This window comes from Anomaloglossus baeobatrachus, unplaced genomic scaffold, assembly GCF_048569485.1.
Source record: "Anomaloglossus baeobatrachus isolate aAnoBae1 unplaced genomic scaffold, aAnoBae1.hap1 Scaffold_28, whole genome shotgun sequence".
Lineage (NCBI taxonomy): Eukaryota > Metazoa > Chordata > Amphibia > Anura > Aromobatidae > Anomaloglossus > Anomaloglossus baeobatrachus.
Genome location: NW_027442278.1, coordinates 749709 through 810656, shown reverse-complemented (window position 1 = coordinate 810656; position 60948 = coordinate 749709). Strand labels below are relative to the sequence as shown.

At 46.7% G+C, this 60948-nt stretch overlaps 1 protein-coding gene and 1 long non-coding RNA gene across 2 annotated transcripts; one reads left to right on the top strand and one right to left on the bottom strand.

Moving 5' to 3' along the window:
- The first annotated feature begins 13623 nt into the window (after positions 1 to 13623).
- Positions 13624 to 42409, top strand: LOC142265965 (uncharacterized). The gene is made up of 2 exons (XM_075332293.1): positions 13624 to 17640; positions 42248 to 42409. The coding sequence occupies exons 1-2, from the start codon at positions 13624 to 13626 to the stop codon at positions 42407 to 42409; spliced, it is 4179 nt and encodes a 1392-aa protein (XP_075188408.1).
- A 2889-nt stretch (positions 42410 to 45298) lies between these two features.
- LOC142265963 (uncharacterized) lies at positions 45299 to 45848 on the bottom strand. Its single transcript, XR_012732153.1, has 3 exons — positions 45596 to 45848; positions 45404 to 45463; positions 45299 to 45323 (listed from the first exon to the last, which is right to left on the bottom strand). It is a non-coding gene; the product is annotated as an uncharacterized LOC142265963 (long non-coding RNA).
- Positions 45849 to 60948: the final 15100 nt, after the last annotated feature.

Below are 60948 nucleotides of genomic sequence, written 5' to 3'. Positions count from 1 at the left end.
CCATGCACGCCTGATTTTGGTTTGCTATGTATTCCTCCTGTTGGTAGCTGTTCAGATTCAGTTACCTCACCCCTTTCCACAGGCAATGCTAATTAAGCACCATCTTGGATCTGGTCCGCCTTTATCAATGGTTGCTGTTTGGCACTGGGAGGATCAGTTCTGATATAGTCCTGGTATGGTGTAGAGCTTGCTCCACATGCTGGGACCTGGGCTGGTCTCTATCCACAAGTGCCTTTTTTGCAACATAGAAGCGGTTATATACAGGTTACAGGTATGTGTGCTCTATTATGGTTCTGCTTTTAACTTTATCTAGGAGGCCGCATGGCACATGAAATACAGAATGTAGAGTAGGACCCCCCTATTGAGATTTGCCGTGACGTTGGCAGGGGTGGCTCAAAAAATTGATCAATTATTTGCTAAAAATCTCATTTTTTTATTGTAGTACAGTTGGAATAAATCTGTGAATTTTCACTTTTTATATGATGCATGCCAATTTCAGATCGTGCTGGCTCCCCTCTCTCTCTGTTTGGTCGTAGTTATGCTACAAATTCTGGTGGCCGGTCACCACCATGCCATGCACGCCTGATTTTGGTTTGCTATGTATTCCTCCTGTTGGTAGCTGTTCAGATTCAGTTACCTCACCCCTTTCCACAGGCAATGCTAATTAAGCACCATCTTGGATCTGGTCCGCCTTTATCAATGGTTGCTGTTTGGCACTGGGAGGATCAGTTCTGATATAGTCCTGGTATGGTGTAGAGCTTGCTCCACATGCTGGGACCTGGGCTGGTCTCTATCCACAAGTGCCTTTTTTGCAACATAGAAGCGGTTATATACAGGTTACAGGTATGTGTGCTCTATTATGGTTCTGCTTTTAACTTTATCTAGGAGGCCGCATGGCACATGAAATACAGAATGTAGAGTAGGACCCCCCTATTGAGATTTGCCGTGACGTTGGCAGGGGTGGCTCAAAAAATTGATCAATTATTTGCTAAAAATCTCATTTTTTTATTGTAGTACAGTTGGAATAAATCTGTGAATTTTCACTTTTTATATGATGCATGCCAATTTCAGATCGTGCTGGCTCCCCTCTATCCTCTCAAAGGGCACCTCTATTATTGGCAAGGGTACAAAGGGGCTTCTAAAATGTGTCATAGGTGCAGTCAACTGGCATGTAGGACAGGACTGACAGTACTGAGTTACATCTCCCACCTGACCCAGCCAAAAGAAACGTTGCAGAATACGGTATTTTGTCTTTTCTCCAGCCAGGTGGCCCCCCCAAGGATGTTTATGTGCCAGGTCTAAAACCACCTGACGAAAAGATTTTGGTACCACTAGCTGTTCCACCACCACTCCTCGCATCTTTTCAATGTGGTACAGCATGCCCTGTTGCACTGCCACATGTGGAAACTCATTTTGAGCCCCTGGGTTTCCCTGGGTTTCCCTCAGAGACCTTCACATTTTCCCATGCCCTTGTTAAAGTAGGATCTTGGTGTTGAGCGGTCCCGAAATTATCACGGGCCACCTCAAGACCTGGCATCTCTATACCATCCTCTAGCGTGTCCGCCTCGCCTGCAAACACAGCCAGAGGAGAGTGTACAGATTCTGGAGCTACCCCTGTGCTGGGTCCCCCATCATCTTGCTCCAGTGGCTCAGGGGCAAGCCCCAGGGTATCGTTCACCAGTTTTTCTTCAACCGGGGTGTTCACGCAATTTTTAATGTTGCACAAGTCCCAGAATAAGGGAAAGTCTCTCCCCAGGATTACACTATGCAACATAGTCTTTACGATCACCGCCTGATGTCTTTTGGCCCCCAAGAGTGTGGCAAGAGTTACCCAGGCTGTGGGGTAGTTTTTTAGCCTCGCCATGTATGGAACTAATGCCCACAGTTGAATCTGTTATTGCTCCAGGGTCCACCAAGCTAGCATGTACCAAGGTTACTTGACTGTCAGAGTCTAAGATGGCATTCACACTATAGCCGTTGACCTCAATGCAACACACATGTTTTTCATTTCCCGTGAGGATCTCCACAGCACAGACTAAACATATAATGACAGACACCTTGTAGTGTTACAGTCCATCGGCTCTGTAGTTAATGGGCAGTTAGCAGCTACGTGGCTGAGCCCACGACATCACCAACACTGAATAGGCCCTTGTTTCCCAGTTGGGGACCTCAGTCTGGGCCTGTTGAGTTGCTGAGAAATTACACCGCTAACATAGTCCTTTGTGGACCTGCTACCCCTAGTTGCAACATTCTCTTCTTTTGAAAAGGAGTAGTTTTAGCAGGACTTTCAGGCGATTTCCTAGAACCCCAGCAAAGCGAAAGCATCCCCTGGAGTAGGCTTTCAGAAGTGCTGTAACGCTCGACCATTTTCACCAACTGGTCAGCGCTAGTTGGGTCACCCTGTCCGACCCACCTTTGGATCTTAGCCGGTAAGGATCGCAGGTACTTGTCTAGGACAACACGTTCCACCATCTGTGTGGGCGCCAAAGTTTCTGGTTGCAGCCATTTATTCACCAGATGGATGAGGTCATGCATTTGTGAACGAGCTGGGTGATGTGCCACAAAAGTCCATAGATGTACCCTCTGTGCCCGTACATATGTGTTTACTCCCAGCCTTGCCAGGATTTCACCTTTTAGTTTAATATAGTCCATAGCATCAGCTCCACTTTGATCATAATATGCTTTTTGCGGATCTCCGATCAGGAATGGAGCGACCACTTCAGCCCATTTGTCCACCGGTAGGCGCTCACGTTCTGCAATACGTTCAAACACTGCCAGACATGCTTCCACATCATCATCAGTAGTCATTTTAAGTAAAGTCTTTTGTACGGCTTTCTGCGCACTGGCAGAGCCTTGTGCACAGTCCTCCGCGTCTCGCGGCTGCCGAACCAAGGACTTTTTTATTGCATTTAACTGCTCTTGTTGCATTTGGTGCTGCTACTCCAGCGCCTTCTGGAGGTAAGTATTGGTCTGTTGTTGGTTAATTTTGGCCTGCACCAACTGATTCAGCAGCTCCTCCATATTGCTGGTCTCTTGGCTCTTCAGCAGCACAGGAGCTTTCAGCCAGGACATTAACAAGAGCCAATGCCCATAGAATGGTTTATCTGTAGTTACAGTCCAATAGCCACTAATGCCCGCATTCTCCACCATTTGTGAGACAGGGGATATAGCTCAGCTGGGATCTTTGCTTTGGTCCAAGAAAGTGGCTATGGATTCATAGATGACAGCGGCAGACTGGCAGGTTCCATACAGATACGGCCACTGCAATGTTTTATTGTGTACACTTATCTCTCAGTGTTACACATGCAAAAACAGGAAAATAAATGTTTAAGGCCGTCTGGCCACTAACTAACAACAGAATGGTAACTACAAAATAAACCTATGTAACAAACAAAACAGTATTCTCTTACTGTGTCGGTTCCTCAGCACAGCAAGCGGAGGTATGGAGTCTCAGCACCAGCAGCCATGAGCCTGTACTGCTCTCCTCAGCAGTCTCCTTGTTCTGAATGCCTCCTGATTATTTCAGCTGATCCAGTGAGGAATCAAAACCTGGATTGAATGTGGAGAAGGGAGCAACCAGTCCCACTGCCATTCCTACTGATTAGTCCAGGAAAAACCGAAACCAAAATTACACTGAAATAAACAGGCTTCAGTGACTAACTTATTGCTGAGCCAGATATAACTTTCCGAGCTTTTCCCAGCCCATTTGCATGGGCTGACTGCTCCACAGTCAGTACATGGAGACATATGAAATGAACCGATGGGAAACATACCTGTTCTCTAGTACTTCTCCCCTCGGTATCTCACAATCTATATATATATCTATATATATATATATATATATATATAGTTCCGGAATTGCGTCAGTGCAGACCTTCATTGGACCTGTGGGCTGACTAATAAAGTGTGCTTGTGCATTCAAAATTCATCGGTATGGACCTGCATGTTCACAAATGCTGGTATCCGCATCATTAATTATTATTATTATTATTATTTATTATTATAGCGCCATTTATTCCATGGTGCTTTACAAGTGAGAGAGGGTATTTGTACAACAATCATTAACAGTACAAGACAGACTGGTATAGGAGGAGAGAGGACCCTGCCCGCGAGGGCTCACAGTCTACAGGGAATGGGTGATGGTACAATAGGTGAGGACAGAGCTGGTTGCGCAGTGGTGTACTGGACTGAGGGCTATTGTAGGTTGTAGGCTTGTTGGAAGAGGTACGTCTTGAGGTTCCTCTTGAAGCTTTCCACGGTAGTGGAGAGTCTGATGTGCTGAGGTAGAGCGTTCCAGAGTATGGGGGATGCACGGGAGAAATCTTGTACGCGATTGTGGGAAGAGGAGATAAGAGAGGAGCAGAGAAGGAGATCTTGTAAGGATCTGAGGTTGCGTGCAGGTAGGTACCGGGAGACTAGGTCACAGAAGTAGGGAGGAGACCGGTTGTGCATGGCTTTGTATGTCATGGTTAATGTTTTGAACTGAAGTCGTTGGGCGATGGGAAGCCAGTGAAGGGATTGGCAGAGTGGCGAGGCTGGGGAGTAGCGAGGGGAGAGGTGGATTAAGCGGGCCGCAGAGTTTAGGATAAATTGGAGGGGTGCAAGAGTGTTGGAAGGGAGGCCAATAAATTAATGGGACCATACCCAAGGACTCAACACTTGAATCTCACATATAATAGTGAGAAAATGATAGTAAAATTTTGTAGTAAATATTATATCTCATCACTATAGAAACAGGACTAAATGCAGATCTATGTACTAACAGCCATTATAAGACCACTCAGGTAACTCAGGTTCAAAACATCAAACGTAAATGCCAAATCCTCTCAATCGTTATATATCTATATATGTAATTGCCTTATTCTGTCTGTCTGTCTGTCTGTCTGTCTGTCTATCTGTCTGTCTGTCATGCTCCGAAATTGTGTCCTTACGGTGACACAAAGCTGATTGGCCGCTGGGCTCGCCATGGCCCCGCCCCCCCACACGGATTGGCCGCTTGCCCAGGCTGCGCCCCCACACGGATTGGCCAGCCGCTCGCCCAGGCTCCGCCCCCCCCCACAGATTGGCCTCTCGCCCCGGCACCCTGCAGGCATTGGCAATTCGGCCACGCCACGCCCCGCCCCCCTCACGCAATGCACGCTAGCTCTGGCTCCGCCCCCTCCCTCCCCCGCGCATTTCCCGAACTGACACGGCTGTCACGGAGGTGAGTACTGTACTCCCTCCCTCCCCCCCCCGGCCCCCGCTCGCACGGGAGTGGTGTGGATACGTTGCTTACCATGCTCGCATGGTTACAAGCGCTGTCACGGAGGTGAGTACTGTACTCCCTCCCCCCCCCCTTCCCCCGGCCCCCGCTCGCACGGGAGTGGTGTGGATACGTTGGTAACCATGCTCGCATGGTTACAAGCGCTGTCACGGAGGTGAGTACTGTACTCCCTCCCCCCCCCTTCCCCCGGCCCCCGCTCGCACGGGAGTGGTGTGGATACGTTGGTAACCATGCTCGCATGGTTACAAGCGCATCAAGGTCCTGCTGCCTGCTGCGGCGGAAGATCCACACGCACACACACAAACATACACACACATCAGATCACACTCACTCTCACACACACCTCACACACACCTCACATCACATTCACATCGCATTCACATCGCATTCACATACTCACAACATCCTGGGATATCGCTTGCTTCTCAGCCTGTTGTGACCTTCCAGGACCTGACGGAGGATCACATGGCCAGAGGCATGTGATATCTCCGGGTGTTGTGAGTATGAGCGCGTAAGTGCGACATCGTCAGTGTCTGTGTGTGTGAGTGGATGCGATCGGGTGTGTGTGAGTGGATGCGATCGGGTGTGTGTGAGTGGATGCGATCGGGTGTGTGTGAGTGGATGCGATCGGGTGTGTGTGAGTGGATGCGATCGTGTGTGTGAGTGGATGCGATCGGGTGTGTGTGAGTGGATGCGATCGGGTGTGTGAGTGTCGGCAGAGGAGCACAGCGTGCTGGAGGAGGCTGGGAGCAGAGAGGCTGATCATGGGGAAGAGGGGAAGGCTGATGCTGAAGGAGGCTGGGATGGGGAGGCTGGGAGGAAGGAGGCTGGGAGGAGAGAGGCTGAGCCTGGGGAAGGCTGGGAAGGGGAGGCTGATGCTGAGGGAGGCTGGAAGGAGAGAGTCTGATGCTGGGGGAGGCTGGAAAGAGAGAGGCTGATGCTGGTGGAGGCTGATGCTTGGGGAGGCTGATGCTGGGGGAGACTGGGAGCGGAAGGCTGATGCTGAGGGAGGCTGGGAGGGGGAGGCTGGGAGGAAGGAGGCTGGGAGGAGAGAGGCTGATCCTGGGGAAGGCTGGGAAGGGGAGGCTGATGCTGAGGGAGGCTGGAAGGAGAGAGGCTGATGCTGGGGGAGGCTGGAAGGAGAGAGGCTGATGCTGGCGGAGGCTGATGCTGGGGGAGGCTGGAAGGAGAGAGGCTGATGCTGGTGGAGGCTGATGCTTGGGGAGGCAGGGAGAGGGAGGCTGATGCTGAGGGAGGCTGGGAGGAGGGAGGCTGGGAGGAGAGAGGCTGATCCTGGGGAAGGCTGGGAAGGGGAGGCTGATGCTGAGGGAGGCTGGAAGGAGAGAGGCTGATGCTGGGGGAGGCTGGAAGGAGAGAGGCTGATGCTGGCAGAGGCTGATGCTGGGGGAGGCTGGAAGGAGAGAGGCTGATGCTGGTGGAGGCTGATGCTTGGGGAGGCTGGGAGAGGGAGGCTGATGCTGAGGGAGGCTGGGAGGAGAGAGGCTGGGAGGAGAGAGGCTGATCCTGGGGAAGGCTGGGAAGGGGAGGCTGATGCTGAGGGAGGCTGGAAGGAGAGAGGCTGATGCTGGGGGAGGCTGGAAGGAGAGAGGCTGATGCTGGCGGAGGCTGATGCTGGGGGAGGCTGGAAGGAGAGAGGCTGATGCTGGTGGAGGCTGATGCTTGGGGAGGCTGGGAGAGGGAGGCTGATGCTGAGGGAGGCTGGGAGGAGAGAGGCTGGGAGGAGAGAGGCTGATCCTGGGGAAGGCTGGGAAGGGGAGGCTGATGCTGAGGGAGGCTGGAAGGAGAGAGGCTGATGCTGGGGGAGGCTGGAAGGAGAGAGGCTGAGGCTGGGAGGAGAGAGGCTGATGCTAGGGAAGGCTGATGCTGAGGGAGGCTGGGAGGGGAAAGCTGATGCTGGGGAAGGCTGGGAGGACGGCGGCTGGGAGGAGAGAGGCTGATCCTGGGGAAGGCTGGGAGAGGGAGGCTGATGCTGGGGGAGGCTGGAAGGAGAGAGGCTGATGCTGGCGGAAGCTGATGCTGGGGGAGGCTGGAAGGAGAGAGGCTGATGCTGGTGGAGGCTGATGCTTGGGGAGGCTGGGAGGAAGGAGGCTGGGAGGAGAGAGGCTGAACCTGGGGAAGGCTGGGAAAGGGAGGCTGATGCTGAGGGAGGCTGGAAGGAGAGAGTCTGATGCTGGGGGAGGCTGGAAAGAGAGAGGCTGATGCTGGTGGAGGCTGATGCTTGGGGAGGCTGATGCTTGGGGAGACTGGGAGCGGAAGGCTGATGCTGAGGGAGGCTGGGAGGGGGAGGCTGGGAGGAAGGAGGCTGGGAGGAGAGAGGCTGATCCTGGGGAAGGCTGGGAAGGGGAGGCTGATGCTGAGGGAGGCTGGAAGGAGAGAGGCTGATGCTGGGGGAGGCTGGAAGGAGAGAGGCTGATGCTGGCGGAGGCTGATGCTGGGGGAGGCTGGAAGGAGAGAGGCTGATGCTGGTGGAGGCTGATGCTTGGGGAGGCTGGGAGAGGGAGGCTGATGCTGAGGGAGGCTGGGAGGAGGGAGGCTGGGAGGAGAGAGGCTGATCCTGGGGAAGGCTGGGAAGGGGAGAGGCTGAGGCTGGGAGGAGAGAGGCTGATGCTAGGGAAGGCTGATGCTGAGGGAGGCTGGGAGGGGAAAGCTGATGCTGGGGAAGGCTGGGAGGACGGAGGCTGGGAGGAGAGAGGCTGATCCTGGGGAAGGCTGGGAGAGGGAGGCTGATGCTGGGGGAGGCTGGAAGGAGAGAGGCTGATGCTGGCGGAGGCTGATGCTGGGGGAGGCTGGAAGGAGAGAGGCTGATGCTGGTGGAGGCTGGGAGGAAAGAGGCTGGGAGGAGAGAGGCTGAACCTGGGGAAGGCTGGGAAAGGGAGGCTGATGCTGAGGGAGGCTGGAAGGAGAGAGTCTGATGCTGGGGGAGGCTGGAAAGAGAGAGGCTGATGCTGGTGGAGGCTGATGCTTGGGGAGGCTGATGCTGGGGGAGACTGGGAGCGGAAGGCTGATGCTGAGGGAGGCTGGGAGGGGGAGGCTGGGAGGAAGGAGGCTGGGAGGAGAGAGGCTGATCCTGGGGAAGGCTGGGAAGGGGAGGCTGATGCTGAGGGAGGCTGGAAGGAGAGAGGCTGATGCTGGGGGAGGCTGGAAGGAGAGAGGCTGATGCTGGCGGAGGCTGATGCTGGGGGAGGCTGGAAGGAGAGAGGCTGATGCTGGTGGAGGCTGATGCTTGGGGAGGCTGGGAGAGGGAGGCTGATGCTGAGGGAGGCTGGGAGGAGGGAGGCTGGGAGGAGAGAGGCTGATCCTGGGGAAGGCTGGGAAGGGGAGGCTGATGCTGAGGGAGGCTGGAAGGAGAGAGGCTGATGCTGGGGGAGGCTGGAAGGAGAGAGGCTGATGCTGGCGGAGGCTGATGCTGGGGGAGGCTGGAAGGAGAGAGGCTGATGCTGGTGGAGGCTGATGCTTGGGGAGGCTGGGAGAGGGAGGCTGATGCTGAGGGAGGCTGGGAGGAGGGAGGCTGGGAGGAGAGAGGCTGATCCTGGGGAAGGCTGGGAAGGGGAGGCTGATGCTGAGGGAGGCTGGAAGGAGAGAGGCTGATGCTGGGGGAGGCTGGAAGGAGAGAGGCTGAGGCTGGGAGGAGAGAGGCTGATGCTAGGGAAGGCTGATGCTGAGGGAGGCTGGGAGGGAAAGCTGATGCTGGGGAAGGCTGGGAAGGGGAGGCTGATGCTGAGGGAGGCTGGAAGTAGAGAGGCTGATGCTGGGGGAGGCTGGAAGGAGAGAGGCTGATGCTGGCGGAGGCTGATGCTGGGGGAGGCTGGAAGGAGAGAGGCTGATGCTGGTGGAGGCTGATGCTTGGGGAGGCTGGGAGAGGGAGGCTGATGCTGAGGGAGGCTGGGAGGAGGAAGGCTGGGAGGGGTAGGTTGAGAGAAGAGAGGCTGATGCTGGGGGAGGCTGATGCTGGGTGAGGCTGGGAGGGGGAGGCTGATGCTGGGGGAGGGTGGGAGGAAGGAGGCTGGGAGGAGAGAGGCTGATGCTGGGGAAGGCTGGGAGGAGAGAGGCTGATGCTGGGGACAGAGAGGAGAGGCTGATGCTGGGAGGAGAGAGGCTGATGCTAGGATGAGAGGCTGATGCTGGGAGGAGAGAGGCTGATGCTGGGAGGAGAGAGGCTGATGCTGGGGGCAGAGAAGCTGACGCTGGGGGCAGAGAGGCTGATGCTGGTGCAGCATGGGGGATGGAGCACGATGGGGGGGTGTGCAGCATCGGGGATGGAGCATGATGGGGGGTGCGCAGCATCGGGGATGGAGCACGATGGGGAGTTCGCAGCATGGGGGATGGAGCACGTTTGGGAGTGCGCAGCATAGGGGATGGAGAACGATGGGGAATGCGCAGCATGGGGGTGCACACAGCTACACAGCAAGAGATCAACAAGCAAAAAATAAACCACCACGGTCGATTTGCATAGTTAGCCAATTTGCACTCTGGTTAGCAGCTTAACGACTTACACAGGTAACAATGGTATACAATCCTGTAACTATGGAAAGCATTTTCAAAAACGAACTAACTTCAGCTCTCCCCTCTTCACTCCCAAATTTTACCTCTGGTGCACGGAAACACCCTGGACCTGGGTGAGAACACATGAAGAAAAGGAGAAATTCCAGCAACTCCAGGAGAAAGTAGAATTTTCTTTAAAAATGGATTATTTATTGATAATAAAAATATTTCATCAAAGCAAAACAAAATGATTTTTAGTGAGGCAAGACAAAGGAGCCGTTTCCTACGCGTTTCAACCTAGATAGGTCTTAATCATGGAATGCCATGATTCCAACCTATCTACGTTGAAACGCGTAGGAAACGACTCCTCTGTCTTGCCTCACTATTTTTTGTCTTGCTTGGATGGAATATTTTTATTATCAATAAAGAATCCATTTTTAAATAAAATTCTACTTTCTCCTGGAGTTGCTGGAATCTCTCCTTTTCTTCATATCGAAAGCATTTTGGTTTGTTAGCCAATGTGTACTATGGTTACCAGCTTACCCCGGCTCACGGTACACGTGTGCGGGAGTCGGCGTACGCTGGTAACTATGGTACACATTGGGTAAATAAGCAAAGCAATTTGCATAGTTATTCCATTGTGTACCATGGTTACCAGTCTACGACAGTTTCCTGCACATTTAGATTGATGGTCTCCCGCTGTCAAACACGCTGATGCGTGCTGCACAGCCGAAGACCATCGAGCAAAAAATGAAACATCATTATTCAAAACTTTAACTCACACACACTGCTAAATACCTTGAACAAAAATCATACTTCTTGCCTGTAGTCTACCATATCATTTACCATGTCTTGCAATTTTCGTGTTTTTTTCAGATTACGTCTAGCACGATTTACACTGATTGCCTTATAATGGGGCCGAAGCGCAAGTACACCACCGACCAGGAACGAAAAGCAGCTGCAGCAAAAAGAAGGCAACTACAACGTCAAAAACAAAGGCAAATAGAACAAGAGGTCAACAGACAACGATGTGATGCCAACGCTAGCACACAGCCTCCAGAACAAGACACACGTAAACAAACTGCCTGCACAATAACCCACGAGGGTACGGCTCACACACAACAGCTACACCAAGATAATCTTCAAAAAAAGGACAACAGACAAGCCTTGGAAGTATCACCTCCCGCACTTCCACCACAACAGGAGACACCACAAGAAATTAGAAATGAAGAGGTAAGTCAGAAGAAGAAGAGAATGGACACACACAAAATACACATAGTAACTACCAAAATCATCCCCCCTCACTAACATGTCTTGCCTCCATTGGCTCCAGTTTGCATCTGCCTGCGCAGATAAATTAATGCCCCAATGCATTCTCTATAAGCCAACGCTCTCTTAGCAATGGGACAAGTACTGTCACATCAACTGCCTTATATTACAAATGGAAGCAATTAACACCTCTAAAAAGTAACGAGATTTCAACCCATCTCATGCCTTGCTGTATCGTAGCCCCCAAAGGAAGCTCACTACACAATGATAAACACTCCCACACTTCTAGAGTTTTGCGCTTTGCATACTTACCTGATCGTTTACCATAGTTACCAGTATATGCCGGTTCCATGCCCATTCAGATCGATGATCTTCCGCTGTCAAACACGCTGATGCGTGCTGCACAGCGGAACACCAACAAGCAATAAATGAACCATCATTATTCAAGACTTTACCTCATAACCACTGCTACATACCTTTCTCAAAATCCTATAAAAAAAAAAAAAACTAACATGCTGCTGAATACATACTTCTTGCCTGTAGTCTACCATATCATTTGCCATGTCTTGCAATTTTCGTGTCTTTTTCAGATTACGTCTAGCACGATTTACACTGATTGCCTTATAATGGGGCCGAAGCGCAAGTACACCACCGACCAGGAACGAAAAGCAGCTGCAGCAAAAAGAAGGCAACTACAACGTCAAAAACAAAGGCAAATAGAACAAGAGGTCAACAGACAACGATGTGATGCCAACGCTAGCACACAGCCTCCAGAACAAGACACACGTAAACAAACTGCCTGCACAATAACCCACGAGGGTACGGCTCACACACAACAGCTACACCAAGATAATCTTCAAAAAAAGGACAACAGACAAGCCTTGGAAGTATCACCTCCCGCACTTCCAACACAACAGGAGACACCACAAGAAATTAGAAATGAAGAGGTAAGTCAGAAGAAGAAGAGAATGGACACACACAAAATACACATAGTAACTACCAAAATCATCCCACCTCACTAACATGTCTTGCCTCCATTGGTTCCAGTTTGCATCTGCCTGCGCAGATAAATTAATGCCCCAATGCATTCTCTATAAGCCAACGCCCCCTTAGCAACGGGACAAGTACTGTCACATCAACTGCCTTACATTACAAATGGAGGCAACTAACAACGCAAAAAACTATCCAGATTTCTACCCATCACATACCTTGCTGTATCGTAGCCCACAAAGAAGGTCACAACACAACGATAAACACTCCCACACTCCTACAGTTTTTCCACGTGGAACACACACATAATGTAAACCATGTAGTAACATACTTTCAGCAACATTTGTAAAGACCTGCTCAGTAACACAGTGCAACATAGCTCTCACAAGTCAACTCAACACCTTCTCTCATGCACAGTACTCTAACAAAAAAATCCTTTACTTCACTCAACAGTCTAACTGTATTATTTCGTCTATCTGTCTGCCTTTTACAGCTTCACTCAAGAATACTTGACGAGCTCTGTCTTACAAGGGGGCGTAAGCGAAAATACACCAGCGAACATGATAGAAAAATAGCAGCAGCATCAATGCGACAACAACGTCGCAACATCGAGACACTTCAACAAACTACTGAAAGACAAGCCAGAGAAGCTAATTCTCAAAGACTATGTCGACACAAAGCCTCAGCTAAACAAATTTCCGATAGACAAGCCCACGATGCTCAAGCTCACACACAACGTCGAAAAAAAGAGACTCTTCAACAAACTGTGGACAGAAAAGCACAAGATGCCACAGCTCACACACAACTTAGAAAACAAGAGACTCTTCAACAAACTATGGACAGACAAGCACAAGATGCCACAGCTCACACACAACGTAGAAAACAAGAGACTCTTCAACAAACTGTGGACAGACAAGCAAAAGATGCCACAGCTCACACACAACGTAGAAAACATGAGACTCTTCAACAAACTGTGGACAGACAAGCACAAGATGCTACAGCTCACACACAACGTAGAAAAAAAAGAGACTCTTCAACAAACTGTGGACAGACAAGCTCAGGATGCTACAGCTCACACACAACGTAGAAAACAAGAGACTCTTCAACAAACTGTGGACAGACAAGCACAAGATGCCACAGCTCACACACAACGTAGAAAACAAGAGACTCTTCAACAAACTGTGGACAGACAAGCACAAGATGCTACAGCTCACACACAACGTAGAAAACAAGAGACTCTTCAACAAACTGTGGACAGACAAGCACAAGATGCTACAGCTCACACACAACGTAGAAAACAAGAGACACTTCAACAAACTGTGGACAGACAAGCACAAGATGCCACAGCTCACACACAACGTAGAAAACAAGAGACACCACAACAAACTGCTGCAAGACAAGCTCAGGATGCAGAAGCCCACAGCCAACAACGGAGACAGGAATCCCCATCTTCCAAACTAAAAAGACAACAACATGATCGCCTAATTCATCACAAAAGAATGATCTACCATCTCAGCCAAACTCAACACAATATTCAACTTTTTACAGCCAGCAGAACACATAATGAAAATACAATTATTCAGCATTACTGTGGAAAGATGAATTCACTCTGCTCCAAATGCAACTCGCACAATTTTACCGATGAAAAACCAGCAGACAATCTGTTCACTCAATGCTGCCAAAAAGGGAAAATTCAGTTGCCCATACCTCAATACTCAGATCTGTTAGAGCAATTGATGAAAGGAAGTCATCCACACAGTAAAAATTTTATGGACAATATCCGAAGCATCAACAGTTCACATGCATTTGCTTCATTTGGAGCCAATATTGCACCGCCGCCAGGATTTGGCCCGTATTGTTTTAAAATTCATGGTCAAATTTACCACCGCACAGGGACACTTCATCCAGAAATGGGCCAAACTCCAAAATATGCTCAATTATACATTTTGGATCCAAATGAAGCAACAGAACAACGGCTGACTGTTCACGAAAACAAAAAGTGTAATACTGAAATGATGCATCAAATTGCACAACTTTTACAACAAATCAATCCATTTGCAGCTGCATATCGCATGCTAAAAGACGTAGAAGCCGAAGAAGAACAGAAGGCTATCACATATGGAACTTCAATGCCTTCTATTGTCATGGCCATTAAACAAGAACGTGGACAAGATCCACGGCGATACAACAAACCACGCATTAGTGAGGTCGCAGTAGTTTTCCAAAATGATGATGGAGAGCCTCCTTTTAACAGGGATATATTAGTTCATCTTCACCCAGACAAAAACAACCCTTTACTTCCTAAAACACAGCGGATTAGCATTTTGCACAGCAACCTTGATGCTCTTCTATATCCGCTTTTCTTTCCAAGAGGTGATCAAGGCTGGCATGAAAACCTACAACAACAAGGTACTACTAGAAGAATAACACAACTGCAATACTACAGTTTTCAACTCTCTGTCCGCAATCACTTTAATCCAATTTTAAACGGTGGAAAACTAACACAACAGTACTTAGTAGATGCATATGTTAAAATAGAAGCTAATCGCCTGAATTACATAAGACAAAATCAAAAAATCCTCAAAGTAGAAGACTACTGTGTTCTTCAAGAACATTTGCAACAAAAATCAATTGAAAAGGGAATACCTATTGGCAAAACAGTTATTCTACCTTCGTCATTTGAAGGAAGCCCCCGCAACATGCAACAACGTTATCAAGATGCAATGGCAATAGTCACTAAGTATGGAAAACCAGACATTTTTGTTACCATGACCTGTAATCCCAAATGGGTTGAAATCACCGAGCATCTGGAACCATGGCAACACGTAGAACATAGGCCTGACTTAGTTGCACGCATATTTCGGCTAAAACTAAAAAGCCTTTTACAAGACATCAAAAATGGCCTGTTTGGAACAGTCATAGCAATGGTTCATGTCATCGAGTTTCAAAAAAGAGGTCTACCACATGCACATATTCTCCTTATCTTAGACACCAATTCTAAGATTCACACTGAGGAAGACATCGACAACATAGTATGGGCTGAGATTCCTAACCAACAACAATATCCAGAGCTCTATGACATTGTAGTGTCTCATATGGTTCATGGTCCATGTGGAGTTCTTAATCCAGCAAGTCCATGCATGCAAAATGGAAAATGTACTAAAAAATTTCCAAAGGACTTAAAACAGCACACTGTTAAAGATTTAGATGGCTACCCATCATACCGACGACAAGATATTGAGAACATTGTTCACAAAAATAAACATATCAATAACTCATGGATAGTTCCATACAATCCATACCTACTAAAACGCTACAACTGTCACATCAACGTGGAAATCTGTGGTTCAATCAAAAGTGTTAAATATCTTTTTAAGTATATCTACAAAGGCCATGACAAAGCTAATGTCGAAATCCAACAGAAAACTCTGAACCATGATGAATCTTCAACTTTTGTAGACTCAAGATATGTCAGTGCTCCCGAAGCTGCGTGGCGAATATTTGCCTTTCCAATGCATTCACAGTCCCATGCCATTATACGATTAGCTATTCATTTACCACATCAACAACAACTTTATTTTTTTGAAGATGCTCAAGTCGAAGATGTGTCCAAAACTTTAACCACAACCTCAACATTACTAGAATGGTTTTTGCTAAACCAACGAGATAAAAATGCAAGGCAATATTTGTATCGAGAGATTCCAGAGCATTATGTTTGGAAAAAAACTTGGAATCCAAGACTACGTGGAGTAAGCACAATAATTGGACGCATGTATACTGTTAGTCTCAAAGATCAAGAAAGATATTGCCTTCGCCTCTTACTACTGCATGTCAGAGGAGCTACAAGTTATAACCATTTAAAAACCGTTCATGGAGTATTACATGATACATTTAAAGCTGCAGCTTTGGCTTTGGGACTTCTATTTGATGATACAGTTTGGAAACTTACTTTACAAGACGCAGTAACCCTACATATGCCTAAGCAACTTCGTGAATTGTTTGCCTACATTTGCGTGTTTGGCCCCCCTACAAACCCTGATCAACTTTGGACACTTTTCAAAGAAAATCTAATTGAAGATTACTGCTTACATCTTCACAACCAAACTGGTCATTGTTGCAAATGTGAAGCTTACGCCATGCAAGATGTCCAAAATATTTTATTACTACATGGAAAAACGTATGCTGACTTTAATTTGCCACACCCTGAAATACAACTTCCACAAGCTCCGCAGTATAATGAATCTTCAGAATTATTGTTAGCAACAGAGCTGAGAATCTCCTTAAATGAACAACAACAAATTGCATATGACACCATTTTAAGTGCCATTCTTAACCAAGGAAATGCGAACCCTAAATGTTTCTTTATTGACGGTCCTGGAGGAAGCGGCAAAACATACCTTTATGATGTTTTAATACATCACGTTAGAGGGTTGGGAAAAAAAGTGTTGACATCTGCTACAACAGGTATTGCAGCAAATCTATTAAACGAAGGTCGCACTATGCATTCACTATTTGGCATCCCAGTTCCAGTCAATGAAATATCCGTTTCACGAATCAAACAAGATACAGTAGCAGGAAAACTTTTACAAAATGCAAGTCTTTTAATAATTGACGAATGCACTATGGCCTCCAAATATGCTTTGACCTTAATTGACAGACTTCTACGTGAAGTAATGACCACAAAGGTAGCAGAAAAAAATGTAATTCCATTTGGTGGAAAAGTGTTTGTTATTGGGGGAGATTTTCGACAATGCCTTCCAGTTATACCAAGTGGAACAAGAACAGATATTATTGAGTCCAGCTTAAAAATGTCAGAACTTTGGAAAAACTTTACCAAACTCCAACTAATTAACAACATGCGATCTACTGATCCAGATTACAGCAAATGGCTTCTGAAACTTGGTAACGGTGAACTTACCAATCAATATAACCTTGGAGAAGACATTATAGAAATACCTGAAGACATGTTATGTAAAGACTGCATTGTAACTGAGGTTTTTGGACAACGTTTGAACATTGATATTAACGACAAAAACAATGTTAACAAAGCCTCTTCCTATGCAATTCTCTGTGCCAAAAATGAAGACGTTACTCTACTAAATTCCCGTGTAATGGATCGCATGCCAGGTGAATATAAGTTGTACAAAAGTGATGATTCAATCGATGTAGATAATGAAGATGAACGTGAACATTATCCCGTTGAATTTTTAAACAGTGTAACACCATCAGGAATGCCATCCCACATACTTCAACTTAAAATTGGAACCATTGTTATGTTGCTCCGGAATCTAAATACCAAACAAGGACTATGTAATGGAACGCGCCTTATTGTGACTGGAATGTATTCACACCTTATTCAAGCAAGAGTCATCACTGGATCAGCTAAAGAAAAGGAAGTGTTAATTCCACGTATTGATATATGTCCTTCAGACACTCGCCTTCCATTTAAACTTCGCCGTCGTCAGTTTCCCCTAAAACCTGCATTTGCCATGACAATAAACAAGTCACAAGGCCAAACTCTACACCGTGTTGGCATATATCTACCTGAACCAGTTTTTGGCCATGGACAACTGTACGTTGCGTTTTCAAGAGTGACAATGAGATGCAACGTCAAAGTACAAGTTCTTGACACACCTTTACAAGGAAAGTTACTTAAAGAGAGTGAAAAGATCTTTACACAAAATGTGGTGTATAAAAATATTTTTAATTAACTTTACACTGTTCATAACCTTCTTTCATTACAAGCCATGGACATCATTAAACATTAGACTCATCTATTAAAACTGTTCATATTAATCACCGATCATAAAAATATTTAACATGAACTAAATAACCAGGAATGTTTCCACAACCTCTTTCCATAGTACCCACTTACCTCATTGTTCCCCTGCTTTCTTCCCTAATAAAATATTCTTACCCCTCCCATCCTTTCATTTTCCTCTCATACAAAAAAAATTGTAACCATTTATAGTATATGAAATATATGTATTGATAGTTTGAAACCAATTCATTATCTAATAAATTATTGAAAATAAAATTGTTTGTTCTATTTGTCATTCTTAAACCAATAAACTATTTTAAGAATACTAAATTAAAACTAACCCATCCAAACAATTTATTACATTATTATTCAATCTGCTAACAAACATACACATTCTAGACTACCCGATGCGTTAGAATCGGGCCACCTTCTAGTATATATATATATATATATCCAAAGGAGAAAGAAAGTCGCACTCCAGATGCTCACCATATCACTCAGTCTTTATTGCAGGGGAAACATGAGGGTACAAGCGGTGGGGAGGGTGAGACAAGCCATACAACGCCGGACGACGGCGTGCCGTTTCGCTAGAACTTAGCTTCCATGGGTCCAGTGCAAACTGCCATGCAGCACCGCCCTTTTAACACAAATTGTGTGGGTACTGCATTAGCAGAGTGATTTAAAATGCAAATGCAAGTATACAATTAGTAGCTGCAAAAAACAGGTGAAGACTTCAAGGGTATTAACATATCACAGTCTAATACACATATCTCTCAAAATACAATAATATACAAAAGGTGGACAGAATCACAATCCCTACAAGAACAGAACAAAATTCTGATGTACAGTACAGCGAGCACAAAAACAGTAGAAATTATTTTAAATTAGTGAAAAAAAAAAAAAAAATTTCAGAGACAATGTATGCAATAATGTTAAAATGCAAAACAGTAGCTATTAATCAATGCCATGATCAGATAGTGCTAGCAAAACAAGGGTGTCACAGTCAGGATGTCATATAGTCGACATGCCAAAAAAAAAAAAAAAAGGTCTTTAAAGAAAAACTGACAAGTCGTTTCTGTCATTCAAACCTAGCGGTCCCATTGCGTTTAGATCCAGAATCAATCTGGATTCTTTTTGTAACAGCGTGCGGTGCGTGTCGCCGCCTCTGCTGCTAGGATTGACTTTAAACAGACCAGCAAAAGAAAGTAGATTGGAATTACTATTATGGCATTCCTGCATGTGTTTAATAAGTCTTGCTGAACCTATCCCTGATATTAAGGATTTGCAATGTTCCCTAAAACGGACGTAAAGGGGCCGGATAGTTTTTCCAATGTAATAAAAATTGCAGGGGCAGAATAATGCATACACTATATAAGTGGACTTGCACGATATGAAATCATTAACCCTGAGGTACTCACACCCCACTTATTACATCCCCCGTTTTATGGGCCGAACCGAAAGGACAATTCCCACATCTAAAATTACCCTTAATTTTTTTCTTGTCTAACCATGTCTTTTCCTTTGTGGGCACGAATCTATTTTTTACCAAAAGGTCGACTAAATTATGGCCTCTTCTGTAAGATACCAAGGGACCCTCTTTAACCAGGGCTCTAAGGTCTTTATCGTTTTTCAACAAATGCCAGTGTCTCTTTATGCTGGATCTCACAATGTCAAACAGAATTGTATTTGAAATTGAAGGTGCATCTATCCCCGGCGGCATTATGCGGCATTTTTCCTGGTATTTTTTTTAAAAAAAAATTTGCGAGGTCTATCACGATCATTCGTCGCCATCGCAGTCCTGTCCTGTTCTTTTGCTGGTCTGTTTAAAGTCAATCCTAGCAGCAGAGGCGGCGACACGCACCGCACGCTGTTACAAAAAGAATCCAGATTGATTCTGGATCTAAACGCAATGGGACCGCTAGGTTTGAATGACAGAAACAACTTGTCAGTTTTTCTTGAAAGACCTTTTTTTTTTTTTGGCATGTCGACTATATGACATCCTGACTGTGACACCCTTGTTTTGCTAGCACTATCTGATCATGGCGTTGATTAATAGCTACTGTTTTGCATTTTAACATTATTGCATACACTGTCTCTGAAATTTTTTTTTTTTTTTTCACAAATTTAAAATAATTTCTACTGTTTTTGTGCTCGCTGTACTGTACATCAGAATTTTGTTCTGTTCTTGTAGGGATTGTGATTCTGTCCGCCTTTTGTATATTATTGTATTTTGAGAGATATGTGTATTAGACTGTGATATGTTAATACCCTTGAAGTCTTCACCTGTTTTTTGCAGCTACTAATTGTATACTTGCATTTGCATTTTAAATCACTCTGCTAATGCAGTACCCGCACCATTTGTGTTAAAAGGGCGGTGCTGCATGGCAGTTTGCACTGGACCCATGGAAGCTAAGTTCTAGCGAAACGGCACGCCGTCGTCCGGCGTTGTATGGCTTGTCTCACCCTCCCCACCGCTTGTACCCTCATGTTTCCCCTGCAATAAAGACGGAGTTATATGGTGATCATCTGAAGTGCGACTTTCTTTCTCCTTTGGATTTATCTTGGTCTTCACCGCAAGTCTGCACCATGATCCCCTCCATGGCTCAGTAGGGCTCAAGTAGCTGAACGTGTAGTAACACACGGAGTAGGTGGTGCACCGGGACTCTTACCTCTTTCATATATTTATAAATATATATATTTATAAGGAATATGATATCTGTCATTGCTAACAGGCTTTGCTAAAATAGTAAATACCCAGTATCAGATATAAACATCATATTTCTTTGTTACCCATGTTAAAGTTGGTGGGTCAGCAGTGCATCCACTTCCGCCCCTATGTACATTTCGCATAAAACGCTTCCTCAGGGGGCTATTGCAGATCAATTTTCCCTCTCCTTGTATGATGTGTTCGCCTAATGGCCACCGCTTGCAGTCTGTCCACCGACCGCAACGGGGAAGCACCGCTCTTCAGAGTTGCCAGCGCATGCACAGTGGCTATAGAAGCCAGGGCTTATACACAGCCCTAATGACAGCGGCGTGACCCAGCGGGCAGGTGGAGGACAGTGGGCACGCGCACCAGACTGCATTAAGCAACTTACGTCACATTCCCATATGCTGCACTATGATATGCGCTTGCTTACTTGCTAATCACTGTGCATGATATGCAAAGTTGAAGCGACCAAATGGTCTTGGACACCTATAAATTTATAAATTCCAAGTATGTGTGATGCCCTGGGCAAGCCAGGGGTCACAGGTCATGACACCACCACACCCTACACCCCGGATAGGTACACCGAAGCTAAACCAAAAATCCTTGTTGCCTTCCACCAGGGGCTGATGTCCACACCAGGGGGTGGGCCAGGTGGTTGGCTCCGCCCACCGAGGAGTTCACAACCCTGGAGGCGGGAGAACCAGTCAGATCAGTTTAGTCAGAGTTTGAAGTGAGAGTGAAGTGGTAGAGGAGCAAGAGAGAGGAGTAAAACTGGAAGAGAAAGTGACAGTTGAGGAAGCCTGAAGTTGGTCCGGGTGCGTGCCCCGGACTGAGACAGCAAGGTCAGCAGACGGCGGTGACCGTCTGCAGGAGAGGCTGATCGGAGGTTGTCGAAAGGACCGTGGACGGGTGGTGGCCCGGCGGTACCAGAATGGTATACGAAGAGAAGCCAGCAACATTGGCAGGGGCCTTTCGGATCCCGGCAAGGCTAGGAGTCGCCGTGAATTTGCCAAATCCGTCAGTGAAGGGGACCTCCGGGTCTCCCAACAACTAAGTCCCGATTGAAGGCAACAGTCCAACCGTAGGAGAGAGACACCGCCACCGCCAAGGCACCAGTTTCTCAGGGCCAGCGCCTGCGGGTAAAGTGGGGCTCCTCCGGCCCATATCCAAGCCAGGGAGTGGGTTTTCCGGTGGGAACCCATCGCTACCAATATAGACTTACGTGCAGGAAAAGGGACCGTCATCGTCAACTACCGGGGAAAAGCAACAGCAGCCGTCCGTGGGAACCGTCTTTCCAGCCGTGTGTTTTACCGAGAACTGTGTCCCCGTCTCAGGCTGAGTGAGTACCACAGTGCCGTGAGGCACAGCGCTGCCCCGCATCCCTGCACCCCACCAAGCCCTGCACCGGCCCCGCCATCCCTCATCCCCCATCTCATCACTGGGCCCTGGGACAACCACCCCCTACCCACGGAGGGGAGAACCAACAACTTTGCTGCTCCCTGTCACCGCTCCCGGGATCCCCATACAGAGCAGCGGTGGTGTCCACACAATCACCACAACTGTGGGTGGCGTCACGGACAATAAACAATCCCAAAAACCAATCCCCATTCACTCACGGGCGAGGAGCGCCGCTCGAGTCCCCGGGATCCGGCCCATCGCTCGAGCCACCGAGCAGCAGCAGGCCGCAGCAGCAGCGGCAGCCGGACCCGAGCAGTGGGAGAGCGCGGCGTCCCCACCTCCGCCCGCGACATATGCCATACATAACGATTGAGACATATGGTAATTCATAACATGCATCAAGTCGTGCAATATGCAGAGAATATCCACGTCAGGAATATGAATCCATTAGAGTGGGTTCTTCACATACAAGGTGATCCTTAGGGTTGGTAGAAGTATACTGTAAACAAATACACAAATTAAAACCGATTAAAAACAATACAGGAAAACGGTGGAAGAGATCAAAGATAATGTACTAAATTGCATAAATGATCATTGCTGCGCATGATAACACAAGGCCTATATAAAATAAATAGACGTGACACTCTGAATAATTTTGATGGCATTAAATGGCCGTGACATTTATTAAGGGTTAAATAGCATATTAAAATTACCAATAAATAACCAAATCTTTATTAACCATTTCATCACCACAGTCCATAAACTAGTCCGCCAGCAAAGCTGACGACTTTTCCCTCTAACAAATGCCACGACGAGTGCGATCCTCCACGAGAAGTTCTTTCTCCAGGGATGGCGGGTGGGTGTTCTTCTTTGATCTTCAGAAATTCTGACAGCCAGCTGATGGAGAGCCCCTGCTTTTATTTACAAATTTCCCGCACTTTTCTAACAGCTGACCAATCAGCTGTTAGAAAAAACGGAAAATGGAAAATACCCTACCTATTGGAAAAATCTGCAAACTAAAATTCAAAAGCCCAAGCAATGATTACAGATTCTTCAAAGTAGTCTTTTTTTCTGACAATCAAGCTCAAAAGCTCCGCTTCCAACCTAGCAACTTTATCCTGAGGCAACCTACACTCCATCCTATCAGAATCAATAGTGATGCCTAAAAACTCCAAACACCGACAGGGCAAAGTCGTCTTCTCTTCCGCTATAGGAACACCAAACAAACACATCAACTCACGAAACTTAACTAACTACAACAACAGGGTATTGATCCAGGGAACTAGTCTGATTGCCGGATGTGGAGTCAGGAAGGAAATTTTTTCCCCATTGGAACTTGTTTGCCACATTGGGTTTTTTTTTGCCTTCCTCTGGATCAACATGTTAGGCTACAGGTTGAACTAGATGGACTTAGAGTCTCCCTTCAACCTTAAAAACTATGATACTATGAACTTTAAACAATCCTCAGACTCCGCCTTACCAAGAAATAAAAAATCATCTAAATAATGCAGAATTTTCCCTTACCTCCCTCAACCTCAACAACCCAATGTAAAAATGATGAAAAAGATTCAAAATAAAAACAAGACAAAGAAAAACCCATCGGGAGGCATTTGTCAAAAAAATAGTGCCCCCTAAACTGAAAACCCAGAGAATTGAAACCCGAAGGATTCACTGGTAAAAGCCTGAATGCTGACTGTATGTCTGATTTTGCCATTAAAGCCCCTCTACCTGCTTCCCTTAACAAATCCACAGCTTGATCAAATGAGGAATATTTAACCGAGACTATATCCGGCTCAATCTCAACATTTAAGAACCATATCTTGGAAACGATAAATGATGGAATAGACGGAAACTACCCTTCTCCTTCTTAGGGACTATCCCGAGTGACGAAAGCCGAAAATTCTTGAACGGGGGACTAACAAAAGGACCAGCTACCCTACCTAATTGAATCTCTTTTAGCACTTTGGAAGCTACCACTGACTCAAATTCATTTACTGAAAGAAGATTCTCCACCCAAATGCACCCTGACCCTTTAAACTCAGGAACAAAAAACCCGTTCACAAATCCATCCAAAATTAACTAAGCATTCTGTCTGACTGGATAGCGATCTAACCAACCCAGCATGTTTTGTACTATCACTGGTGTCACCGCCTTTAAATATGGACTCCTTAGTGTTGTGTTGTTGCTGTGTACTCTGGTTCTGTTTTTTGAAACATTTGAAGATGGCATGATTGCCGCCACAAAAGGAGCACTCATGTCGAAATCTGCAATTGGATGTAAATTTACATGACGACTCATTAAATGCAAAGCAGAAACCTTTTTTAACCATAGGATTATTTTGAGAAAATCTGTTAAAATTAGTCCTCTGAGGAAGCATAAGGTTTAGCCATAGACCGACGTCTTTTTGGCCCCATTGCATATTCCGGAGGATGGCTAATTTTTGACGAAAACTCTCATCATAATTCAGCCATGCAATGCCACCAAAACTGCGATATGCCTCTAATATGTTCTCCAGGTGCTGAAAAAGACCCGAACAAACTGCCGGATTCTTTTCACCCAAGACAGAAGAAAAAATGCAAAATGCCTGCAGCCAGTTATTGAATGATTTAAAGGCGGCCTTTTTCTTATCATCTAAATCCGTCTTCTCATCCTTTTTAACATTCTCTCTACTAGACGGAAGCAGAGAAAACAAATCAACATAATCCCCCTCGTAAATCTTATCCCTAACTGGCTGCGGCAAATGAAATCCCAGGGGGGACATGTCACATGTCAAAGCCTCCTTAAATAAAAAACCATGCAGAGACATGGACTCCTGACAACCACTAAGACCTGCACTACTCTCCCTAGCCACCGCCCCCCTGCTAACATTTCACATAACACTTTCTTCACTACAGCTTCTATACTAAAAGGAAGAGGGCTGGCACACGAGACAGACAGAGGGACATTGAAACTCTCACCCTGTCCTCTGCTCTGCAGTTCTCGGCCCTCCTGTGGACGTCCCTGGTCTCCAGCAGCTTCGCGCCTCAGGCTCCTGCCTCTGGCCTCGGCAAAGCACCTCCTCCTCTTCAGACGGGGACTCGGACCAGGGGGCCCCCGTCGCTCTTCTGGCCTCAGGAACGATCTTCCCCTATGATCTCCCGCTGCCACCAGGAATTTCAAATCCCTGGGCCGGTGCCGCGCTTTTACGGCGACGCCGACTAGATGACGTACTCTTCCTCTTCGTGGCTGCTCTGTCCGGCGCTGAACAATGACGCGCCTCCGCAGCCAGGATGGGCGGGGATGCTCCGGCTTCCGCTTCTTGCTCATTCTCACCGACTGCCGCTGGAAGGACGCTGCGCCGCAGGGACCGCCTTCTTTCCGGGATATCCGCTGTCAGCGCTGCCATCTCTTCTGGGTTGGTATGCTGGATAACCGCGGCGTCACGATCCTCAGCTTCTCCAACGTCTGCTGGCTGCCTAGACGCCTCCAGGCATTGTCTCAGCCAGGCTTCTCCACTGTCCTCGCTCGCCCTCTTCATCCGGTCTTGCAGCAGGCTCCCATCAGCTGTTCTTCTTTGATCTTCAGAAATTCTGACAGCCAGCTGATGGAGAGCCCCTGCTTTTATTTACAAATTTCCCGCACTTTTCTAACAGCTGACCAATCAGCTGTAAGAAAAAACGGGTGCGCAGAACCAGCCTAAACTGGTTTAACCAGTCTCCTCATGACAGAACACAGCTGTTCTTAACCCTTCACTCACCACACATATAGTGAACATAAAAACCTTTATTCAATAATAATGGCCATTCCATTGTATATATAACCAGGCCTGTGCCATCATGCATTCGCACGGCATACTAGCTACCGTGCTCTAAACAGAGAGCCAGATGGATTAATTGGGGACTATAGAGCTAGTACACAGGCATTTTTTAGGGGAAAGAGAGTCCAACTTATAAGAAACAAGCAAATTAATTGGTTTCATTTAATCCTGTAGGTGATTTAGTTTCTAATAGTGTAATCCATTTGCATTCTTGCTGTAATAGTTTCTTATTTATATTGCCGCCTCGAATCCCTCTGGACACATGTTCAATCCCCCTTACATTAAAGGTACAGGGATCACTATCATGTTTTAATTTGAAATGTCGAGGGATTGTTTTCAATTCCTCCAAATTGGAGATGGTTGTTGCAGCTACAATGTCGCGTACGTGTTTCCTTGTCCTGACTCTTAGTTGGCGTGATGTCAGCCCAATATAACTTAGGCCACAAGCACACATCGCATAGTATATCACCTGTGTGGTGGAGCAGGTGATATACTGGCGAATTTCAAATTCTTTGTCTCCCCTGATGACCTAAAGGTCACACACATATTGGCGCATGCCCTACATCCACCACAGGGGTAACACCCCTTAACCGGTGACCCTGTGTCAAAGGGCGTATTGGTAGTCGCCACGTAGTGGCTTCTAACCAATATATCTTTGAGATTTTTGCTTCTCCTATAGGTCATCTGGAGGTAATCTAGTATATACTTTTTCAGGATTGGTTCGGTCTGGAGAACTGGCCAATGGCGCTGCAAACTTCTTTTCACCTCTTCACATTGTGAATTATATGTTGTGATGAATCTGACATTATTGTTGTCCTTGGATACTCCATTGGAGGACTGGAGTAAAGTTTCTCATGTGAACTTCTTCACCCTATTATACCCTTCCTTTATGGATCTGTTGCTGTACTCTCATGACTGAAATCTCTTTCTCAATATATCAGCTTGAAATTTCTGTGGGGTTGAGCAAATCCGCTTCGTTCTCATAAACTGCCCAACTGGGATAGATTTGATAGTGACGTAATGGTGGCTAGACTCTGCATGCAACAGGGAATTGATTGCGGTGGGCTTCCTGAATAAGTCTGACTGTAGCTGTCGGTTGCTGTCAATATCGATCTTGATGTCCAGGAAGTCCACCACCTCCCTGCTATACACATAGGTCCGCCTGATGTTAAAATCATTCACATTGAGTTGGCCCATGAACTGCCTAAGCCCATCCTCACTGCCTTGCCAAATAAATAAAATATCGTCAATGTATCATGGCCAGAGGGGTATATGGTCTACAGCCCACGCGTCCTCGCCCCCCCGCAAACCACTTTCCCAAAACCCAAGAAAGAGGTTTGCAAATGAAGGCGCACAGGCCGCCCCCTTTGCAGTACCCCTCCGCTGTAGATAAAATTGCTCTTTAAAAGGAAAAAAAAATATGCGTTAGGATGAACTCAAGCAGCCCAAGGACCAACTCACATGTGCGACCATCCAAGTTGCTGTTCACGAGAAAAAAGCGGGCCGCCTCCAACCCCTGCTGATGATCAATGCAAGTATAGAGTGACTCTATATCTGCAGTCACGAGGTACATATCATCCTCCAAATGTATCCCGTTAATTCTGGTTAATACGTACGTGGTGTCACGGACGTATGATGGGAGAGCTTCTGCCAGTGGTTGCAAACAAAAATCCACAAATTTGCACACCGGGTCATAAAGGCCTTCCAACCCAGACACGATAGGTCTGCCCGGGGGTTCGGTGGCATTTTTGTGGATTTTAGGGATGAAGTAAGTGGTTGGTGTCTTAGGGTATTTAAATATTAGACCGTCATAGATTATTTTTTTTTTAGGGATAATGCCCTGCCATATAGTATCAGACCTAATTCAGCAGAATATGATGACATAGGATTTTTGGATAATTTTATATATGTGATTCTATCCCTCAACTGTTTCTGTGCCTCCTTCTCATACATCTTTTTGGGCCATAGGACAATGTTTCCCCCTTTGTCGGCTGGTTTGATGACAAGGTCATCGAGCGACTGTAATTCACAAAGTGCCGTTCGATCTCCCTGAGTAAGGTTGTCACTCAGTCATGCAGTAGAGATCCTCTTGAGATCATGGATAACCAGATCAGTGAAGATCTCCACCGCAGGAGATGCCGACATCGGGGGAAATGTTACCGATCTGGGATATAAATGCCTGGGGTATTTACCTTGGGTCGTTCCATCCTGCTCGTCCAACAAAAAATTCAAATTTCTCCAGGCTTCTTCTATTATAGAGTCTGACATGGTCGTATGGTCATCGCTGTTTTTATAATGCAGCTTTTTAAGAATAAATTTCCTTGATAAAAGATTAACATCTTTTATAACTGTGAAAAGATTAAAGCCATTAGTGGGTGCAAAGGTTAGCCCCCTCTCAAACAACTTTTTTTTTTATTATAAGTCAATACATGTTCTGATAAGTTAATCACCTGTAATTTGTTCGTATCATTTTTCTTGTGACTCTTCCTATATGATCCCGAGGGCATGCTTTTACTAGAGTTGTTCTGTCTCTTGTCCGTGGATCGCAAGGTCATGCCACTCCCAGACCCTGATTCTTGGTTCGTTGAACTTCATTGGACGTGCAGGAAGCAAACGACCCTGATCTTGATCCAGCGTTCTTCCATTTACCCCGCTGTCTCCTATGCCATCTATAGATGTTATTTTGGTTGTGATCCATAGTATCTCTCTGAAACTTTTTGATTTTAACATCGCTTACCTCTTTTTCCCACTTAATGGATTCATCTTCAATCTCAGAATTTAGTCTTACCAGCGCATCACTGGATAGGCCATCCTGTAGCTTTTTCTGTATTTGTTCAATTTCTGTATCCATGTCACTGACTGTTTATTTAGTTGTACTAGCAGCTCCATGAACTCTCTAGAGCAGGTGGTAGCCGCCTGTTCCCACCTATTCCTAAATTAATCATCCGGCTCCTTGAAGGCTGGAAAGACCTGCACTATAAAGGGTGCTTTACATGCTGCGATATCACTAACGATTTATCGTCGGGGTCATGGTGTTTGTGAAGCACATCCGGCATCGTTAGCGACATCGCAGCGTGTAACATGTACGAGCGACCTTCAACAATTGCAAAAGTGGTAAAAATTGTTGGTTTTGGAGAGGTCGTCCAAACACCAAATATTGTTGTCAGGTGAGTAACGAGGTTGTTTGTCATTCCTGCGGCAGCACACATCGCTATGTGTGACACCGCAGGAACGAGGAAACTCACCGTATCAGCGTCCCACCGGCAATGAGGAAGGAAGGAGGTGGGCGGGATGTTCGGCCCGCTCAACTCCACCCCTCCTCTACTATTGGGCGCTATGACGCCAAATGAACCGCCCCCTTAGAAAGGAGGCGGTTCGCTGGTCACAGCGACGTCGCTAGGCAGGTAAGTGCGTGTGACGGATGTAAGCAATGTTGTGCGACATGGGCAGCGATTTGCCCGTGTTGCATAACCGACGGAGGTGGGTACAATCGCTAGCGATATCGATACCGATATCGCAGAGTGTAAAGTGCCCTTAAGTCTCCGTGGTATGAGGTTTTTCTCCAGATATTTTTCTAAAAATGCCCTATTCCACCAGATTCTGGTTCTCTTGCACAGCAACTCCTTATATCGATCTATACTATTTTGCATCTCTCCACTGCTTTCCGTAGACACCAATATGGGCTCATCACTGAACACTGCGTTCATTTTTGAAAGCAATTAACTTTTCTCTGACTTCATAATCCATTTTATTCTTATTACTGGATGCTGTGAAAAACACAGAAATAATTAGCGACAAATTGGCGCCATTGGCCAGTGGCCAGTTCTCCAGACCAAACCAATCCTAAAAAAGTATATACTAGATACCCCTGTGGTGGATGTAGGGCATGCACCAATATGTGCAGGACTAAGACCTTTAGGTCATCATGGGGAGACAAAGAATTTGAAAGTCGCCAGTATCCACCTGATCCACCACGCAGGTGATATACTATGCGATGTGTGGTTGTGGCCACATTTTTATATGGGGCTGATATCACGCCAACTAAGAGTCAGGACAAGGGAACACGTACGCGACATTGTCGCTTCAAAAACCATCTCCAATTTGGAGGAATTGAAAACGATCCCTCGACATTTCAAATTAAAACATGATAGTGATCCCTGTACCTTTAAGGTAAGGGGGATTGAACATGTGTCCGTAGGGATTCGAGGCGGCAATATAAATAAGAAACTATTACAGCAAGAATACAAATGGATTACACTATTGGAAACTATGGGATTGAATGAAACCAATTAATTTGCTTGTTTCTTATAAGTTGGACTCTCTTTCCCCTAAAAAAATGCCTGTGTACTAGCTCTATAGTCCCCAATTAATCCATCTGGCTCTCTGCGCAGCAACGATCATTTATGCAATTTAGTACATTATATTTGATTGATCTCTTCCACTGTTTTCCTGTATTGTTTTTAATCGGTTTTAATTAGTGTATTTGTTTACAGTATACTTCTACCAACTCTAAGGATCACCTTGTATGTGAAGAACCCACTCTAATGGATTCATATTCCTGACGTGGATATTCTCTCAATATTGCACGACCTGATGCATGTTATGAATTACCATATGTCTCAATCGTTATGTATGGCATACTTGGAATTTATAAATTTATAGGTTTCCATGACCATTTGGTCGCTTCAACTTTGCATATCATGCATAGTGATTAGCAAGTAAGCAAGCGCATATTATAGTGCAGCATATGGGAATGTGACGTAAGTTGCTTACTGCAGTCTGGTGCGCGTGCCCGCTGTCCTCCACCTGCCCGCTGTCATTAGGGCTGCGTATGTGCACTGGCTTCTATAGCCACTGCGCATGTGCTGGCACCGTTGACGCGCGGCGCTTCCCCGTTGGGGTCGGTGGACAGTAGCGCGCATGCGCCGGCGTCAGACTGCAAGCGGCCGCCATTAAGCAAACACATCATATAAGGATTAAACACATAAATTTGGCCATGATTAATACACCGAGGAGATAACACAATAGCATCCCTCGGGGGTAATGCCAACTCCGAAAGGCATATCAAAAGAGGAGGAAAGGAGATAAGGCACAATTATGATTGAAAATATTAAGTTTTTATTGGTAAAGGTTAAAAGAACAAATACAAAACAGTACAAAAAGACATACAGAACATGGAATCGGTCACCAAGGGTGTGGAAAGGAGAAATGTTCCTTTATAAAAATAGTCTTTAAGGAGGTTTACTCTTGCCTTCAGAACCAGCCCCATATACCACCAGGTAATGCAACAAGCTCTTTTGAATTTAATGCAAGGTGCCTTCTACTCTCCTGCACACTCTTTCTGCCTTTGGTATTTTCCACTACTCAGTGCGTTTATTAGTATTTCAGCCATTAGGCAGAGTTGTGGCTGCTGAGATTACCATTTAGTCCTGTTTCTATAGTGATGAGATATAATATTTACTACAGAATTTTACTATCATTCTCTCACTATTATATGTGAAATTCACGTGTTGAGTCCCTGGGTATGGACCCATCAATGATGGGGATACCAGCATTTGGGAACATACAGGTCTATACCGATGAATTTTGAGTGCACATGTACACTTTATTAGTCAGCCCACAGGTCCAATGAAGGTCTGCACTGTCGCAATTCCGGAACTATATATATATATATATATATATATTTACAGCCAGCCGTTGCACTTTACTTACACCGCGACCATCATCTTGTAAATTTCGACAGCCCTATTACTGTTACCTCTGTTATTATCTACATCCAAATCCAAAGGAATAGCCAATTAGGCTTTATCTGTTCACTATACTCCTAGGGTTTGTATAATTTAACCCAACTTACAGCGTGTTAACCCTCTGCATCCTTGTGTGTTTTGTACACTGTATAACGTTGCTTACCGAAACTTGGGGGTTTCACTCGCTTGCAGCGGTATTAGGTAGCTTAGGCAACACAGGTATCACTGTCTCTTATAAAACCCAGCAGTTTATTTAATAGACTCAACATAAACTGCTAAACAAAATGTAACAAAGCCTCTCCTGGCTTAAAGGAAAATATAACATACCGTGGGCTTCCAGTCCAATTAAATGTCCATAGTGGAGTCTCCACACTCTGGCTCCTGCCAGCGAACACCACTCACTGTGGTTCCTTCCTGCAGCCTCCAGCCAGGCTGCAGTTTTATCCCCAGTCCTCACTTGGACTGATTTCCAGAAGTCTCTCTTCAGTCTTCACACAGACTGAGACCTCCAGCACACAATCTCCATGTGCAGCACACAATCTCCATGTGCAGCACACAATCTCCATGTGCAGCACACAATCTCCATGTGCAGCACACAATCTCCATGTGCAGCACACTCAGACTTTTTTCTGTCTCTAAAACTAACAGTCTCTTAAACCCAACCGGACACACCCACAGGTGGAGGTATGTGATTCTCCAGCCCTGTCCATCACGCCGCCCATAGTTTAAAGGGAAGCTAACCCTTAATTACAACCCAAGTCCTGTGAAACTACAGGTCCCACAGTCACATCTTCAGTTCAATAGGGCAGGGAATCCTTCTCCACTGCAACACATAGCGACCATCCACAACATTGGTGGTCGCTACCTCACAACTGTAACACTATATTTTTAATGTGTTTTTGTATGTCTATCACTTACTGCAGGGGTGGGGAACCTTTTTACTGGCAGGGGCCATTTGGAATTTCGTACTAACCTTTGGGGGCCGCACAACATTATCAACCTGAAAAATAACCCTGCTATATTTGGTCAAACAATTAATTAACTCACCCCTACTGTGGGGGCAGGAGCTGCTTCTCTTTGGTGCAATTGTGATGTTTGGTGATATTGATCATCTTGTTTCTCACAGCTGCTTTTCCAGGTTTGTCTCTGTCTGGAGATGCTGGGGGCATAAACATCACAGGAGGGGCAGGGGTGCATAAATTACAGGAGACACTGGGAGTTTATATCACAGGAGGGGCTGGGGCATATACATCAGTAGGGGGCATGGACAGCCCTGGCAGTGGCACAGACATGACTGGGGACAGGGACAGCACTGGGTGGCAGCACGGACTGCACTGGGTGGCAGCACGGACTGCACTGGGTGGCAGCACGGACTGCACTGGGTGGCAGCATGGACAGCACTAGGTGGCATCACTAGGGAGACAGACAGGTCTGGTGGAACATAGACATCAACAAGAGGGCACAGACTGGGGGGCATAGAAAGCAGTGGGAGGGTACAGACAGCAGTAGCGAGTTAAGAGCACTGGGAGGTACACAGTACTGAGGGGTGACACACAGCACTGGGGAGCATGGATAGCATAAGGGGGGCACAGACAGCACTCACCGTGGCATGGACAGCACTGGGTGCAGCATGGACAGCATTAGGTGGTGCGGACAGCACTGGGGGGGGCGTAGACATCACCCAGGGGGTACAGACAGCACTAGGGGGGCACGGACAGCAGTGAGGGGTTACACCGTGCTTAGGGGGTACACACTGTACTAGGGAGTACACAGCACTGGGGTGTACACAGCATTAGGGGGTACACTGCATTAGGGGGAACACACAGCATTAGGGGATACACACAGCACAAGGGAATACACACAGCATTAGGGGGTACACACTGTACTAGGAGGTACACAGCACTGGGGGGTACACACTGTACTAGGAGGTACACAGCACTGGGGGGTACACACAGCATGAGGGGGTACACAGCACTGGCGGTACACACTGTACTAGGAGGTACACAGCACTGGGGGGTACACACAGCACAAGGGGGTACACAGCATTAGGAGGTACACACAGCATTAAGGGGTACACACAGCATTAGGGGGTACTTACTGTACTAGGGGGTACACACAGCATTAGGGGGTACACACAGCACTAGGGGGTACACACAGCACTAGGGGATACACACAGCATTAGGGAGTACACACAGCATTGGGGGGTACACAGCACGAGGGGGTACACACAGCACGAGGGGGTGCACACAGCACTAGGGGGTACACAGCACTGAGCGGGGGGGGGCAGCAATTGGTTGAGTACTCACAGTGAGGGGGGGGGAGTCACACACACAGCACAGTTTCGGGAGGCTGGTAAACCTGCTGCAGCTTTTCTGTGCCTTTATCGCAGCGTGCTGCTTGCTCCGTCCACCAGAGCACACTAGCACAGGCTGGGGATAAGCCTAGAATGGGTAAAGGAAAAGGGATTCTTCAGCTCACCTGTTGCCCGGACTGCTAGACCTTGCGGGTGCCTCGGATCCGCCGGTAAGTCCCGACCGGTTTGTGGAAGAAGGCAGAGAAGAAAAGGATGATCCGGCACTGATTCTTCTTTAAGATAAAATCTCCGTAATCTTTATTGGAAATATTAAAAGCATCGTGAAGGCCGAGGTATAAATCAATACATGGAAACTTTGCGCGTTTCGGACTACACCATAAAAACAGAAAGAGTCCTTAATCATAAGTGTTCCATGTATACCACAACATTACTAAAATAGACTGACCCGCTGGATGGGCGGAAGGGAGGGGCGGGATGTCATGATTGCATGAAAAAACAGGTGAACATCGCCGTGCATATGGACAAAAGGAACATCATACTGGGTCAATATAATCCTTAGTAAATAGTGCGTGATAAACCATAAAACATTCATTCATATGTTAATAATCATTTCAATAGAGGAGCTGACCTGAAATTGCAATAGGGCTGCAAATACAAGCCCCTATATATTCATAAGAATAGAAACGAAAAATTTCATGATACAGATAGAGCTAAAAATGAAATTAGATTATGTGGGTTAGTTACCAAAGGACCCAACCCTAGGTTGATAAGTAAATTATATGGAGATCACAAGTTAAATAAAATATAAATTTATAAGGTTCTCAACAATATTTGCAAAGTATATCAAAAAGCAGCTCCTCCAGTGAAAAACAGGGGGGGGGGAGAGGACTTGTTCAATATAAATAAGCAAGCTCCAATATGTGCATATCGTCTGACGATAAAAAGACCATAAAAAAAAAATATATATACATCAGGATGAAACATGTGTGGAGCTTGACTGAAGGAATGCTCATTACAATATGTCCGAATTATGGCATCCGTGCAGGAATGGATGAATTTCATCAAAGAATGACTAGAACAAACACATAAGCATAAAAGCACCTCATTGAATGTCAGAAAACGGATCAGAAATTATTCTATATCTATCGATCTAAAAAATAAATCGCAAATCGGAGCGATAGTTAAAGCCACCTGGGTATCTTGTATTTAGCTTCAAAATCCATTTTGCCTCTGCCAAAAGCAGGGCTTGGAACCAGTCCCCCCCACGAGGTGGTCTGGGAACAGACTCTATACCCGTGATCACTAAGGAAGAAAAATCCGCTGAATGACATTCAATGTAGTGCCTGGTTAGACCAGATAAGGAGCGTTTCTTCACCAATGCAACATAGCTTAAGGAGGTCCTGTCATGAGCTGCTGAAGGTATGCGGACGTGCTCAGAGATCCTGGTTCTAAGTGCTCTAGAGGTGCAGCCGACATAGCCCTTGCGGCATAGTGTGCACGTTGCCACATAGACCACATGTGCAGAAGCACAATTAATAAACGATCGAATTACAAAGCTTTCTCCATTATTCCCTAATAGGGATTTGGTATTGTGCATGAACCTGCAAAGGCCCCATCGGCCGGACCCACATTTATAAGACCCAGAGACACTGAGCCAGGTTCTGTTACATTTCTTAGATGTGAACATGCTGGGTGCCACAAGGTTCCCAATGGTACGAGCTCTCTTGGCTACTATATTGACCCCCGGCTGAAGAACTGAATTTAGTATGGGGTCCTGACGTAAAAGGGGGATAAAACGCTGGATGGTCTGTTTAATTTGAAAAAAATCAGTGCTAAATGGTGTTGAAAAAGTCACACGATTTCTAGATACTGAGGAAACAGGGTGATCTTCCAACCGATTGGTTCTTTTTTTTTTTTTAAATTCTTTATTTTAATGACCGACTCGAGAACATACAAAGTAACACCTGCTCCACAAAGAACAGAATAACAGATTTCAAATATTTAACATTGACATGTAGCCCACCCTTCCGCACCCCTGTACATATCTAGTCGCTGCAACTGCTCGAGTCAGGCCCAATTTAATCCTTTTATGAACCAACCCAACAAGGGTGGAATACAGAACATAGAAAGAGAGCAAAGCCCGAAAAGAGTTTAGAACAGGTTAAGAGAAAGAGCTAAAGGGGAATAGGGGGGGAGGGGAGAATAGGGGAAGATAGGGGACAAAGAAGTGAGAAGAAGGGAGAGCGAGAGAAGAAAAAAGAGGAAAGGGGGAGAGGAGAGAAAAAAAAAAAAAAAAGGGGGGGGAGAGTGTTTCCCCAGAGCCTCACAGCAGCCGTGGAACAGAGAGTAATCTGGCGTATTCCACCGAGTGAGTGAACTCCAACCATGGGAACCAAGTCCTATGAAAATCTTCCTGTCTGTCATTGAGAGAGGATGTCAAGTCCTCCATGTGCCTTAGGTCGTTAACCCTTGAAACCCACTGTGCCAGTGTGGGGGTGGTAGAAGACTTCCAGCCAAGCGGGATGCAAGACCTGGCAGCCATTACCAGAAATCTAAGCAAAGAGCGCTTGTATCTAGGAGCCGGGAGTTCCAAAAGCTGTAAGATAAACAGTTCCGAACCCAATGTCTCAACCGTGCCGGTCACCAGTCTAATTACCTCCCTCACTTCTGACCAAAACCGTTGCAAGGAAGGGCAGGACCAAAAGATGTGCACGTAATCACCCTCCCCCGAGCCACACCTCCAGCAAACGGGGTCAACTGAGGGGAATATCCTATGAAGTCTGGTCAGGACTCTATACCACCTAGTCAGCAGTTTGAAGTTGGCCTCCAACAGTCTGGAACTGATCGAGGTTTTATGTGCCATCATTAGGACGTTGTTTCGTTGCGTGTCAGATAGAGCCGTCCCAAGGTCCCTTTCCCACTGCCGCAAATAGACCGGGGTGGGCAAATCTCCCGGGTCTGATAGCAAATTGTATGCCAGGGAAAGTGAGTGCCGCAGGGCCCCCTCTCCCAAGCACAATTTCTCGAATCTTGTGGGAGGCCCAGCATACCGGGCGAAGCAGGGAAGGGAGCTCATGAAATGCCTCAACTGCATGGCCCTCCATCTCCCCAGGGGGTCCGGAGGCAGGAGACCACAAATATCCGAAAGAGATAGCCAGTCACCCTCCCCTCCCAGCTGGTAAGCTCTGAATCTGCCCCCCTGTACCCAGCTCCGAAAAACTGGGTCCAAGAGGCCAGGACGGAAATCCGGATCTCCTATAATTGGTGACATGGGGGAAGGCAACGGCAGGAGGAGGCGCCGAACCTCGCCCCTCGAACAGCATTCCAGAGTAGCGCCAATAGTGGGGTGAGATCTCAAAGTAGACGGGAAAAAGCTTGCGACCCAAGGCATGGCCGGTAAATGTACCTCCGAGAAGCTCTGTTCCAGGGCGACCCATGGTTTCATCCTAGAGTGGTGGCACCAATCCAGAACCCTAACCATATGTGTGGCCCAGTAATATTTTTTCATATCAGGTATTCCCAGCCCTCCCCTACACTTAGGTCTGCACAGTAGGGAACGGGAAAGTCTCGCCGGCTTATTCGCCCAGATAAATTTAGTATATAGTGAGGCCAATTCCTTGAAGAAAGAGCTCGGGATCTTAATTGGCAGGGCCTGGAAGAGGTATAGAAGTCGTGGTAATATATTCATCTTCAATATTGCACATCTCCCAAACCATGTGAAAAGGCCCCTCGCCCAATTTGCGCAGTCTGTTCTAATGGACTGCAGGAGAGGGAGATAATTCAGCTTATATAGTTGGCTAGTGTCCGCTGCCAGCTGGACCCCCAGGTACCTCAGAGAGTGATTAGCCCACTTAAACCCGAACGCAGATTGTAGCGAAATAACATGATCTTGGGGGAGAGATACATTCATAGCCTCCGATTTTGACATGTTAATTCTAAAATTAGAAAGAGAGGAGTATGTTTCCAGCTCTCTCAGTAGATTGGGCAGGGAGACCCGAGGGTTGGTAATAAAGAAAAGTAAGTCGTCCGCGTACGCCGCAATTTTGTAGGTGGAACCAGCAACTATAGGGCCGGAAATGTCAATGTTATGAATATAGCACCAATTCAGAACCAGTAGGTATTAGAAAAGAATTCCAACATGTACAACTTATATAGATCTAGCAACATGTGATAATAAAACTTAACCTTTAATTGGGTTATTTAAAATAAATATACAAACTGTGATCCAAACACCATTTAAAACCTGGAAATGATGGGACCAATGTGTGCTGCGTGTATCTATGGCACCATCATTTACAGAAAAAGGGGAACGGGTAACGTTCACCTAGATGAACAACACCGGAGATGTAATGAGTTTTTCAACACACAAAAAGCTGATGTGGTATCGCTGATTAGACAGATGCTGTGTAAGTGCAGCCTTCAAAGATAAATGTATACACAAGAAGTAGCATGCCACTCAACAGACAGAATGTTGTCACTCAGCGTCATCAACACCAGACCAAAAATAGTGTGAATGTCCCACTATAGAGCTAAGCTAGTGTGATACGCTCTATCAGGGGACAACCAAACATATGCACCATGACATGCGGTGCCCAGGAAATAATGACCTCATAATACCTGTACCATGCTCTATACAAACAACGGCAGGGGTCAGGGACAATAGGATGTCATATACAGTGCAATATTAGGACCACTTAAAGTGGAACCATCTCACCCAGTCTTTTTGTCGGTGAGGTGTCGTCCTTCTCCAGTGCTGCTTAGTCCAACTACCGGCACTTGGGGAGCAGTGGCTTGGTCACTGGCCCTGTCTGGGATACAACTGACCCTAAGATAATCCACAAAAACTCCCGCCCTTACAAGGGCAGTCCACAGCTGGCCCTGTTGTGGCTGACCCTAATATCCATCAAGCAGGTGACTTCCGACGCGTTTCACAACGACTGCTCATCAGGGGAGGCTTGAAACACCTGAAAATCGTGGTTATGGCTCAGGCTTAGAGCTCAAACCTATGTGGCCTGGTATCATTCCTGTCAATGTTACCTCTAATTCGGCTAAGCAGGGGTTCCAGGGTCAGGATAAAGATCAGGGGTGAGAGGGGGCATCCCTGCCTTGTGCCGTTAAGAATGGGAAATCTATCTGAAAGGAGACCGTTCACCCAGACCGTTCACCCTGACCGCGGCAGAGGGGTTACTATACAGAGAGCATATCCACCTGAGCATCATCCTCCCCAACCCCACCTCCCGCAGAACCTCCTCCATGAATATCCAATTGACTCTGTCGAACGCTTTTTCTGCGTCGGTCGACAGGAGCATCAGGGGCAACCCTTCCGAATTAGCCCTGTGGATTAAGTTCAGCGCCTTAGTGGTGTTGTCCCTCGCTTCCCTTCCCATCATGAACCCAGCCTGGTCCGGGTTGACAATCCCCCCCAGCAATGGAGAGAGTCTCTCTGATAATATTCTGGTGAAGAGCTTCAAGTCTGTGTTGAGGAGGGAGATGGGTCGGTAACTAGAACAAGAGGTAGGGTCTTTACTCTCTTTAGGGATGACTACTATATTAGCGGCCAAAGAGTCTCTCGGCAAGTGGACCTTTTCGGAGAGTGAGATATTGTTAAAGGCAGAGAGAAATGGGGGAGCAGCATGGAGCCCATCTTTTTGTAGTAAAGCAGGGGGAAGCCATCTGGGCCAGGGGCCTTACCAGTGGGGGAATTTTTAATTGCAGCCCAGTACTCCTCCTCTGAGATGGGTCTTTCCAGGGCATCCGCAACCGATTGGTTCTGGTCCTATTCTCAACAATAGAAGAGGCCCTGTTCAAAGTCCGATCAGGATACCCCCTCCCACTGAGTCTCTCTCTAATGCGGACAGCTTCACAACGATAGGAAGCTTCAGATGAGCATAAACGCTTCGCTCGTAAGAGCTCACCCACAGGTAAATTCTGTAAGGTGTGGGGCATGTGACAGCTACTCGCATGGAGAGAGGTATTGCCACAAATAGGCTTCCTATACAGAACAGAATGAATGGAACCAGTCAAGGGGTCGCCAGATAGCAGGATGTCCAGGAAGGGAGCTGAGTCCATATATAGGTTCATGGTAAATCTCAAATTGAGAGGGTTGTTGTTAAAATGTGCATTGACGGCTTCCATGGCCTCCTGGGGGATATCAAAATCTCCTGTATTACATATCAAAACTTGATCATCAATATATCTTGCATACCAAATAATGGTATGCAACAATGGATTATCACTTGTATAGATATATTTCTCTTCCCAGTAGGCCATGTAAATATTAGCCAATGCACATGAAAAACATGCCCCCATAGGACAACCGGCTATCTGGAGATAAAATGTTAAGTTAAACTGGAAAAAATTGTGGGTCAACAGAAAACCTGTTGTCATGAGAATGAATTCTTTGAGGACATCGTCAAATGAGCTGTATTTATTTAGATGAAAATACAGAGCCTGTAAGGCTTCCCTATACGGTATGCTAGGATATAATGAGACCACGTCGCTTATTATCCAAAAAGAACCACTCGTCCAGGACATCTCCAAATCCTGTAAGAGACTCTTTGTGTCTCTAATATGACCAATAGTACATTTCATGAGCGGCTGGATATAATGATCTAGCCAGTCACTCAGATTGCTGGTTAGAGACCCAGTGCTGGCTACTATGGGTCTCAATGGGGGAGGGAAAGTGCCCTTATGGACCTTGGGAAGGCCTTGAAAAATGAGACACACCAGAGAGTCGACAAAAAGATATTCGTGGACCTTTTCATTAAGAACTCCCCATTGAAAACCTTGTGAGAAGAGGACCCGTAACTTTGAGGAAAAATCAGATGTGGGATCGCAAGGCAATTGCCTGTAAGTGGATTTATCACTCAATATGGTATTAATCTCTCTTTCATACAGTTTGCTGTCCAGCACTACTACTGAGCCCCCCTTGTCCGCCCCCCGGACCACAATGTGACTATTGTCCTTCAGATCTTTAAGTGCTCTTTTTTCAGAGGATGACAAATTGTCCTGAATCTGGGGTTTCATCAAGAGTATATTTCTGACCTCCGATTCTATAAGGTCCTGGAACGTGTCCATAACAGGAACCCTGGAGGCAATAGGATAAAAACTCGGGTTCTTATTGACAAAAGGAGAAGGTTCAGATATACCCGTACAGGTGTCACTTAGTACTTGTAAGTGCGTAACCGCAATCTGTTCCCTCAAATTCCAAAATAGGGGGACATGAGTAGAATTGTTGGTCGGAGGATCAGGTGAGTTGGGCCTATCAGTATTGTCCGCATCAGTATTGGAAAAATGTCTTTTTATTGTGAGATTCCTGACAAACCTATTAACATCTCTAAAGCTGGTGTCACACATAACGACGACGACAACGACGTCGCTGCAACGTCACCATATTCTGTGACGTTGCAGCGACCATAGATAATCGTTAGTAAGCTGTCAAACATGCTAAATAAAGCAGCGACGGAGCAGAGATCATAGCGACGTCGACGGTCGTTGTGTGGTTTCAGACATGTCATTGCACGACGAGTCAGAGGTGTGGTTTTAACCCCTAGATACGGTTTGCGTTATCTCTTTTCACGCCCCTCTGTTCCTATTGGTGATCGCTACAGCGCTTTGCGTTGTCTTTCTTCACGCCCCTCTGTTCCGATTGGTCATCACTACAGCGTCGCCTGATTGGGTGACCGTATCAAACAAAAGACGACGCAGTAGCGCTTCCATTCACTCTACCTGAGCTTTTTCAGAACGCAGTTTGCTGCAGTGATTCTTTCAATTTGTTGATTTCGTCTTGGATTTTTAATATTCTCCTGACTTAAAGGTAAGTAATTTTGGGCAGTATTATACCAATATTCTAGTACATCGTGACATTAATATAGCAACTGTATTCTTGTATATTGGGGCAGTATTATAGTTATATTTATCTATGTACATAGGGGGAAGTATTATAGCTTTTCTATTCCTGTACATAGGAATATATATATATATATATATATATATATATATATATATATATATATATATATATATATATATATATATATATAAATAAATATATATATGGGGCCAGTATTATAGCAATTATATTCTTGAACATATAGCTATTTTCTACATATATATATATATATATATATATATATATATATATATATAGGTATATATGTATATATATTTATATATTCAATACCGCTGTACATATAGTTATGTTCTTGTACATAGGGGCAGTATTATAGTAGTTATATTTTTGTACATAGGGGCAGTATTATAGTAGTTATATTCTTGTGCATAGGGGCAGTATTATAGTAGTTAAATTCTTGTATATAGGGGGCAGTATGATAGTAGTTATATTCTTGTACATAGGGGGCCGTATTATAGTAGTTATATTATTGGACATAGGAGCAGTATTAAAGTAGTTGTACGTAGGTGGCAGTATTATAGCAGCTATATTCTTGTGCTTAGTTTATAACAATGTAGTAATACATTAATTTCCTTTTTTTTCAGATGTCTTCCAACAAACAAGAATTTATAAGGGAGATGATTGATATGTATCGATCCCTGCCTTGTTTGTGGAAGATTAAGTCTGTCGATTATAGCAATCGATACAAGAAAAAGCAGGCCTATGAGCAGCTTGTTGAATTGTTCCAGAGGCATAACCCTACTTAGACCATTACGACTGAGATTGTGCGAAAGAAAATCCAGGGTCTTCGCACCGTTTATAAAAAGGAACTAAATAAGGTGGAGAAGGCCAGCAAATCTGGTGCCGGAACGGAGGAACTTTACGTTCCAAAGCTTTGGTACTACGATTTGCTGGCCTTCATAAGAGACCAAGAGGTACCACGTACAATAACATCGCTGTCCTTTGGTCCCGGAACACAGCCTGAGGTCCGGTCTGACACCACAGTTGGAGATGTAAGTACCTTTGTGAAACTTTTGATGTACATGGCATTATTTAATTGAAAATAGTTACTACGGTTTTCTATGATTACTGTTGCAGATTTCAAAATGTATCCCTTCCAGTTCAGATAAGTATACTCCTTTACTAGTTTCTCCACACTCTATTTTCATACCATGTAATGACATTTCATATCTTGTAGTACTAGTCTGCCCCTCCCATTAGTTTCCAGTGCATGTGTATCCCTGTGCCTGTTGCTCATGATATCTGAGTTTAACATCATTTTTATTGTTCCGCAGGATCGTTGTGAAGCTGGGCCAATAGCGACAGGTGGTGATGATGAAATTGCCGGGACTTCCGAGGAGACCGCAGAAGCTCCATTACCGCGGCGGATCTCCTCAACCCGTAAGAGGCAGCCGAACAACACATCATCAACAGACCTTATGGATATGGCGAAGAAAATCCTGGAGCAGCACAGCAGACCATCCATTTGCGGATTTGCCCAGCTTACGGATGAAAGACTCCGTAAGCTGGATGACAAACAAAGAGGTCATGTCGAAAGGGTCATGCTGGAGGCCCTCAACAAGGTGGCATTGGGGAAACTGACAGACTCCTCAAAAGTGTGCGAAGTAGATCATCAACAACACTCTTCATGGAACCAAGTGCCATGGATGAGGATGGAGCCTCGACCGCACCTCCGGCATGACCCCCCCGCACAGTATCCCATGTTCCCCCCAATGAACCAATTTTTCAGCCCACAGAGGCAACATTTAAATGACTCTAGTAACCAATATAAAAATTTATAGTTTTTGTTTTTTGTTATAATATTTATGCTGTTTTTGTTGTTGTTTAAGCAATGTTAGGGAATTGTAATAAAAAATGTCTTTGATTTCAAACTTTTGTACAGCTTTCATGAATTCTGCATAACATTATTCACGGGGTAAAGGGCTGGGTGGAGGTCAGGGTCGCCATCATGGCACAACTCTACAGATGCACATATATAATGTGTGTGTGTGGGTGTTTTTTTTTTAATTAAGAATGTTTTTGTGGGTTCTTTGTTTTAAAGCTGTGGTGGGGAACATAGTGCTCTCCCTGCTGCCTTATAGTGCTGTCACCTAATGCTCTCCGAGCTGCCTTCTAGTGCTGTCACTGTCAGTGCTGTTTGTGTTATGCCACCTACAGCTCTTTGTGCTGCCACCTATTGCTGTGTTGCCCAGGGATTGGGGGGGAAATGAGATCCTGGCCAAGGGGTTACTTCTGCAGGTATCCCGGTGTCGTGACCCGGTCTGTAATGTCAAGCTCCCAAAAAAGAGGGGGATTAGGTAGGGGGAATTGTCTGTCACGCCACCCGTGGGTTGCGTTGATAAGGTGGTGGCACCGCCACTGCCTCTGGGGACCGTGCCCGGGACTGATGGTGTGGGGCAGCTAGGTGGGATACCCTCCACGGGTAGGGGGATTTATAGTCCCAGGGCCCAATTGGGAGAGGTAGTTTGTAGAGTGACGGGTACAGTCCTCGCCTTGTACCGGGTGGTGCAGGAGTACTCACAGTATAAACCAATAACTAACCCCAGTCCAGTAATTAACCAAGTTGCTGGTAACAGGTGCCAACGGCCCGCTGCTGTGAAGACGGGTCCCACACCCGTGTGTGTAATTCAGGTGATCTTTTCCTGCCCGAGGTATGTGTCTTCTTTTCACACTGGTCCGTACTGGGTCCCGACAGCTGGCACCCCTCTCCTGGTCCACTTCGGGTCCCACAAGAGGCTGGCCCATTCCTGAGGCCGTGAGTACCACTCACCCCAGCCCCACACAGGGGCTGCTTATGTGACGCCCTGGACTAGCCAGGTGGTCTCAGAGGTAACATCACACACACACACACACCCTCCCCTGGACAGTCAAGATCATTGAAAAAAAAAAAAACCTTGTTGCCACTGTACAGTCTTGATGTCCTCCTGTTTTCGTGGGGAGGGGGTGAGTGGGGTCTGATTGGCTGGTGTGTGTTTGTGTGTGGGAACCTCCCCAAGGGAGAGTTAAATCAGCATCAATAACATGTATGCAGACCTCTGTAACACCCAGGTTTTGCCAGGGCGGCACAGTGCTCTTTGTGCTGCCAACTACTGCTCAGGGTGATGTATATGCCCCATACTCTTAAGGGATGTATATGACGCAGCCTCTCCTGGGATGTATATGCCTCAGTGTTTCCTGTGATGTATATGCCCTAGCTTCTCCTGTGTTGTGTATGCCCCCAGCCTCTCCAGACCAAGACAAACATGGAAATGTAGTGGTGAGAATCAAAATGATCCATCTCACCGAACATCACAGTCTCTCCAGCCACCACTCTGGGGCTGATTTTATTAATTATTTTAACAAATATAGCCTGGTCGTGTTCAAGTTGATAATTTGGTGTGGCCCCCGTTGGTTGGTAGAAAATTCCAAATGGTCCCCGGCAGTAAATAGGTTCCCAAACCCTGTTTGAAAGTTTTGTCCAAAAATGTAAGCAACAGCGAAAATAAACTAGAAAGATTTATGTGACATACAAAACAAAAAAAAACATTTAAATCACAAACATTCACATTTAGTGGCCCTGCTGTTGGGCTGCCAAAAACTGTTCCAGCATCTCCCCATGACGCCGGACGGCTTCTGACAAACGCCGTTGTGATTCCACCAGGTCCTGTAGTGTGGGGATTTCTGTGGAGGGAATGGGAAAAGTTAACCATCCTTGTTCCAACATCGAACTGTCAGGTATATGTTTTTGGTTGACCACTTACGGTTCTGGGGTTCATCACCTTCTTCCTCTGAGGCGCTGATGGCCCAACCAGATCCTGTGGCTAGGGAACACAAATCAAATATTAGTACACGACAGCCCACCATCATTTAAACATCCCTGTATCCTTTACAACTTGTAGGGACACCATGTTATGTGCATAAATTACAGGAAGGGTAGCCTGCACAAAACTCACCAACTGATGCGGGGGAGAAGGCATCGTTAGAAGGAGAAGTATGGGGAGACAGGGTAGAAGGTGGTGATGGGGTTGAAGGAAGAGATGGGGTTGCAGCAGGTGATGGGGTTGGAGAAGGAGAGGGTGTCCCAGCAGGCGCAGCAGGCGGAGGTGGTGGATCTGCAGCAGGAGATGGTGGAGCCGGCGGGGATGGTGGATCCGCAGCAGGAGATGGTGGAGCTGGCGGAGATGGTGGATCCACAGCCGGAGAGGGTGGAGATGGTGGAGCTGCCTGTGCAGCTGGAGGTGGTCCTAGGTATAGGAGAAAACTTTTATTGAGCGCATAACTCCAGGCCACTATGGCTTACGCCTACTTTACACCATACAATTCTGCATACGATATCGTATGTGATGTGACACGCCCCCATCTTATGTGCGACAACTGAAATTTGTTGACCGTGTCGCACCTATGCTTTGTTCCTGTCACAAGTACTTACCCTTCTATACGACCATCCATACGTAAGAAGCGGGACGCAGGTAAGTTGCAGTTCATCATTCCCGGGGTGTCACACACTGCGATGTGTGCTGCCTCGGGAACATTGAGCAACCAGACGTTCAATTTTTAGTAATTGAACGACGTGTATGCGATGAACGGTTATTCGTTTAATCGTAATCGCATGTAGGTTTTACAGACTACAATATCTCTAACGATGCCGGATGTGCATCACTTACAACGTGACCCCGCTGACACATCGGTAGATATATTGTAGCATGTAAAGCCCGTGTATAGCCTGCTTTTTTACGTATGTTTGACAAACCTTTTTCTAGGGGCACCAGACACATGGGGACCACTTGCCTCAAAGCAGCAAACATGCTGCATTCATTGGAAAAACAAGGCACAAAAATCAATCACTTAAATTATTCTATTTTATTCTGTTCTGTAAATAGTATAACATATGGCTTGTACTCAAGGCTTCTAATGTCACTCTGATATGCACCGAGATAACAATGATAATCAGAGATGCAAATGCAAAGAGAAAATAAACCCATTATACCCCAGGAGCATTGAAGTTTTGAGGTATCCGAAATTTACCTATGATCAAGTTATGTAATTAGCTCCTTTTCGCCACCTTGACCCTCTGATATGCACACTAGATATCTTGGTATAATGTAATTATTTTCTTTAGATATGCACTGAGATAACAATGATAATCAGGTCAATGGACAATACTCCAAACGCGATTACACAGCATGGTTTATTGCGAAATGGTTTTTGTAAAGACTGGCACAGTGTTGATCAAATCCTAATATATGCAAAGAGTAAATAATCCCATTACCCCAGGAGCATTGAAGTTTTTAGGTATCTGAAATTTACCTATGATCAAGTTTGCATACCATACCTTTTACAAAGGATAATTAGCTCTTTTTCGCCACCTTGTCCCTCTGATATGCACACTAGATATCTCGGTATAATGTGATTATTTTCTTTGCAATATATTGCATTTGAACTACACTGTGCTTTCCAAACAACCTTGTTCTAATCGCGTTTGGAGCATTGTCCAGTCATCTGACTATCCTTCTTATCTCGTTGCATATCTGAGTGAGCAAGTTTAGAAGCCATATGTGTGTGTATATTTCTAGTTCATATGTTTCAGAAATAAATCCCCTCCTTTGGGTCCTCGCCAAACTACCTCATATTTTACACAATTGTATTATTATTCTTTGTAAATTTTATATAAATTAAGATTTTTTTTTTTTATTTTAATGATTGGTCATTGGCATTTTGTGCCATGTTTTTCCAATTGTAATCACTGGGTCACCAGTGTCGGGGAAGAATATCACAGTTAATGTCCATGTTATGAAAGTATGTATGCTGCATTCATTGCTGCACTTATGCATGCGTGGGGAGTGGGTGACAGGTCCTCGATAACTTGTTCAGCACCCATGTGTTCTATTATTTTTGTTTTACTGATTTTTTTCAATACCTTTCATTTTTCCACCAGACAGAACTTTTCAGATTTTTCAGTCAATGTTCCCATATGTTTTCTGCGGGAACCTCACACCACTTTTTATTGCTGTAAGCTGCGTCCAACACCATTAAAGGGGGCTTGACACACTACGACATCGCAAATATAAGTCGATGGCATCACGGAATTCTTGACGCACAACCGGCCGCATTAGCGATGCCGTCTGTTGCGTGTGACTCCGATGAGCGATTTTGCATCGTTGAAAAAACGTGCAAAAACGCTAATCGGCGACATGGGTGTCCATTCTCAAAAATCGTGAATGCAGCAGTAACGAAGTTGTTCCTCATTCCTGCGGCAGCACACATCGCTGCGTGTGACGCCACAGGAACGAGGAAGCTCCCCTTCCATGCCTCCCGGCCACATTGCGGAAGGAAGGAGGTGAGCGGGATATTACGTCCCGCTCATCTCCGCCCCTCCACTGCTATTGGGCGGCGGTTCATTGACGTGGCTGTGACGCCGCACGGACCGCCACCCTTAGAAAGACACCGTCGCCGGACAGGTAAGTATAGGTGACGGCTCTGGGCGATGTTGTGCCCGTGCCGGGCAGCGATTTGCCCGTGCCGCACAACAGATGGGGTCGGGTACCCACAGTAGCGATATCGGGACCGATATCGCAGTGTGTAAAGTAGCCTGTAGGCCAGGGGTGGGCAATTAATGTTCCCATGGGGCCGCATGAGAAATTGGGATGGTTTTAGAGGGCCGGACTAATATAATTAACTCAGTTTTAACCAATACTGTATATAGCATATATACTATCCTTCATACACAAACAGTAAGTTACGGACTGTGTGACCCCTCGTGGCCCTGCATGCACACCTATCCTTTTTTTCTCTGGCAGCACAGGTGTCACACGGATCGCACACTGATGTGATCTGTGTGACATCAGTGTGACAAATACCAGAGAAAACACGGGTCTTTTTAATAAAAAGATTTTCTATATTTACCTCTCTCCAGCGCTGCTGTCTCTGGCTCTGCTGCCTCCCGCTCCTTATCGATGGTAATTATACTCACTGAATATTCACTGCAGTGAGCAGCTGGAAGCAGGGACAGTGCTGGGGACCGCATCGCTGGGTGAGTATACAGGTGTGTGTGTATGTTGAGAACCTGGAAGCCGGAGCATCTCGGGGACTCGTCACAGTTCCCAATGAACTCTGATGAACCCATGAAGCTGTAGCGTGGGTGTCGCAGGATGGTCATCAAAGTTCATTGGAAACTCTGATGACCTCCTGGAGGCCACTGTGCTTGCAGAATACTCACCTGTCCCTGCGTTGATGCCCTCAACGGTGCTGTGCCCGGTGCTGTCATCGCGCCGCTCCGGCTTCCAGGTCCTGAGTGCGGTGAATAATCAATGAATGAGCAGTGGTCAGGAGCGGGAGGCAGCAGAGCTGAAGAAAGCAGGTAAATATGGAAAATCTTTTTATTTCACAGACTCGTGTTTTCGCCGGTACCTGACACATGTATGCAAACAGGTACCGGAGAAATGCAATCAGGCCCTGTAATGGCGGAATGGCGCTGCAGGGGGCGGGGAGAGAGCACATGGTACCACTCGCAGTTACGGGCTTTACTCTCTGCACGCACGCACACATACATACACACACGCTATAGACATATATACACAAACAATCCCCATATACTACATCACTACACCCCCATATACACCTGTAATATAGATCACTACACCCCTATATCCACCTGTAATATACATCACTACACCCGGGCTCCCGCTGACATCCTTCTTCTCTTGTACGGCTCCCCGCTGAGCTGCCTCCTCTCTCCGTACGGGGTCCGGCTGCTGCATCTTCTTCTCCTGCCGGGGCGGGAACTTTTCAAATGACACACACGCGCGCCGTACTGACGACATCAGGGCGCGTGCGTGTGTGTCACAGGGAAAGTGTCGGCAGGAAACAGAGAACAGATTCCTGTCTTCCGCTGCTGCACTGTGCGGTGCTGCAGTATCAGTCCTCTGTTCCCTGCCGGCACGCAGCGTGTGATGAGGGCAATCTGACCACAGGCCGCCCGGAGCCTGGAGCTCTGGACAACACGTCAGATTGCCCTCATCAGTGACCGGCCAGCAAGGATGCCCGGAGCCAGGCGGGCCGGTCACAGAGAGTAGGCGGGCCGGATGTGGCCCGCGGGCCGCCCCTTGCCCAGGTATGCTCTAGGCCATAAAAGGTGATCCTACAATATATTTTTGGGGATATTAGATTTAACATGTTTACTAAATGGTAACACCGATGTTTAGATCCATGATCCATGAACCATAAAGCCATGGGTTGTTCATGGGTAAACAAAACCGAACCGGACCAAAGCCGCTAAACAGCACTCACCATGACGCCTCTCGATGTCTGCTCGGATGCTGGCGAGGAGATCACTGGATTTATAGCGCAGGTCTGCCAGTTTCTTCCTAATTTGGGTTGTGGATCGCTCCACCCCAAATCGACGGGCCAGGCCTCTACTAATTAGCCTCAGCACAGCCTGCTTATGAAGCATGGGATGGTCATGCTGTGCCTCGCAGAAATAGTCTTTTTTGACCATCATTTTTACTAAATAACGGACCTCCACAGGCCCCCATGGAGAACTGCGACTCCTAGCCGCCATGTTCCCGCCTCTGAGCATTAACAGAACATGTACGCCGCCCAACAGACTTCAAAGGCGACGTGAGCAACGTCATCACGTCACGTTCTGAACAACGTCGCAATAGCGATCCCGCTAGCGGTCTCGTTATCAACGAGCCGCTCGAACCGCGTCACAGTAGCGTTCCCGTTCGTGAAACTAGCGGTCTGAATAAAGCTATCACAGAGTCACAGTAGCGTTCCCGTTCGTGAAACTAGCGGTCTGAATAAAGCTAGCACAGAGTCACAGTAGCGTTCCCGTCTGCGATCCCGGCTGTAACTGAGTCAGATAGCAAAAGGCATAGATAGCACTTAAATCTTTGATTTATGTTTGTGTATTGGATTTTTGTGTTATGGAATTATGGAATGTAAAGTTATGGAATATTCTTGTACATAGGGGCAGTATTATAGTAGTTATATTCTTGTACATAGGAGGCAGTATTATAATAGTTATATTCTTGTACATAGGGGCAATATTATAGTACTTATATTCTTGTACATAGGGGGCAGTATTAAAGTATTTATATTCTTGTGCATAGGTGGCAGTATTATAGTAGTTATATTCTTGTACATAGGGGGCAGTATTAAAGTATTTATATTCTTGTGCATAGGTGGCAGTATTATAGTAGTTATATTCTTGTGCATAGGGGCAGTATTAAAGTATTTATATTCTTGTGCATAGGTTGCAGTATTATAGTAGTTATATTCTTGTACATCGGGGCAGGTGGGACACCACCGCTGTTGATGTTGGGCACCCAGGGGAGAGGTAGTGGCAGCTGGATGTTAACCCCTCCGCGGGTAGGGAGGGTTGTCCCGGGGCCCAATGACTTTTTGCTGGGTATAGCAATGGCATAAAGTGTTAGTGGTATCATTTTGATTTACAAATCTATTATGGGAAGGAGAATAGAGCGGACATGCAATTATACTCGATGGGGTATCGGTACAGAGGACCTAAATGGTTGTTGGTACAAATGGCAGTCAATGTAATAAAAGTCATCAACCATAATAGTATATATAACATTTTATTGAACAAATGCAAACATTATAAAATTCAGAAAGATTAAAATAAAACGGACAACAAAAATATATTATTAAAAAAACAGTATAGACAGCAAAATGCTCAGTAGGCCTCTATAACATCTGTTGCTGCCAACTTACAGCACCAGGACCGTTAAAATATTGGCAGTAGTTTTCTCGGCAGGCCTTCGCATCATCCTTGTTTCTGCCATGTATGACCGGTTGAAGGCCTGCGATTGCGGGAGCGTTAGCACGCCACTCACCAAGAACCACTTCCCCATTTGTTGGTTCCACAGAGTCCATGAAACCAGGCGGACTGTACGCATTTACATCTTGACGACGAAGGAAGTTGTGCAGCGTGCAACAGGCCAAAACAACAGAGTCTATTGATTGTAGCTTTAGGTTAATCGGAGTGTGGAAAAGTCTGAAGCGGTTGGCCATGATCCCGAAGGCATTTTCTACTACCCGACGTGCCCTTGACAAGCGGTAATTGAAAATGCGTCTTTCCTGCGTAAGAGCGTTTTGTGGAAACGGTTTTAGAAGATTGGCATGAAGTGGGAAGGCTTCATCGCCGACAAAAACAAAATTAAGGTTTCCTGTGGTCTCAGAGTTGGGTGGCAAGTGCAGGGCACCGTTCTGCAAATGCTCACCAAATGCTGTGTGCTCCAAAACACCACCATCAGAAACCCTGCCGTTCATGCCAACATCGACATTTATGAATTCATAGTTTGCATTAACAAGGGCCATCATTATGAGGCTGAAATAGCCCTTGTAATTGTAAAAATAGGATCCGCTGTTCCGTGGTTGCGTGATGCGCACATGTTTTCCATCCAAAGCCCCACCACAGTTTGGGAACTGCCAGAGCTGCTCAAAATCCTTGGCAATTTTATTCCATGCCTCCACTGTTTTAGGAAATTGATTATTGCTGCGTAGACTGCGAACAATTGCATTACATGTCTCAGGAATTATTACGCTAAGCAGGGACCTTGAAACAGCAGCAGAAAAATGCAAGTCTTGGAGGGAGCGTCCTGTGGCCAGGAATCGCAGTGTGACTGCCAATCTTTCATCTGGGGGGACGGCAGCACGCATCTTTGTATCCTTTCGTTGAATGAGTGGCGTAACTCTTTCCAGTAACATTTTGAAGGATTCCTCTGACATCCGCAGATAGTTGCGGAAATCATGAGGATCCTTCTCCTGCAGCTCTCTGATAAGTTGCATGTGTGAGAATTCGGACCTCCTCTGCAGCCACTCTCTGGTCCACATGCGACGCTTTCGCTTTGAACGCCTCTCTAGCATCCGTGCCTCATCTTGTCGCTGAGCTTCCTCCACCAGCATTGCAGCAACTACAACAGCACACTGCATATCATCCATGATGTTCAAACTGTAAAAATAATACGAAATAAGAGAATTTTCAACAATATGTATGTATATTCCTATATACCGGAATATAAAAGCTAAAATACTTCCAGCTATGTAAATAAATTAATATAACAACTATAATACTGCACCCTATATACAAGAATATAAGTACTATAATACTGCCCCCTATATGCAACAATATAACAACTATAAAACTGCCCACTATATACAAGAATCTAAGTACTATAATACTGCCCCCTATATACAAGAATAAAAGTACTATAATACTGCCCCCTATATGCAACAATATAACAACTATAAAACTGCCCACTATATACAAGAATGTAAGTACTATAATACTGCCCCCTATATACAAGAATAAAAGTACTATAATACTGCCCCCTATATGCAACAATATAACAACTATAATACTGCCCCTTATATCCAAGAATATAACTACTATAATACTGACCCAGAATACAACTATAATATTGCCCACTATATCCAAGAATATAACTACTGCTCCCTGTGTATAAGAATATAAATATTACTAGAAGGTGGCCCGATTCTACGCATCGGGTATTCTAGAATTTACGTATTGTGTAGTTAATGTATGATTTTTGTTATATATATATATATATATATATATATATATATATATATATATATATATAGATGTTGTTGTGTGTAGTTACCAAGTGTTTGTGTAGGGGCTGTACATGTTCTGGGTGTTGTCTGGGTGTAGCGGGGGGTGAGAGCGGTGTTGTTTGTGTGTTGCGTTGTGTGTCGTTATTTGTGGAGCGCTGTGTGTCTGTATCGTTGTGTATGTGTGTTGCGCGGTTTGTGTGGGTGTGTGTGTTTTGGGGGGAGGTATGTTTTGTGCAATGTGTGTGTTGTGCGGTATGTGCGTATATTTGTGTGTGCCGCGGTGTTTGTGTGTTGGGTGTTGTGTGTCTGCTGCGTTGAGTGTGCGTGTGAGTCTGAGTGTGCGAGTGAGTCTGAGTCTGAGTGTGCGTGTGCGTGTGAGTCTGAGTGTGAGTGTGCGTGTGAGTCTGAGTGTGAGTGTGAGTCTGAGTGTGAGTGTGCGTTTGAGTCTGAGTGTGAGTGTTTGTGTGAGTCTGAGTGTAAGTCTGAGTCTGAGTGTCAGTGTGCGTCTGAGTGTGAGTGTGCGTGTGAGTCTGAGTGTGAGTGTGCGTGTGAGTCTGAGTGTGAGTGAGTGTGAGTGTGCGTGTAAGTCTGAGTGTGAGTGTGCGTTTGAGTCTGAGTGTGAGTGTGCTTTTGAGTCTGAGTGTGAGTGTGCGTTTGAGTCTGAGTGTGAGTGTTTGTGTGAGTCTGAGTGTAAGTCTGAGTCTGAGTGTGAGTGTGCATGTGAGTCTGAGTGTGAGTGTGCGTGTGAGTCTGAGTGTGAGTGTGTGTGTGAGTCTGAGTGTGCATGTGAGTCTGAGTGTGCGTGTGCATGTGAGTCTGAGTGTGCGTGCGAGTGTGAGTGTGCGTGTGAGTGTGCGTGTGAGTGTAAGTGTGAGTGTGAGTCTGAGTCTGAGTGTGCTTGTGAGTTTGAGTGTGAGTCTGAGTGTGAGTCTGAGTGAGTCTGAGTGTGAGTGTGATTGTGAGTGTGAGTCTGCGTCTGAGTCTGCGTCTGAGTGTGCGTCTGAGTGTGAGTCTGAGTGTGAGTCTGAGTCTGAGTCTGAGTCTGAGTGTGAGTGAGTCTGTGTCTGAGTGTGAGTCTGTGTGCGTGTGCGTCTGAGTGTGCGTCTGAGTGTGCGTCTGAGTCTGAGTCTGCGTCTGAGTGTGAGTGTGAGTGAGTCTGAGTGTGAGTGTGAGTCTGAGTGAGTCTGAGTCTGAGTGTGAGTGTGAGTGTGAGTCTGCGTCTGAGTCTGCGTCTGAGTGTGAGTCTGAGTGTGAGTCTGAGTGTGAGTCTGAGTGTGAGTGAGTGTGAGTCTGAGTGAGTGTGAGTGTGAGTCTGAGTGTGAGTCTGAGTGTGAGTCTGAGTCTGAGTGTGAGTGAGTCTGTGTCTGAGTGTGAGTCTGTGTGCGTGTGAGTCTGAGTCTGTGTCTGAGTGTGCGTCTGAGTCTGTGTCTGAGTCTGCGTCTGAGTGTGCGTCTGAGTGTGCGTCTGAGTGTGCGTCTGCGTGTGCGTCTGAGTGTGCGTGTGAGTCTGAGTGTGAGTGTGAGTCTGAGTGTGAGTGTGAGTGTGAGTCTGAGTCTGCGTCTGAGTGTGAGTGTGAGTCTGAGTGTGAGTCTGCGTCTGAGTCTGCGTCTGAGTGTGAGTGTGAGTGTGAGTGTGAGTCTGAGTGTGAGTGTGAGTGAGTGTGAGTCTGAGTGTGAGTCTGAGTCTGAGTGTGAGTCTGAGTGTGAGTCTGAGTGTGAGTCTGAGTGTGAGTGTGAGTGTGCGTCTGAGTGTGCGTCTGAGTGTGCGTCTGCGTGTGCGTCTGCGTGTGCATCTGAGTGTGCGTGTGAGTATGAGTCTGAGTGTGAGTCTGCGTCTGAGTCTGCGTCTGAGTGTGAGTGTGAGTCTGAGTGTAAGTCTGAGTCTGAGTGTGCGTGTGAGTGTAAGTGTGAGTGTGAGTCTGAGTCTGAGTGTGCTTGTGAGTGTGAGTGTGAGTCTGAGTGTGAGTCTGAGTGTAAGTCTGAGTCTGAGTGTGAGTGTGCGTCTGAGTGTGAGTGTGAGTGTAAGTCTGAGTCTGAGTGTGAGTGTGCGTGTGAGTGTAAGTGTGAGTCTGAGTGTGCTTGTGAGTGTGAGTGTGAGTGTGAGTCTGAGTGTGAGTCTGAGTGTGAGTGTGAGTCTGAGTGTGAGTCTGAGTGTGAGTGTGAGTCTGAGTGTGAGTCTGAGTGTGCTTGTGAGTCTGAGTGTGCTTGTGAGTGTGAGTGTGAGTCTGAGTGTGAGTGTGAGTCTGAGTGTGAGTCTGAGTGTGAGTGAGTGTGAGTGAATGTGAGTGTGAGTGTGAGTGTGAGTCTGAGTGTGAGTCTGAGTGTGAGTCTGAGTCTGAGTGTGAGTCTGAGTCTGAGTCTGAGTGTGAGTCTGAGTGTGAGTCTGAGTCTGAGTGTGAGTGTGAGTCTGAGTGTGAGTCTGAGTGTGAGTGAGTCTGAGTGTGAGTGTGAGTCTGAGTGAGTGTGAGTGTGCGTCTGCGTGTGCGTCTGAGTGTGCGTGTGAGTCTGAGTGTGAGTGTGAGTCTGAGTGTGAGTGTGAGTGTGAGTCTGCGTCTGAGTCTGCGTCTGAGTGTGAGTGTGAGTCTGAGTGTGAGTCTGCGTCTGAGTCTGCGTCTGAGTCTGCGTCTGAGTGTGAGTGTGAGTGTGAGTCTGAGTGTGAGTGTGAGTGAGTGTGAGTCTGAGTGTGAGTCTGAGTGTGAGTCTGAGTGAGTCTGAGTGTGAGTGTGAGTCTGCGTCTGAGTCTGCGTCTGAGTCTGCGTCTGAGTGTGAGTGTGAGTCTGAGTGTGAGTGTGAGTCTGAGTGTGAGTCTGAGTCTGAGTGAGTGTGAGTGTGAGTCTGCGTCTGAGTCTGCGTCTGAGTGTGAGTCTGAGTGTGAGTGTGAGTCTGAGTGTGAGTCTGAGTCTGAGTGTGAGTCTGAGTGTGAGTCTGAGTGTGAGTCTGAGTGTGAGTGTGAGTCTGAGTGTGAGTCTGAGTGAGTGTGAGTGTGAGTCTGAGTCTGAGTCTGAGTGTGAGTCTGAGTGTGAGTGTGAGTCTGAGTGTGAGTGTGAGTCTGAGTGTGTGTGAGTGTGCGTGTAAGTCTGAGTGTGAGTGTGCGTTTGAGTCTGAGTGTGAGTGTGCGTTTGAGTCTGAGTGTGAGTGTGCGTCTGAGTGTGAGTGTGAGTCTGAGTGTAAGTCTGAGTCTGAGTGTGCGTGTGAGTGTAAGTGTGAGTGTGAGTCTGAGTCTGAGTGTGCTTGTGAGTGTGAGTCTGAGTGTGAGTCTGAGTGTAAGTCTGAGTCTGAGTGTGAGTGTGCGTCTGAGTGTGAGTCTGAGTGTAAGTCTGAGTCTGAGTGTGAGTGTGCGTGTGAGTGTAAGTGTGAGTCTGAGTCTGAGTGTGCTTGTGAGTGTGAGTGTGTGAGTCTGAGTGTGAGTGTGAGTGTGAGTCTGAGTGTGAGTGTGAGTCTGAGTGTGAGTCTGAGTGTGAGTGTGAGTGAGTGTGAGTCTGAGTGTGAGTCTGAGTGTGAGTCTGAGTCTGAGAGTGAGTCTGAGAGTGAGTCTGAGTGTGAGTCTGAGTCTGAGTGTGAGTGTGAGTGTGAGTCTGAGTGTGAGTCTGAGTCTGAGTCTGAGTGTGAGTCTGAGTGTGAGTCTGAGTCTGAGTGTGAGTGTGAGTCTGAGTGTGAGTGTGAGTCTGAATGTGAGTCTGAGTCTGAGTGTGAGTGTGAGTCTGAGTGAGTGTGAGTGTGAGTCTGAGTGTGAGTGTGAGTCTGAGTCTGAGTGTGAGTGTGAGTCTGAGTGTGAGTCTGAGTCTGAGTGTGAGTCTGAGTGTGAGTGTGAGTCTGAGTGTGAGTCTGAGTGTGAGTCTGAGTCTGAGTCTGAGTGTGAGTGTGAGTCTGAGTCTGAGTGTGAGTGTGAGTCTGAGTGTGAGTCTGAGTGTGAGTCTGAGTCTGAGTCTGAGTGTGAGTCTGAGTGTGAGTCCGAGTGTGAGTGTGAGTGTGCGTCTGAGTGTGCGTCTGAGTGTGCGTCTGCGTGTGCGTCTGCGTGTGCATCTGAGTGTGCGTGTGAGTATGAGTCTGAGTGTGAGTGTGAGTGTGAGTCTGCGTCTGAGTCTGCGTCTGAGTGTGAGTGTGAGTCTGAGTGTAAGTCTGAGTCTGAGTGTGCGTGTGAGTGTAAGTGTGAGTGTGAGTCTGAGTCTGAGTGTGCTTGTGAGTGTGAGTGTGAGTCTGAGTGTGAGTCTGAGTGTAAGTCTGAGTCTGAGTGTGAGTGTGCGTGTGAGTGTAAGTGTGAGTCTGAGTGTGCTTGTGAGCGTGAGTCTGAGTGTGAGTCTGAGTGTGAGTGTGAGTCTGAGTGTGAGTCTGAGTGTGAGTGTGAGTGTGAGTCTGAGTCTGAGTGTGCTTGTGAGTCTGAGTGTGCTTGTGAGTGTGAGTGTGAGTCTGAGTGTGAGTGTGAGTCTGAGTGTGAGTCTGAGTGTGAGTGAGTGTGAGTGAGTGTGAGTGTGAGTGTGAGTCTGAGTGTGAGTCTGAGTGTGAGTCTGAGTCTGAGTGTGAGTCTGAGTCTGAGTCTGAATGTGAGTCTGAGTGTGAGTCTGAGTCTGAGTGTGAGTGTGAGTCTGAGTGTGAGTCTGAGTGTGAGTGAGTCTGAGTGTGAGTGTGAGTCTGAGTGAGTGTGAGTGTGAGTCTGAGTGTGAGTCTGAGTGTGAGTGTGAGTCTGAGTCTGAGTGTGAGTCTGAGTGTGAGTCTGAGTGTGAGTCTGAGTGTGAGTGTGAGTGTGAGTCTGAGTGTGAGTGTGAGTCTGAGTGTGAGTGTGAGTCTGAGTGTGAGTCTGAGTGTGAGTGTGAGTGTGAGTGTGAGTCTGAGTGTGAGTGTGAGTCTGAGTGTGAGTCTGAGTCTGAGTGTGAGTCTGAGTGTGAGTCTGAGTGTGAGTCTGAGTGTGAGTGTGAGTGTGAGTGTGCGTCTGAGTGTGCGTCTGAGTGTGCGTCTGCGTGTGCGTCTGCGTGTGCGTGTGAGTGTGAGTCTGAGTGTGAGTGTGAGTGTGAGTCTGCATCTGAGTGTGAGTGTGAGTCTGAGTCTGCGTCTGAGTCTGCGTCTGAGTGTGAGTGTGAGTCTGAGTGTGAGTCTGAGTGTGAGTGTGAGTGAGTCTGAGTCTGAGTGTGAGTCTGAGTGTGAGTCTGAGTGAGTCTGAGTCTGAGTGTGAGTGTGAGTCTGCGTCTGAGTCTGCGTCTGAGTCTGCGTCTGAGTGTGAGTCTGAGTGTGAGTCTGAGTGTGAGTGTGAGTCTGAGTGTGAGTCTGAGTCTGAGTGAGTGTGAGTCTGCGTCTGAGTCTGCGTCTGAGTCTGAGTGTGAGTCTGAGTGTGAGTCTGAGTGTGAGTGTGAGTGTGAGTCTGAGTGTGAGTCTGAGTGTGAGTCTGAGTGTGAGTGTGAGTCTGAGTGTGAGTCTGAGTGAGTGTGAGTGTGAGTCTGAGTGTGAGTCTGAGTGTGAGTCTGAGGGTGAGTCTGAGTGTGAGTGTGAGTCTGAGTGTGAGTCTGAGTGTGAGTGAGTCTGAGTGTGAGTGTGAGTCTGAGTGAGTGTGAGTGTGAGTCTGAGTGTGAGTCTGAGTGTGAGTCTGAGTGTGAGTGTGAGTGTGAGTGTGAGTCTGTGTGTGAGTCTGAGTCTGAGTGTGAGTGTGAGTCTGAGTGTGAGTCTGAGTGTGAGTCTGAGTGTGAGTCTGAGTCTGTGTCTGAGTGTGAGTCTGAGTGTGAGTGTGAGTCTGAGTGTGAGTCTGAGTCTGAGTGTGAGTGTGAGTCTGAGTGTGAGTCTGAGTGTGAGTCTGAGTGTGAGTCTGAGTGTGAGTCTGAGTCTGAGTCTGAGTCTGAGTGTGAGTGAGTCTGAGTGTGAGTGTGAGTCTGAGTGAGTGTGAGTGTGAGTGTGAGTCTGAGTGTGAGTCTGAGTGTGAGTCTGAGTGTGAGTCTGAGGGTGAGTCTGAGTGTGAGTGTGAGTCTGAGTGTGAGTGAGTCTGAGTGTGAGTGTGAGTCTGAGTGAGTGTGAGTGTGAGTCTGAGTGTGAGTCTGAGTGTGAGTGTGAGTGTGAGTCTGAGTCTGAGTGTGAGTCTGAGTCTGAGTGTGAGTGTGAGTCTGAGTGTGAGTCTGAGTGTGAGTCTGAGTGTGAGTCTGAGTCTGTGTCTGAGTGTGAGTCTGAGTGTGAGTGTGAGTCTGAGTGTGAGTCTGAGTCTGAGTGTGAGTGTGAGTCTGAGTGTGAGTCTGAGTGTGAGTCTGAGTCTGAGTCTGAGTCTGAGTGTGAGTGAGTCTGAGTGTGAGTGTGAGTCTGAGTGAGTGTGAGTCTGAGTGTGAGTCTGAGTCTGAGTCTGAGTGTGAGTGTGAGTCTGAGTGTGAGTGTGAGTCTGAGTGTGAGTCTGAGTCTGAGTCTGAGTGTGAGTCTGAGTGTGAGTGTGAGTCTGAGTGTGAGTCTGAGTGAGTGTGAGTGTGAGTCTGAGTCTGTGTCTGAGTGTGCGTCTGAGTCTGTGTCTGAGTCTGCGTCTGAGTGTGCATCTGAGTGTGCGTCTGAGTGTGCGTCTGCGTCTGAGTGTGCGTCTGAGTGTGCGTCTGAGTCTGCGTCTAAGTCAACATCTGAGTGTGCGTCTGAGTGTGCGTCTGAGTGTGCGTCTGAGTGTGAGTCTGCGTCTGAGTGTGAGTCTGAGTGTGAGTGTGTGAGTCTGAGTGTGAGTCTGAGTGTGCGTCTGAGGTGTGTCTGAGTGTGCGTCTGAGTCTGTGTCTGCGTCTGAGTGTGCGTCTGAGTCTGCATCTGAGTGTGCGTCTGAGTGTGCGTCTGAGTCTGAGTCTGCGTCTGAGTGTGAGTCTGAGTGTGAGTGGCGGCCAATCCGTGCGGGGGGGTCGGATCCGAGGCGAGGCGAGCGGCCAATCCATGCGGGGGAGGAGCCGAGGCAAGGCGAGCGGCCAATCCGTGCGGGGGGGGCGGGGCCATGGCGAGCCCAGCAGCCAATCAGCTTTGTGTCACCGTAAGGACACTTAGTGTCACCGTAAGGACACAATTTTGGAGCATGACAGACAGACAGACAGACAGACAGACAGAATAAGGCAATTATATATATAGACTAGAAGGTGGCCCGATTCTACGCATCGGGTATTCTAGAATTTACGTATTGTGTAGTTCATGTATGATTTTTGTTATATATATAGATGTTGTTGTGTGTAGTTACCAAGTGTTTGTGTAGGGCGCTGTACATGTTCTGAGTGTCGCGGGGGGTGAGAGCGGTGTTGTATGTGTGTTGCGTGTGTTGCGTTGTTTGTGGAGCGCTGTGTGTCTGTAGCGTTGTGTGTGTGTGTGTTGTGCGGTTTGTGTGGGTGTGGTGTGTTTTGGGGGGAGGTATGTTTTGAGCAATGTGTGTGTTGTGCAGTATGTGCGTATATTTGTGTGTGCAGCGTTGTCTGTGTGTGTGGGTGTCTGTGTAGGGCGTTGTTTGTGATTCCTAGTGTGTGTGTGTTGTGCAGTGCGCGTGTGTGTGTGTGTTGGGGGGAGGTGTGCACCTCCCATCGTGCTCCATCCCCCATGCTGCGCACCCCCCATCGTGCTGCATCACCCATGCTGCGCACTCCCAAACGTGCTCCATCCGCCATGCTGCGCACTCCCAAACGTGGTCCATCCGCCATGCTGCGCACTCCCAAACGTGCTCCATCCGCCATACTGCGCACTCCCCATCGTGCTGCATCCCCCATGCTGCGCACTCCCAAACGTGCTCCATCCGC

Bases quoted from the DNA above. Each gene is read 5' to 3' on its own strand.
- LOC142265965 (XM_075332293.1), top strand. From the start codon at position 13,624: ATGAATTCACTCTGCTCCAAATGCAACTCGCACAATTTTACCGATGAA. The intron at 17,641-42,247 runs GTACAAGTTCTT...CTTTTTTTTCAG, and splicing joins CAATGAGATGCAACGTCAAA to ATGTCTTCCAACAAACAAGA.